This window comes from Malus domestica, chromosome 06 (genome assembly GCF_042453785.1).
Source record: "Malus domestica chromosome 06, GDT2T_hap1".
NCBI classification, from domain to species: domain Eukaryota; kingdom Viridiplantae; phylum Streptophyta; class Magnoliopsida; order Rosales; family Rosaceae; genus Malus; species Malus domestica.
The window spans coordinates 8,576,692-8,648,780 of NC_091666.1; the positions used below are offsets into that span (position 1 = coordinate 8,576,692).

Below are 72,089 nucleotides of genomic sequence, written 5' to 3' on the forward strand. Positions count from 1 at the left end.
TTCGTATTTCTCTTATCTATTGCTTCCGCGTCGCACTTTTGGTTACGTCACGCCCACGTGACGGCCAGCACACCTTGATTCTAGGATCTAGGTGTGTCATCTTGTTTCTTATTATTCCCTATACTATTGGCATATATAATAAGACAATGTCTATACAAATTAATCAAGATGAAATCTGTATAGATAGATGGATAAGGCTATTGTTGAACGATGAGTTTTCTAAATGTTCTTAGTCATAGTATATTCAACTAGGCATTGATTGTCTGTAAAGACTAGTATGTATCATGTTTAAGCTGGTCTGCCTTATAGCCATTTGAGTAGACACACTAAGACTGATACATAGGTGCTCAATGGTGGATTGAGCTTACTTAACACAGTCCCACACATGTTATTGTGCATGAGATCTTATAAATGTATACCAAATTTTATTTCACGTCAATAAGAATTCATTAGGCCACAATAATGTAGCATTAGTGATAGGATTTTTACCAACTGCAAAAGAATGGATAAAAATAATTGCAAGAGTACAATGTTATCGTGGTATAGCAGATCAAACAAGGTCGTTCTCCACAGGAATTGAATGCATAATCTGTATTTAAACCAATTCTTAATTAATTATTTCAAACAAAGTTTAGAAAAAAAGTTGATTTTGAAATTAAAAATAATAAAAACGAATTTAATAAAAATAATTAAATAAATTAGCAAAGTAAAGAAAGCAAAAGAAAATGGTTTTGAAAAGCAATTTAAACACTAAGGTTCCACCATTACCATTAACAATCCAATGCAATTTTACCAATTACTTATGAATTTCCACATACATACTTTGAAGGTTTTCCTAATGCATATTTTCCTCGTGATGTTCAAGTGAAAACGTATATTTAACATGCAATCCATCTATGATGTTCAAATCAAATATAAACATGTAAGACTCATTAAGTTTTGTAAAAACCCTTTGAAAAATCATGCAACCCTTAAGAGCATGATGTTCGTCTTAAGTGAATATACAATTACTAGTCAAGCCCTTCTCAATTTCAAGATGATGTTCCAACAAAAATTACATCAAATTACTTGTCTAAATACCTTAATGGTCACGAATCATTAAGTCAATTAGATGGTTTAAACACGGAGATTAATAATTCAAAGCAAGCATGCATCCATTCATAAGCAAATTAATAAAATCACATATTCATGCTAAGGTTCATGGCCCTGCCCTAGCAAAAGGACTAGTTACGCATAATCACAATAAAAGCCAAAGAAAATATCACTAACTAGAAAAATGATTGAATACACCTTGTAGGTAAAAAGTTTGAAATTCTCCAAAGCTTTGCTAAGTTCTCTCAATGTCGCTTCGTGAGCCCTAATGGTTAAATAGCCTTATTTATACAACTACAAATTAAAATCCCTCATAGAAAAGGTTTTCTAAAAATTAGGAAACAAAATAACAAAAAGATAACTTAAATCACACTCCAAATCTAACTAGCAAATCTGCCTAGCAGAGAAATAGCCACATTTTTGGACCTTCAAAGCTCCAAACAAGCCCAAAACAACTTCAATTAAAGATTAGGGCCTCCTCTTCATGTTCCAAGAAAAGCCCAAATCCAAAATCCATTATCTTCCGGCCCAAAAGTCGCAAATAAGCTCTGCAATTGAATATGCCAACACTGCGTGCTGGGTATAAATTAATTTGCCACGATCAGATGTTTCGAGATAAAATTATAAAATTTTGACAACCTTCTTGATAGACTCACGAACCCGCTCCAATTGGAATCACTCGAAAATTCCACCGTTTGATTATTTTATGCCCAAAATGGATTCGCATATCCTATATTAAAAATTCATAACAAAGCATCAAAATCTCATCCCAAATATACCCAGAATAAGGGAAAATATATAGTATAAAAGAGAATCAACAATTAGTCGTTGGACCTGAGGCATCGCATGTTGACTTGTGGTTAAGTCCTTAATATTTGATTATGCTAATGTCACCCTAACTAAGAGTGACTAATGCATCGTTAGGGTTAAGCTACCTAATCATGGAGACAAATGCAATGTACAACAATGAATCTCTAACCTTCATAATAGAAGTAGAATGCACTTTCGAAAAGGTTATGGAAGTTTATAGCCAAAGCAAATGAAATGTACGGATGAAGATCTGAAACAAACTTGGGAATCATGGAACAGCTACACATATTTCAAGTGAGTTACTATGTGTGACAAATACGAGAGTGTAGAGGCCACTTCTTTTGTAAGAGAGAAATTTTACAAGTCTTTATGTATGGAAAAGGAAGAAAGGAAAAACCTCTAAGTGTTTGTAGAGCCTAAGAAAGCCATGAGGTAGAAACATAGAGCCTCACCACCACCACCTTACCCGATCCTCCAAAAGCAAGAGCATTCTAGCATATTACTCATGTTCTTGATTTCTTCACTCATCCTATTCCAAAGAAGGTGTCGAAAGTTAGAGGTACTAAACTTTTAAGACTCAAGTACTCAAGGAGAGAGAACCAAATCTCTACAGAGCATCAAAGATCAAGCCACTGAGATAGAGCTAGCCTATGGAAATGAGAAGGCCCAATAATGGGGTGAATAAACTAGCTCTAATTCAAGGTAACACTTCAAGACTTGTAAATCTATTATTTTTCTCTTAATGCATGTGATGTTTTATTCATTGTAAAAGTTTCAAACATTCATTGTTTTCAGGTTTTGGAGTTCATGTTTCTCTCCACTATTTAATTTAATTCATTTCATGTTGTATTTTGTTGGTCCAAAATCCGGATTAATGATTCATTAAATCCAACAAAGAGAATCACTTTGGATAACATTTATGATTCATACCAACAAAAAAAATCACATTGTATAACATATATAAATAAACTATCAACTAAACAATGCAATCAAAAATATTGATTTAGAGAAGGACTGTATTGTATTGTTATTCCAAATGAATAGGTTCTCCACATCTTATTAGCTTAAGTAGTTATGACACATTGCTAGGTGTCAATCAAGCATGTGGAAGCCTTGAGTAACAATCATGAATTTGCATTAAAGTGAGAGTTGAAACTTTCAATTCATAATCGATTAGTAAGAGTTCTAATCATCCACTGCCTTACTAATTAGAATCTAATGGATCATGCACGTTATTAAGTAGAGATTGAAGAGATATAACATAGATGAGTAAGTCAATTAAATGGTTTAATTGTTTATGGCTAGAATCAATTAAAATGTTAAGTAATCAAACGAATAAGTTCAAATATGGCCTTAAGTTAGTTTTAGGCTTCATAGCCCAATAAGCCTTGAACTATCAACCCTGGTTTAACAACTTAAAATTAAAAGCCCAAAGGGCCCACTAATCATAATGAGGCACCCATACAGAGAATAAGCTAGGATTTCTCTTTAATCACTTAATGGAAAAGACTATATAAAGGGAATTATAACCCAATCCTTATTAGGGTTTATGTTTGGAGAATTTAGAGAATCATCACTATCTCTACAAGGCTGGGCACATAGGGTGGGTGTTGCTAGCAAGGAAAAGTATCACTCCTTGGTGTGGAGAATTAAAGTTTTCATTCTCTTGGGGACTTGGAGATCCAATTCAAATCAATCAACAAGGATTTCAAGGAGAGCAAACAAATGAAGGCCATCACTTTGGGTGATTAGCCTTTACAAATGCAAAGAGGTTCCTCAAAGGTATAAAGAACAATCTTCTACTTTTCTTATTCATTTTTGAACTGAGTCTTGGTCAACCATCTACTAGGCTTTGAAACTCATGGGTAAAAGATTGAATTTTGAGTTCTTGTTAACTAGATTTCGCATTTAATTTTATTGTAAGATGCATTTGTAACTCAAATGATCTTCATTTAGACAAATTTTTTTCTTCATAGGGGAGTTTAGAGTTTCTTGTTTGGATTAAAGGAATAATGAAATGATGGATTAAAGATCCTGAGATTTGGAAATTACTACTTAGCTATAAAGTATTTATATCTGTCAAAATTTAGAAAATAGAAAGACAAATTCAACCAAAAAAGCTTTAAAAATATGATTTTAAATTTGAATCTATTGATAAAAAAAATGATAAAATCCAAATGAAACAATTAGAGTCGCTCTTGGATTTAGCGACACATCTCCAAATAGGAAGCACGGAGTTGACTCAGTTATAGAATCGTTGCGACTTTTGCAAACGAGAGATGGGGGAGGGAGAGACGACAATCGAGAGAGACATGAGTGAGGTGGGATTGTGGGATGCGAACCCCACATACAAAGTTAGGTTTTGTCGACGTGTTATTTTGTTTTTCCAACCTATATTTTATTAATTTCTTCTTAAAATTATCAAAACAGTTAGATAAGATTTGAGATTTCCAAAACCCATTTCGTAATCCAACCTCCTTTTAATCCCTCACCCTAAAGAAAACTTAAATTACAAAAAAAATATATATATAAATATTTCACACTAAAAAAATTTAGAAATAATTAAAATCTCAAAGGAGTAAAATGAATGTATTATCTAATGTTGAAATGACACAAACCCATGAACTTAATAAATCTTATTCGTTTTCAATATGACATGATAAGCTTCAAATCGAACACATTATTTTTCGTATAACGACGTGTTGTGTACGACTCTTTAAGCTCTAAAAAGTAACCATTGTACCCTCTATTTTCATTTTAACATAGTTAAGCATTACCATATCTCTTAAATCTAGAATTTTAAGGTAAATTTTGTTTTCATTGCATTATTACCATATCTCTTAAAAGATAGTATAGTAGATATGATAGAAGGGGAAATTTTTTATGTAATAGAAGGGGATTTTTTGTTTTTCTTTGAACAAACAATATTTATTTACACCAAGGGGGAAGAGGTGGGCTTAGCCTCAGAATATGCTAGCAATAATGTGATTCAAATTCACTTTTAGTGAGAATTGAATCTAAGGTCATCTCCATCCAAAAGAGAGCCAAAGGGTCATGTTTAACCCTACAAGAAATTATATTTTAATGAACAATGCCATGCCATCTTTTATACCATCTCCAACCGAGGGGGCCAAAGGGGTATAGGCCAAACATAGCCATTTGACAAAAAACTAATCTCCAACCGAGGGGGCCAAAAGGCCATAGGCCAAACATAATATATATTTTATTATTTTAATTGAATTAATATGGTTAATTAAATTAAACTACCATATTAAAATAAAGTTTTCGGATATATTTTGAGTCTCACTTGTTGCTAAATGAATAAGCCTCCGGATTTCTTATCTTTTTATAATCTCAATAATTTTTCGAATATGACTTTGAGCGACACGTGTTGCTAACGTGAGTAATTCTCCATATTTCTTATCTTTATGTAATCTCAATAATTTTTCGAATAAGATTTCGAGTGACACATGTCGCTAAAGTGGGTAACTTTCCAGATTTCTTATCTTTATGTAATCTTAATAATTTTTCAGATAGGATTTCGAGTGCCACGTGTCAAGATGTAATTTGTCACATCCCCGCCCAGGTCCACCACATCTTGTGCCCATTCCACCATCGTAGCACAATATTCTCTGCTTTGGGCTTACCATTCCCTCATGGTTTTGTTTTTGGGAACTCATGAGCAACTTTCTAGTAAGTCACCCATCTTGGGAGTACTCTAACCTCCTTCTCACTTAACTTCGGAGTTCCTACGAAATCTGAAGCCAATGAGCTCTCAAAAGACCTCGTGCTAGGTAGGGATGGGAATATACATTTAAGGATCACTCCCCTGGGCGATGTGGGATGTTACAATCCACCCCCCTTAGGGGCTTGACGTCCTCGTCGGCACACTTCCGGCTAAGGATTAGCTCTAATACCATTTGTCACATCCCGGCTGGGGTCCATCATATCCCGGCCCGGGTTCATCATATCCCGGCCCGGGTCCACTATATCCCAGGCCCATTCCACCACCGTAGCACGATATTGTCCACTTTAGGCTTACCATTCCCTCACGATTTTGTTTTTGGGAATTCATGAGCAACTTCCTAGTGGGTCACCCATCTTGGGAGTGCTCTGACCTCCTTCTCGCTTAACTTCGGAGTTCCTACAGAACCCGAAGCTAGTGAGCTCCCAAAAGGCCTCGTGCTAGGTAGGGATGAAAATATACATTTAAGGATCACTCCCCTAGGCGATATGGGATGTTACATAATTGGTTGTACAAATTTTAGATAGAATTTTTATCTATGTGACATTTCTTATCTTCAGCTTCCAATGTTAATAAATTGGCTAGATATTGGGGTAGAATTCACACATCTTCATCTTTGCCCTCTCCAATATCTCTTTCAATTCAAGTTTGCAATGAATTCTAACTTTGGATCCTCTTCGCATTCCAACTGGGGTCCTCATCCAATTCCAAATTGAAAGATAAATGGGTGCAGACGAGAAGATGATGAGTCCGATGAAAAAGATGAAGCATGGCATAACACAACATATATGGGCAGCAATGGCTGGGGTCATGGCGTGTGAGGAAACTGAAAAACAACCTCAATGGGGTAGCTCTATTGCTGGTCGTTCTTACAAACCACGAAATAGAGAGATCGCATATGAGACTCTGATGAATAACTACTTCAACTCCAACTCGGTGTACACAAAAGAAGATTTCAAATGTCCCTTCTGGATGAGGCTTTATGTCTTCGAGTGTTTGCTTCATGATGTCCAACATGTCAGTCCATACTTTCGACAGAAGATGGATAGGGCAAGCCGCTAAGGTTTCTCACCTCACCAAAAGGTTACTATTGCACACCGAATGATGGCTTATGCTTCCCCAACTTATGTAATGGATGATACATATGGTATGTATGAGCCTACATGCCTTGATAATCTTGCTGAATTCTGTCACACAGTTGTTCAGATTTACAAAGAGAAGTACCTTCGTGAACCAAATTAAGCAGATCTGGCTCGGCTCTTTTGCAAAGTTGAAGAACTGTCCCACCAGATGGCAATGAGGATTTAGTGGAAGATTGAGAAAGCCAACTATTGTGTTAGATGTGGCTGCCTCGTTTGACACATGGAAATGGCATGTTTTCTTTGGAGTCATAGGATCCCAAAATGACATTACAGTACTCGGGCGTTCACCCCTTTTTAATAACTTGACAGAGAGTAAATCACCCCTCTTTAATAACATGTCGCCCACTTTGACTACTACTACAATATGGGGTATTACTTGGTAGATAGCATCTACCCAAAGTGGGCGACACTTGTCCAAGCAATTGCAAACCCTGTGGATGACGCCCAAATGTGGTTTACCTTACAACAAGGTGCATACTGGAAAGATGTTGAGAGAGCTTTCAATATTTTACAAGCACGGTGGAAGATCGTTAAGGAACCGGCAAGAGGGTGAAGTCGAGATAAATTGAACTTCATCATGATGTCGTGCATCATATTACACAACATGATTGTGGAGGATGAGCGAGATGACTATATTGATGGAGAGTCTGATGACTACCAAGATGATCCATATAGGTCAAGGAGGGCTTGTACGAAAATATATGATCGGCCTAATTTGCCTTTAGATCCAAGAACTGGTAATCTCTATTTAAACATAAGGCGTCATATGATGATACGTTTGTGTGCCACAAACAAGTACCTACAATAGAATCTTGTTGCACATCTTTGGGCCAAAAGAACCATGTAGTAGGCATTTAAAATTTATGTTGTTAAATGTTTTGTTTAATGTTGTTTAAGTTTTATGTTGTTTAACTTTGAATAACTCGCCCGATTAATACTAGGGTGGAGATTGTGTTGTTTAAGTTTTATGTTGTTTAATTTAAAGAGTACAACGTAAATATTAAAAAGGAAGACTTTAGATGTGGTCCCTAGCTATGAATATTCTTTGACTAAAACCTTGTTGGTTTTCAATTTTTTATCGAAATCCCTAAATTAATGTGATAATTTATTCTATGTATGTTACTATATTTTTTTTAATTAAAATTAAAATTTATAGTTGTTTATATTAATGAGATTTTAAATAAAAAACCATAATTTGTGGGGTTAAAAATATTAAAATATAAATATACTATTGTGTGTGTATATATATATAAACATGGGTACATTCATCAATATTAACCAAAAAATTATTGTACCAAAATATGGGTACATTCTTCAAAATCACCAAAAAAAAAAAATATATATATATATATATATTAGACTTAATAACATTAGTAAATTTCTTTGATTAAACTTGATATGGATACATTCTCAAATCAAAGAAAAAAGAATGTGCCCGTATAAGTTTAAAAATAGATTAGAAAAAAATTGAATAGATTTTATATAAAAAAATGGTACATTTTACATATAACAAATTGATATATTTAAGAATGAGTACATTTTAAGATTAAAAATTTGAAAAATTACATGAATGGGTACATATAATTAGCATGGGTACATTTAGCAAAATAAAAAATGAGTACAAATAAATAAATAAAAAATGGGTACAAATACAAATACAAATAAAACTTTTTAAAATATGGGCACAAAAAGAAATTAATATATGGGTACAAATTAAAATTGAAAAGAAAATTGGTTTAAATTTAAAAAGGGTTGCAAATTAAAAATGGGTATAAACTAAAAATAAAAATATATGATAAAAATTTAGCCATAAATATAAATATACTAATTATAACATAACACTAAATGAATATATTTAGAAATAAAAAATATTTAATTATTAAAATAATTAATTATGATATTAAAATCTAAGGACCTTGATCAAAAATTGAAAAAGAATAAGGTTTTAATCAATGGAGTAGCAAAAAGAAGGATGAGAACCTAATTTCTCCTATTAAAAACTACAACAACTTTAATTTAAAGATTCAACAACTTAAATTTAAAAACTACAACTTAAATTTAAAGACTACAACTTCAATTTAAAGACTACAACTTCAATTTAAAGACTACAACAACTTCAATTTAAAGACTACAACAACTTCAATTTAAAGACTACAACTTAAATATTAAAGATCATAACAACTTCAATTTAAAGACTATAATCATCATCTTCATCTGCCATTGTAGGAGTATAGTTGAATGTAAACAACTTCTGTTGGGCCTTAATTTCCCTCTTTTTCCTATCAAAATATGCCTTACTTATTAGAGTGTCCTCTGAAGTGTGCCTTTGCATGTTCCTATCATCCATCTCTTCTTTTATTTGTTTTGCCCGTTCTTCGTGCCCACGGCAAGGGCATTTTGCTCCACCATTAATCGCAATGAAGACGCTATTTCCTCTCGAAAGGCTAAATCATCCTTTGCGTTGCCTTTTTCCTTTAATTTTCGGGCCTTGTTTCATCCCGTAGCCCTAGATATGGAAGATTCACCAGGAGACGAATTTTCTACCCTAGTTTCTTGAATGATAGGAGATCCTTGTTCATCCCCAACTGCATTTGAGGAAAAATTTATAAACACTGGTGTAGGACCAAATCTTTCTTGAGGTGGATCTTGGAATAACATCCACCCTTTACAAATTTCCTAACAATCATGATGACTAAAGGGTTTTTTCATGTCCTCTATATACAATTCCTCTGCTTGGCGTACCTAGAAAATATAATTACAAAAATTAAAGGAAATTAATTTATGAAATTAAATGTAATATAATTAAATATTTAAAATAACTTGTGAAAACAGTTACTTCATTGTAGTAATTGGCTCCGCTTTCATGTCTGCTTTCGGCCTTTACCACTGCTTGATGCCATTTATTCAAACTTAATTGAAGATGTTTTTTCCATCATGAAGAACTACTCTCGTGGTTTCGGGGATTCGGTGGAGTGGTGCCTTCGTAGAATTCATAGTACTTCTTGAACTTAAGAATCCAAATACCTTCACTTGTTTGAGAACTCCCCTTGACACTATCTTCCAGGACCCATCCATAAGCCCTGCAAAGAGCTTCATCTTTTTTTTCGGGTCCAAACCTTTCCTTTCATTGCAGATGTGACCATATGAAAATTATTGAAAAAATTGAAGGAAAAATTATTGTAAGAGGTAAGAGAATAGAATGTGAAGAATTGAAATAAAATGAGGTAAAATAGTATGAAATGGTGAAAAGTATGTGATAAATGGTGTAGAATGACTTAGGTATTTATATGAAAAAAATTAGAATTTTTTTTTTTAAATTCGTAAAAAAAAATAAAATAAAATGCAACGGTAACTTAACGTCAGCATGATGTCAGCTAGCTGTTGCTAGCTGGTGTCATGTTGACGCCAAGTTACCGTTGCATTTGAATTTTGGGTCGGGAGAAGGCTGGCTAGCTGGATGAGGCTAGCCCGCTGGCCTGATTTTAATCTTTTTGGTTCGGTGAGGCCTACAAGCCCTTTGGCCTACCTCTCGGTTGGAGACTATTTTCGTGTCATTTTGAGCTATTTTTAGCCCTATGGTTTTTTGGTTGGGTCTGTTAGAGATGACCTAAGATATTACATTCACAAGTGAAGGAATACCACTAAATAGTAGTAGTATTAAGTGACATCTAATTGTAGGTGATTAATTTCAAATATATAGCCTTTTGGTCTTGTTACCTCTATAAGGATAGGGTCATCTGCTCCTCTGAACCCATCAACAACTCCAGACACGTGTCAAGATCTGATGACTTTCTTAAAATTAATCACCCATCGTCGCCCATCGTCGCCGTCCAATTAGAATAATTCAATTGCCTGTGATCCGACCACACATATCGGCTGGTAATATGAGTTTAACCCTAGGAATCTTTCGTCAAATCAAGTCTTGACAAGCCACGTGTCAATTCCATACTGTCTATACCCGTCAGATTTCAGCCAATGTACGAAATTACCCTTGGCCTATCCTTTTTCCGTTTTTATTTTGAATTTTGCAAATTCGGTCACCCAAACACACTCTCTCTCTCTCTCTCTCACTCTTTCGTTTTCTCTCTCTTCGTGTAAAGTCTTTCTCACTCTTCGCCTGTAGCTTCGCGATTTCACCGGAACCCTAATTCGATCTGCCGGGAACCCGAAGTCTCCGGTATGAACTCCGACGGATTTTCCATTTCGCTTGTTAGGGTTTTGCAATTTTTTTCCCTGATGTGTCGTTACCAGTTGGGTGAGAGTGTGATTGGGAGACTAACGCTTCGGGTTTTGGCTCGCAGATGACCGTACGATTGAGGAACAGTTGAGAGATCAAAGGGGCTGGATTTCGTCACCGGATGGAGGGAGGTAGCGTCTCTAGACTTCTTACTTCTTCTGGTACTGTTCATTTCCTCCTTTTTTTTAAATTTTATTTTTCTGGTTCTGCAAAGAGTTAAGGTATCTGTAAAATTAGGCCAAAGTATTAGAAATGGTGAGCTTTAATTCAAAATTCTTATTTTTTGTTCCGTTGTTGTTGGTTTCGTATTCATACCTGGAGCTAATTAGAAGTGCTGAATCTTTAATCTTTGAATTTGCGGTATTGGTTTATCATTAATTGTGTGTAATTTGTTTATTGATTTTGTACTGTCTTTTAAGGTATTATTCAGCTTATACTTGCTATTTGTTAACAAGGGTGGATTCTTGTGGTTGAGTTTAGCACACATTTTTTCTTTGCAATTATTTGAGTTTAAGGATTACCGTAATGGGCTATTCTTAGTAATCATTAACTGTTAAATATATAGAAGCTTAATCTTGAATGTAGATTTTGTTTTCTGCCATACCTTTACTCTGTATGCTGTCTCATTTGTGAAATTTTGAAACTTATAGGATTTCTCGAGGTCAGTGACCATGTATAATATAGTTACCGTTACTGTTGTTGCATAGCTTCAGTTGTTCCTTTATAAAAAAAAATTCATTAATTTTACATGTTTTTCAAATGAGAAGAATCCTGGGAAGGCATTACTCAAAATAGTATGCTAGGATTGGTGTCTTTAGGGTTCTAACATGATTTATCTGTAAAAAAGAATTTCGGTTACAAATGATGTGCATTTATTTTTTTCTAGTTTTTTTTTTATTTTTTTTATTTTAGTTGATGTGCGATATCCCATGTTATGGAAAGTGCCTTGACTTCCATTTTTTTTTGTTTTGTATATTTTTTAATTGTAGAGGAATTTCTGAGGAATTTCTAAATAGTACACTTTCAAGTATCTGGTCAAGTGGAACTTCATTTGGTTTACCAATCAAGGGTTCTTAACATATTAAGGGTTCCACTGGCTTAAATTTTATTGGCACGGAATTTATATAGCATTTAGAAACGTATATATGTCATGAATATATTTTTATAACTTTCTGTTGTTTTTGTTCAAAGCATGCTATTACGATTTTTTTTACTGCACAAAACTTTGATGTTTCATTTTTCTATTGATATGTCAATTGTTGTTTGAATTGATTAAGGTTTCATTGGTTTTGCTTTGGCTGTTGTATGTTTACATTATATATGGTATAACATTTTTGTATAATTCACAAAATAACGTCCAAAGCATATATTTTTCTCAATTTTAAAGTATTTGAAATTCAGATTGTGAGTGTCATGGGATAGAGTTTGGAAACTGTCTTAACTGATTATTTTTTTGAGAAATTATGAGTTTGAAGTTTTGAACATAATTGATTATAAACGGTTACCAGGCTACAACTTGCTTGGGGATGATTAGCTGTTTGATGAGCAAAGGGATGTAGGGATTGAGATTCTTTTCCCTGTTAGTGACTGCTTTTTAATGATTGTATGTGCTAGTTAATTATTCTGCAAAATGGTGGCTGTAAGGCCTGAATATTTGGTCCATATGGTTTCTATGTATATACTTGCACGTATTGTTGTCTATCCCCATTTTGTCTATTTGGTCAACTTGAATCATTATTATTATTATTATTTTTTTTTTTTTTGTATCTGTACTCTTTCTCCCTGATTGTTGCTCGATTTTAGGGATACACCCATGGATTATGATGACAATGATTTTCAAAGCCAGAATCTTCATTTAGCCGGTGAAGGGAGTACTAATTTTCCTCCAGTTTTACAGCCATATGCTCTTCCCAAGTTTGATTTTGACGATAGCCTTCAAGGGCATTTGAGGTTTGATAGTTTGGTTGAAACCGAGGTTTTTCTGGGTATTGAGAATAACGAACCTAATCACTGGATTGAGGATTTCTCTCGTGGGAGTAGTGGGATAGAGTTTAGTTCCACTGCAGCAGAATCTTGCTCTATATCAAGGCGCAACAATGTTTGGTCTGAAGCCACTTCCTCAGAATCTGTTGAAATGCTATTAAAATCTGTTGGGCAGGAAGAAATTATTCCCTCTGAGACAATCGTTGAGGAATCAGATGCCTGTAAGGAACCGTGTTGCTTAACTGAGCAGATGGAGCCTAATTTGAATAATGATGATAACATTCTTTCTCAAATGGGGGATGTTACAGATCTAGGGCCTACATTACCACGGGTGGAGATTTCCGAAAATCTTTCTGGCTTAAAGGATGTAGGAGTAGATCAGCTTTGTGTTGATGATTCACAAACTCGTGAAGGTAAATTATTAGTTGATGGAAATTCAAATAACTTGGAACCAAATGATCTCAGTGGAAAGGACAGCCCACGTGTAAGTAAAGGGAGTCCTTCTACGGATGGGAAATGCAAAGATGCAAATCAGATGGAATTGGACAATGCGGTTGATGAACATCTAGATGAAAAAGAAGATTCCTCTGCTTCAGGAATGCAAGTTGATGATATGATATCTGTGCAGAATATTATTACAAGAAGTGATGAGTTGAGTAAAAAAGATGTTCAACATAATTTAAAAGATATCAGTGAAGAGGATCCAGATGGGCATGTGTTGCGCATAGAGGCTCAAGTGAATGAAAAAGTAGTTGAAAAGGCTACCTGTTATCTTGAAAACCCTCATTGTTCATCGTTTGAGGTGGAGTCTGTGGAAGGAGGAATTGCTAATCAGGAAAATGTTGTTAGTGTGGAGGAACCATCGGATATACTGCAAGAGGATTCTGACTTACATACCCTGGGCGGATGCAGTGACAGGGAATGCTCTGGAGCTGATGCTGACACCAACAAATATGAAACTGTGGTCTTGTTTAAAGTCATAGATACTGGTGGGGATCAATCAGAACTAAACACACACAGCTTATCACCTAGGGCGTGTGAAAATGATACTAGCTGCGCAGTTGAGGTTAGCAACAAAAATGCTGAAATTTCTTCAAGTATAGATCCTGTGCTGAAAGGGGATTCTGACTTACATGTAGTGGACGTATTCAGTGACAGGGAGTGCTCTGGGGTTCCTGCTGAAACCAACAAATGTGAAGATACAGTCTTGCTTAAAGACACAGGTAGTGGTGGTGATATTTTTAAATTAAACACAAATGATTTATCACCAATGGTTACCAGAGGCGATGATAGGTTTGCAGGTGAGGTCACCAACAGCAATGCTGGTATTTCTTCAAGTCCATCAAGTCCAGATCCTAAACCGAAATTGGATTCTGGATGGAATAGCTCCAAGGAGAATTCTTTAGAAAGTGGTTTCCAACCAGATAGTGGGACTTTGGTCAGAACGTCCGAGGCTTCTTTGTCAGTCATTGAGGAAAATGAGGTCTCAAAGGATGAAAGTAATGAAAATAGGGAAGTTCATTGTAATTTGACTGCAACATGTTCTTCAGCTGAAGTATTTAGTGAAGCACATGTAACTGGATCTTCTAAAAGTTCTCTTGATGCTTCTGGAATTTCTGGAGAGAAATTGAATGCTGATGGACTTGTATCACTTTCTATTGTTGAGGAGTCTTCTCAAATATGTGATGATAATAAAGTTTACGGAGAAGGTGATGTTGGTGATGGACAGGATGGTAACCTGGATCTCTCTTCCAGTGAAAAGGATAGTACACAATTGCTCAATGAGTCTAATGGTAAATATTTGGAGCTTGGTGGATCTGTTGTTAAGGGATTGGGGTCCTCATCATTGTGTGGAGCTAGCACAGATAAAGAGCTGGTTGTTCCAACATTAACAAATGAAGGTGATGGTAATGAACCGGGTATGTTATGAAATTGAAACTTTGAATGGAAATAAATGTCAAATCCCTTAAATATACTAACTTGGATTCTCTTTTGTTTGCAGTGACCAACCTTTTCTTGGAAAATTCGAACGTGGCTTCTTGTGGCACAATGAATGGTGTTCCCTTGTCTTCTGGAAATGGTGTAGCCAGGGATATTGTTAGCAACTCAGAGGTTCAAGCAGCACCTTCTTCTGCTGGGGGTTCATACTGTGACAAAAAAGAAGAAATCGCAAGTGAAATGTCCAAGGACGCAAGTTTTTCATGTATAGTGCCACCTCCTTTGGTAGAAACAGGGCCAGTTTCCGTTTCTGAAGCTGAAAAAGGTGTTTCCTGTGATAGTTCTGGACAGTCGTTATGCAAGACGGTTGATCAATCTCTGCCTGTCACAGACAGTTGCAATACAGAGTGCCGAAATGAACCACAAAGTGCAGTCGCTAATGAAGTTAGCAAGGGAAACACAAATGAGAGGGAAGTAGCTTCTGTTCAGTGTGAATCTTCTACAAAAGTGGGTGATGCTAGTGAAGCTATTTTCTTTGGAAGACAGGATGGCTCAACCATAAAAGAGAGTTTTGAAAAGGCATCCGCAAATGCAACAGGTGAGAGTTTTACATTCACCAGTCATCATTCTCTCTTTTATTTTTCACGTATCATCTCTTGCTGCTTTAAGTTATGTGCAGTCAACTTGTCTCCCTGGTTCGTTTTCACAAGTTACAAATGCTAATAGTGTGTCTTGAACTACGGACCTCCTGGATAAAACTGCAATTTCTAACTAACAGGGCGTCCCTTCTTTTGCTCTTGTTATTGTTTGTATGTTTCATGAAATAAAAGTTTTGTGCTTACTATTTCCATTTGCGTATTGATGTTTTGGAATGATTTTTGCTGTTATGCAGAACTAAGTATGGATTCTGACATGCTGCCTGGGCCTTCAACATTGGTGGAAATGTGTGGTGGTACTGCTAAAAATGCAATGGAAGACACTGACACTTCTGAAGTATCTCAGGATAAGACTTCTGCGGAGGCTACTATGCCCAGCATTAATTGTGAGTAATTTAATTTGATTAGTATTCTTGAATGAGTTGTCAAATAACATAAAAGATAAACCTTAAGGGAATGTAGTGAACTTTCACATTTTGGTTCTTTGGGATAATTTAACGAGGCTATTGCAGATAGAATGGCTTTGAGGTTCATTGGTGGTTGTAAGAGTCATTCTGTTTCAACTTGGTGGCTCCAACTCATGATTTTTGGGCTTTTGAGTTTTTAAGGGAATGAAATGCTAGAGTTGGATAAGATGTATTAGAACTTTTTAATTTTAACTTTTTGCAAGTTGACAACTTTAATTTTGAGGGTAGGTTTCAAATTGCCTGTTTGGATTACATAGAAGTTAATATGTAAATGAAATGTTTGGGATTTAATAAGAATGTAGCAGGAGTAATATGCAACACTGGAAATATAGTTCTTTTCTACACGCATTGTTTTAACTTCCAAGTCATGTTGGCTTTCCTTTCTTTTTCTTTTCTGACTGTTATATTTTGTTCCACAGGTGATGCTTCTCCGATTTGTGAAGCTTCTATCTGTTCTGCTGCTTTGCCTGAATCTCATGCTAGGTTTGTTGCACCAGAAAGTGGTGGAAGTTCTGTTAATCCGAATAAAAATGATTGTGGTTCAACTAAGGTTGTTGAAACAAGTGAGCTTTCTGAGACTAAACATGAATCAGGTGATATCAAGGGGCCCAAAAATCTGAATGCCCCAGTTTCTGACATTGTTAGGAATGGGGACAATCATTCTCCTAAATCCTGGAATCCAAAAGAAAATGATGCCTCCAAGGATTGGAGAAATGGCACGTCGGACGTGAGTTCATTTGCAGATTTGCCAAAAGGGGATGCTCCCAACAACTTGCAGCCCGTTCCTACTATTATACCTCCTAGAGTATTATTTCTAACCTTATTGTTGTTTATGTTCATGCTAAATAATACTTGTGTCTTTGAACCTTTTATTTCTTGACATATACATTATTTTTGTAGATTGGGCTATTCTTGCAATAAATTTGTACGTTTATTGTTATAAATGTGCTCTATTTCGACATCTCAGTATTCTGATTTAGAATTATTTTGCAGATCCCATGTCTTTGATACTTTATATCTGTTAACAGAAGTATATGTTTTAGGGGATTGGAGATTGCTTGCTATAGATATATAGATGTATAATTATTGATGTCTTTACACCAATTTTTCTATATTCTGATTTAGAAATACTTTTTGAAGTTTGCAGAGGGGTCTATACAAAATTCTGGTTCAGGCCAGCTGGATGCAAAAATCTCACAAGATCTTTCTCATGGAGGTTCACTAGTATTTGATGGAGTTGCACGAGGTGCTTCTAAGGTTACCCCTGAACGGAAAACAAGGCGAGCATCTAGCAAGGCAACGGGTAAACAGAGCGCTAAGAAGGGAAGTGCACAAGCAAGAACTCCTATGAGACAATTAGAAAGAGGAGACAGATCAAGCAGTGTGTCCCAAAACCAATCTGGAATTTTCCAGCTTGTGCAGCCTAGTGAGACAAAGCCCTATGGACATGTGGATGGTGCTATAAAACCCTTTTCTGTTCTTAGTACTTCCACATCTAGTTTGCCAGATCTGAATACTTCTGCTCCACCATCTGTAATATTTCAACAGCCGTTCACTGACTTGCAGCAAGTGCAATTACGTGCTCAAATCTTTGTTTATGGAGCTTTAATGTGAGTCTTTTTGCTTAATACATATTGTTGTACTAATATTTTTATTTTTTATTTTTTTGCTTTAACATGGTTTAAAAAAAAAAAAAAAATTAACAATGGCACAGACCCAAGGGATTAGGAAAGTACTAAGGTGTTTCTAAGACTGCTGATTTAGATCAGATTACTGTTTTTTTTATTTTTTATTTTGAATTAGAGAAACAGAGAGATTAAAATTTCTGCAAGAGTGCAAATTAGGAAGAAAAGTAAGAAGGGAGGTTTTGGATGCTTGGGTATTCGTTTTGAGGACACCATTATGCCACAATTGCTCTGGGAAAAAAAAGGGCACATGATACTTCAGTGACCACTCAATATCTTTAAAAGCTTTTATCAAAATTTTGAATGGCATATTTCCAAATTTTGAATGCATTACAGTCACCTTCCTATAACATACTCAAGTAAAGGGAGATTTAATTTCAGGACGGAAAATGAAAGATGTTTTTCTTTTAATTTTCACTGCAGTCAAGGAATAGCACCTGAAGAAGCTTATATGGTGTCAGCATTTGGGGGACATGGTAAGTTATTTTGTTCTCTGTCTTATCGTTTCACTAATTGCTACAAATGTGAAGTAACTTATAAAATTATGTTCTTTTATTAGATGGTGGAAGGGGCATGTGGGAGAATGCTTGGCGTGTGTCCATAGAGAGGCTACACGGTCAAAAGTCTGCTCTGGGTAATCCAGAAACTCCTTTGCAATCACGCTCGGGTACTTTCTATCTTTTTAAGCTGCTTAATTCTCTGCTGGTTTGATCGGGGGTCTAACTGTGCTTCAGAACTGAGGTTTACAGGTTCCAGGGCTCCTGACCAAGTAATTAAAGGTGCATTCCAGAGTAAAAGTATTCCCTCACCTCTTGGTCGACCCAGCATGAAGGGTGCTCCACCAATGGGTAGCCCAATGATACCTATTTCATCACCTCTTTGGAGTATTTCTACCCCTGTTTGCGAGGGCCTGCAATATAATTATCAGCAGGCACTTAATCCATTGCATCCCTTTCAAACACAATCAATAGGGAACGTTGTTGGGGGCCATAATACTACGTGGATGCCTCAGCCCTCCTTTCGGGGTCCCTGGCTTACTTCTCCAGAGTCTTCTGCAGCTCAAGCCAGTACTCATTTTTCAGCATTTCCTAGTACAGAAGCAGTGCAGTTGACTCCTGTAAAAGAAACATCTTTGCCACAATTGCCTAGTAAGAAGCATGTTTCCTCTGGTTCTTCTACTCAGACTGGAGGCCCAACTAGTGTTTTTGCAGGGGTGTCTCCAGTGTTTGACCCAAAAAAAGTGTCGGCATCACATGGCCAGCATTCTGCTGACCCTAAGCCTAGAAAAAGAAAAAAGACTTCAGCTTCTGAGGATCATGTTCAGGTTACTATGCAAGCTCGATCTCAACCCGAGTCAGCTCTAACACTTGCTGATAGTAGTAGTCTGTCTACATCTGTTGCCATCTCAACCCCAAGTACCATTGTGTCTAAGACCATGCCAGAGAAATTGATTATGTCTGTCTTTCCAACGCCTTCCACTGGTCGCCTCAAAAAAGCAGATCAGGATTTGGAGCAGAGGGAAGCTTTTACAGAGGCGACTCTTAGTAAAGTTAAGGAGGCTAGGCAACAGGCAGAAGAAGCCGCTGCTTATGCTGCTACAGCTGTTAGTCACAGCCAAGAAATATGGAATCAGTTGGATAAGCAAAAAGATTCCAGATTGATATTTGATGGCGAAGTTAAGTTGGCATCTGCTGCTGCAGCTGTAGCTGCCGCGGCTGCTGTTGCAAAGGCAGCAGCTGCAGCTGCCAATGTTGCTTTGAATGCTGCATTACAAGCAAAATTGATGGCTGAAGAAGCCTCGGTTTCATATAATGATGGGAATGCGAGCCAAAGTATAAGAATGACTACTCCTGTGCCCATTTTAAGGGGTGAAGATGTAACTAATAGTTCGACTTCGATCCTTGTTGCTGCTAGGGAGGCTTCTAGAAAGGGAGTTGAAGTTGCATCTGCAGCCTCAAAGCAAGCTGAAAATATGGATGCCATTGTAAAAGCTGCTGAGTTGGCAGCAGAAGCTGTATCACAAGCTGGAATAATTGTAGCTATGGGTGATCCTTTGCCATTGAGTCAGTTAGTAGAAGCTGGTCCAGAGGGTTATTGGAAAGTACCTCAAGTTTCTTCAGGTCTGGTTATGAAATCAAATGGCATGTCGAGAGAACAGTCAAATTTGGGTACTGTCGGAGAAGATGTTGATTCTTCTTCTAGGCGTTCTAAAGATAGACAATCAGATAAGCACAAAGCACAGCCAACTGCACATGAGAAGTCACCTATTCTGACAGAGGTAAATAAGGAATCAATGGATGATCAACTGAGGCCGGGAGTAGGAACCACAGGGTTTGATACTGCCAGTGAAAAGGGGTCAAGAGGACCGAAAGGTCGCAATGTTTCTGAAATCAGATCAAGGTCTGCTTTGATTACTGTCGAGAATGATTTTGAAAAGGAAGCAGGAGCATCTGAAGAAAGCAGCATCAAGGAGGGTTCTCTAGTAGAGGTATGAAGCTGAGGTGTGATCTGATATGGTTTGTAGGTTTTTTTTTTTTTTTTTCCCAAAAACAATTGACATCAGCTTTTTTTTCTGTTCACTGGACCTGTTTACAGCAGTTTCTACGTTCATGTGCTATCTTTTTGTGAAGCTTGGCATTTCGATGTGCTCTGTGGCCGTAAAATAAAATTGACTTGTTTTTCTTTTAGGTTCTCAAAGATGGGGCTGGATTTGGAGAAGCCTGGTTTACTGCTAAGGTATTGTGTTTGCAAAATGGAAAAGCTAGTGTGTGTTACACTGAGCTTCCGTCAGATGAAGGTATACCGCCTCAACATGCCTTGCCTCATGTTGGTGTTACCGGTTCTCTTTAAAGTGATAATTTCATGTTGACTGTCTATCATTACAAGTTTTGGTTGGATACCTTATGGATCATATGAATAGAACTCTTTGTTATTAAGATGTTATGCCTTTTGCATCTGCATGCTCACTTACTATACATTTGGTTTCTGATCTACTTGGCTCAGGGAAACTGCAGGAATGGGTGGCACTTGATGGCGAAGAAGATAAGCCACCAAAGATACGAATTGCCCGCCCTGTTACCGCTTTGGGACATGACGGAACAAGGAAAAGGCGCAGAGCAGCAATGGCAGATTATACTTGGTCTGTTGGAGATAAAGTTGATGCATGGATACAGGAGAGGTAAGCCCAAGTTATAAAATAAATAAAAAATTGATTGCGCTTGCAGAGAATCTTGCTAGAGAAATCTTTTATATGAAGATTAATATAATTCTAGTGCCTGCAATTTTCTTTACCATGCACATTTGCAACTGTCCCTTTATTTGGATATACATTCCCTAAATCTTTCACTATCGTAAGCATGCCTAGTCTCGGGTGTAGGAGCAACATGGTAGTGTTGGTATATTAGAGATTAGCGCATTTGGTGATTGCACACTCACATCCAGTCTTACTATTCTTTGCACTAACCGTGATTTTGACGCTGTTCTTCCATTTTTGACATCTATTTTTGGACTTTTTATTCGTTATTATCTCCTTTGTATAACACATCACATGTATATTCAATTATATTTCAGCTGGTGGGAAGGAGTTGTCACTGAAAAAAACAAGAAAGATGAAACTATATTAACGGTCCACTTTCCAGGTGTGTGAATTACTATTACTGTTATTTTTTGGGGTGGGGGTTGCTTTCATTAAGACCCTTCATTTAAATGTTTTCCACTGTTACTATGTAAAAGTTACTGTTAGTTGATATGAGACTCTCCTGTTATGAATTCTTACAGCTCAAGGGGAAAAGTCAGTTGTTAAAGCTTGGCATCTTCGGCCTTCGCTCATTTGGAAGGATGGCAAATGGGTTGAATGGTTTAGTGTACGAAATGACACCTCCTTCCTTGAGGTACTATGTTTATATAACTTCATGCTTAATTTCATATGATTGTTGAAAACTTCTCAAGTCAATTTTATTTCTATTTTACTGAAGTGCAATTTGATGTTCAGGGTGATATGCCCCAGGAAAAGCGACCCAAATTTGGCAGTCCTGCAGTGGAAGACAAGGGGAATGATAACGCGTCAAAAAGCATTGATGTAAATGATTCAGGGAAACCTGTAGACCCAAGGTTACTGAATTTATCTGCAAATGAAAAGGTATTTAATATGGGTAAGAATACCAGAACTGAGAATAAGCTTGATGCAACCAGAACAATTCGGACAGGGTTGCAGAAGGAAAGATCAAGGGGGGTTGTTTTTGGTATCCCCAAGCCTGGAAAGAAGAGAAAATTCATGGAAGTTAGCAAACATTATGTGGAAAATGAGGGTGGCAAGATTAATGAAACTAGTGATCCGGTGAAAATTGCAAAATACTTGATGCCTCAAGGATCAGGTTCCCGTGGATTGAAAAATACATCCAAAATCGACACGAGGGAAAAACAAGTGGCTGGATCCAAGCTAAAGGGTCTGAGATCTGGAAAGCTGCAAAGTTTATCCGGTAAATCTGCTGCACAGAAGGACCACCTCTTAACAGATGCACACACTGCCTCTGATGGTTCAAGTGAAATGGACCATACAGGAAAGATCAAAGATTCTGTAAACGATGCTGAGGGTTTATCCGGAAAGCATACACTATCACAAACATCTACACATAGAACAGAAGGGACAACAGACGGCCCAATGGAATTTTCTTCATTAGCTCCATCATCTGATTCTTCTTCATCCAAGAAAGTCTCCACTTTAACTGCTCTATCTCGGGCAAACAAAGGAAAACTTGCACCTGCTGGTGGAAGGTTGGGTAAAATTGAGGAGGGCAAAGTGTTTAGTGGAAATCCGGCAAAGTCGACTGCTGAAGTTGTTGAGCCTCGTAGATCAAATCGCAGAATTCAACCTACATCAAGAGTAAGTATTTAGATATATTTTGGTCTCTGTTTTGCATATAGATGTTTATTTTTTTTTGTCATGATAAATATGACGGTAAATGGTTCAAGTCATTGGCCAGATTATGTCTCAATCTGAGGGTGGTTCCCTTAGTTATCTGCTACTTTGAAGTAGGTGATGCCTCAGCAAGACTTGTATAAATTGTTTTTGGAAGTCAAATTTCTAATTGTAGTGTAAGTTTGTAAAATTATCATTAAACTAGCAAAATCACATTGACACCTATGAGTTTTATGCTAAAACACTTAAAGCGCTCAAATTAGAGAAACAAAAAATGCTGCATCCATCAACTTGTCATGCTCTAATTGATTATTAGTTGTGAATTTCTTTTGGTGCACTTCTATTGTTACAAAGTAAGCTGGTTTTTTCCCCTCAAGTATCGAGTTTGCAGGGTTTCTGAAAGTGCCATGCTATATCTTACACGTAAAAAGCCCTAAATTTTTATCCCAACATCTCTCTGAATCCATGTGTAACATTCATGCTAGTTTTGTTGCTCGTGTTTACGCAATGTGAACACTCTTTTTATATTAACCTGTAAGCCTGATGGTGTTCCCATTGTTGGCCACAGCTACTAGAAGGACTACAAAGCTCGTTGATCATCTCAAAGATTCCTTCAGTTTCACATGACAAGGGCCACAGAAGTCAGAACCGGAATGCCTCTAGAGGTTAAATTTCATCCCCAGGGTTTTTTTTTCTTCGCGGACAATTTGCAGCACATATATTCTTGTGTTTGTGAACGTGATTGTGTTATATGATTGTTGATTGTGACAGGGAATAACAATGGTTGAGAGGAGCTCTGCAAATGATGGGTTCCAGTCCGAGGATCGTCAATTATTGGATGACCAGGCCAACATGCCCAGCCGTACTTGTGTATATTTATCATAGACGAGGATAAGCGTAGGGATGGAAATTCTTGCTTCCTTGGTTTTGTTCGGTCATAAAAATGTAGTCAGTAGATTTTTATAGCGATTTTAGTTTACAAATTATGGTTTCCGTAGGTGGTTTTTTCGCAGAGAGAGGTGGTTTCCGTGTATGGAAAATTGTCCATGTAGTTTGGTTTGTAATGCTAGGGAGGATTTCAGATGATTAATCACATAACCAGTTACTGTTTCCTCCATTTGGATATTTAATATCATGCTATCTCGTTCGTCGTGATTACATAGCATTGGTATAATCATGTCAAAATATTTTTTTGTTGGATCATTCAATGCTACGTAGTATTGAAGAAAAATCCGATGTCTCGGTACAAGTTTTGATGCCAGTGCTCTTTTTCTTGTCCAGTTTGAAATCATGCAGCAGTATGACTATGACTCATAGTCTAGGAGTAATGCTCCTCGAGACAGAATGGAATGTGCAAAGAGGTAGCTTGATCTTATAATATTCTTTTATTTTAGCTGATAAAATTCATCTGTTTCAATCTTTTTTATTTTTTATTTTTTTATTCTTGGTATTAATTCAAGATTAAAGTGGCCATGTTCTTTGGTCATCAGGTGGCCAAGAGAATATTTTTGTAAACATATATTACGTGGCAGGTCGGTAAGGCATTGAACTCGCATTCTTTTGTTACATTGGAGAGAATTGAACTCTGAACTTATCATCATGCTAATCCATTACCCCGTTCTTACTCGTCATCTGGGCAATAGGCAGACCGTTGAATTGTAAATTTAAGTGTTTGGGTAAATGTTATTAAACACTAGAACTACAAGATGCTACACGGGTTCTCTTGGTAGCCTAAATATATCTCATTCACAATTATGTCCTTGTTACGTAAAAATCGAAGAAACTATGAATCGGTATCAAAATGAATGTCGCAAGTGTAGGATAAGCAAGGGGTGGTGCTATCCACACCTCTCAATTTCTAAACATCGGATCGAATAAATTGAAAAAGATTTAATCAAAATAAATTGTGAGTGAAAAAAAAAAAGAGTATGTGGATAGCATCATCCTAAACACTCGTTTTTATATGATAAACACATAATATGATATGAATGAGAACTTATTATTAGTTTATTGATGTTTGTGGTAATTTTAGTATCTTAACTTTAAAGAAAATATCAGTTAGAAAGTAGGTAGAACCTTCCCAAGAGTGGGCTATGCGTCTAAGATATGTAAATAAAGTTCAACATTTGGTCTAGTTGCACCTAATTTTCACTCTGTCGGGGAAAGTCTCGAGTTAAATCACATGAACGACAGTTGTTGATAAAAAAACCATATGACGAAAATGAAAGAAACTGGAGGATACTGAAGCTAAAGATCAACATGTTTACACTCGTTATGGTAACTTGGAACCTAGAAAGTAGGGGGGAAAAGAGAAAAAAAAATACTCTGAGGAACTTTTGTTAATGCAACAGAAGCTGGCAGCCATGGGTTTCTGCCACGGCTACAGAGTTATTTACTACCAAAACTAATTTATAAACACTTGCAGCTCAATGAACCTATCTCCTGTACATGGATTGAATTCAGTCATTCACCAACGAGATCGAACAGCAACCAGACATAACATGAGAAATGCATCACGCCGTGCATGAAATTTTGTGCTGGCAAGATGAAAAATTTGCCATACCAAGTAAGCGGAAAGTCACCAACATACCCGATTGATTTAGATGAGAAATCCGTCCAACCACCACCTAGTTGGTCTCCTTTTAGTCAGCTTCCTTTCTTCGTCCCCTTATTCTGGGAAACCTTCATCCTTTTCGTCTCCTAAAGATAAACGCTCTTTTCCCATGTTCCTCTTGATTGGTATTTGTAAAGCCTTCTCATCTGGTTTCTCTACATTATATGTACTTTTGGTTTTTCCTGCCGAGTGATGATCTCTATCGTTGCTCTTTTCAATATCTTTGAATGGTTTCTGGCAGACGCAAGCCTGTGGAAATTCATGGAATTCACCCCGACCAGGTTTCACCTCGTCAGGGTCACCCATGAATCCTTTTTGGCATGACTTTACCTTTTTTGCAAATGTTTCCCAATTCATTTGATGCCTAGCCATGAACAAAGCACTGAGCCTCTTAGCATTTGGCCTGATGGTCCTCTTGTGACCCATATACCTCCTACACACGATGAAACAAAGAATGCAACAAATGGTTAAGAAATCTCCCAAAATGGAAACAATTAAATTTAATAAGAAAAAACTAGTAGAAATAGTTGCACAAATTACAAATATAATTGACAAAACCATGATATCAAACTATGCCAACAATTTCTGAGATCTTTATATGAAACGTGAGGTTGTTTCACTTGAAATAAATCTCTCCGTGTCATCAATGGATGTCAATGCAAGGTTATTCAGCTGGGAAGTCAACTAAACGAACATACATACACTACTAGACAATATCACAAGTTTATTTGAGGACAGCAAGATCTTAACCTGTACAGCAAGATCTTAATCTGTAAGATTTATTAACCATTTTTAAGATGCAAATCAACTTGCTGCAGTGGGAATGATTTCACTGTCGAAAGTTTTTAAGAGTATGCCAATACTCAATTTAAGTACAGAAAATTGTCAAATTTCCGCAAATCTAGCCAGTCTAAATTTTGGGAACAAGTTACAGGAGCAATCAGTATCCCCATTGGCAAGTATAGCAGTATTCAAAGGGGTCAAATCCGACGGAAACTAGTTTCAACTGGAAAAGACAATGAATTTTCTAGCAAACATAAGAAAGAAAAGAAAGGAAAAAAACAATTGAAACTTCAAAACAACATAACTTCGAATTATAAAAGGCAGTGCATTTTTTTAATTAGTTCTTTCAAATGCTACTTCTTGTGCTTGTGCAAAATTCAATTTGTAGTTGAACACCGTTATCCTTTGTTAAGTTTACCAGCATTTTCAGAAACCAAATTTACATAAATTTACTGACCCCTAGTATCATTTTGGATATAAATAATATTTTTTAAATGCATTAGTTCAACCCCAGAAAGCCTGATGTAAAAAGTGAAACAGATTTCTAACCTTCGACCTGCGAGAATCTTGGCCATATTCCCATTATTATTAGTGACAAACACATCACTTTCGTCAGAGACAATGTAGTCAATTGCAGCAAGACGGGAGGAGAACGGAAGAAAAGGTTTCAGCTCCTCACTAGCAAGCATCTCCTTTGTATAAAAATTTGGGAAGAGCTCTCTTAGAGGTCTCAAAGTCTCTTCCCCACCGTAAATTTCTCCAGAAGCAATATAGAGATACGTGTCATTCGCAAAACCAAGTGCACGCAGCATCAGACCCACCTCATATGGAGTCAGTGGACATTTTCCCCGCTTTCGCTCTTCCTCGGCGCTTAAATCCTAAACAAATAATCAGAAAAATTACACGGATACTCAACAAATTACAGTGTGGGGCCAATTGTACCAACATCACCAGAACTGTACACTATATGTTATATAATGCAATTACAATGCAATGCCACATGAGATTCATATAAATACAATAAACATATCTTGTTAAGAATTGACACATAGGAGCAAACAACTCCTATCATGTTTCACGTTGAGATTAATATGAATCAAAATTATAAAAGAATAGCAATCTTACAGGTAACGTCGCCCATCGTTTTCTTATTTCAGCAAACTCATCTCTCTCTTTATCACCCCCGCCATAATAACACCCAGAAAATGCAAGCATATCAGGTTCAAACCTGTCATTAATGAGTGTCATCCAAAATCCAAAAACAACCACAGAAATTCAATCATACATATCATGAAAGGATAGCAGTTCTTTAAGAAGAAAACAACTGATTGTGAAGATTTTATTGGTACAACAACAACAACAACAACAAAGCCTTCCACTAAAAGGGAAAATAACCAGAAAAACTACAAAATTCTAAATGTGGAGATTCATAATTCTGGAAATTAGATAAGGTGTATTCTAAGGTAGTGTTTGTTTCTCCGCTTCGGTGCTTTGGAATGGGTTTGGCTGTTTTGGCATGCATTCCCCATGACTGGTAAATGCAGATGTGAATGACATGGTCTTTCCATGGGTATTGCAAACCCACAAAAAAGAAAAAGGTTTAGCACCCTGAAAGGAAGAGGGGGCTTTCCCATTCCCAATCTCCAGTTCAGCTATATAATAAGTTAAGGTGGTGATTCCTAGAACTCCATTCGTTGGAACAAACACGACCTAAGATCCTGTAGGCAGAGGTGGCCTATACTCTCACTCCTATCCTCCATGACCATTACATGAAGGTTGAAATTTAAAAATATCGACTCCCTTCTAAATTAATAGGCAATAAAAACAAACCTCAAGTGAACAGCAATGAAACGTTTTGCCATCTTTCGCATTCTCATAACGAGTTTGTGACCGAGTTCCTGTATAGATTTTGTAAATTTAAGTGCATGATAATTAACACGGCAACGCAACTTTTGCAGCTCATCATCGAGGTTACTTGAAAGTCTATAATCAAACTTCGTCAATTGCAAAACCTGCCAAATTGCGAAAGTGTTAATTGCTATTCTGAAAAAGACTACAATGCTTTTACTAAGACCAAAGGAGACAAAAGATTCAGAATACACATCTTGTACGCCATTGATAGGATAACCATCAGATAAGATCAAAGGGGTCTTACACGTCTCCTCAATAGTATAGGCAAAACTTGTTCAATATAATATTCAGGTTCAGATTTCCTTGGCACACGCATGGTATATGGAGGTTTTTCCATGCTCCGCATGACCTTCTCAGGAACTCTCCGGACAATGGCCACGTCTTTTGCAAGATAAGACATGAACCAATCCACATCAAAAATGTGGATAAAGTCACTGCATACAACATTAGTGTATTTAATGGGATGAAAATTCAAAGGCCAATTTAAACACTAGCATAAAAAAAATTCAAAAAATAACAGAATGTAAAACAGCAAAAATATATGACGGGGTTAAAACCTTGTTTGATTCACATTACCTGTCATCCTTCCAGTAGGAATGATGATCCAGCTCGGGTACAACTAAGGTAGCATTAAGAATTCGGGCAACTACCACTGCATCTGTTATCTGATAGCAGGAAAGAAGTTACCATTTTCAGCATTGACAAGACAACTAATTACTTGAGTAAAACAATAAACATTGAAGATACCTTAAACCGAGTCTGATTTTCTCGGTTGGGTCTCAATTCCTACTACTCGCAGAAAAATAGAAAATTCAGCTGAACATAAGAACAACAATGTGACTTACTCCTGTTCTTTGTTGGTTCAATCCCCCACTTGTTGCAATCAGTAAATACCCATTCGACGATCGCTCTTTCACAGCCGCTGAATTCGAAAGACAATTACTTCAAATCATAAACACAAACTTAACAATGGGAAGTTGACAATGCAAACATGAAATATGGAAATTGAACTCACGACGATAGTGAGGGCCTCTTTGACTGCACCCGTAGTAGAATTTCGAGTAGCTGGACTTCCAAACATCAATTGCCTCGCGACCATTTCCACTCTGAATTCAAAACCCACCATTTTTTTTTTCTATTAATTTGAATTAAAAATCGAAACTTTAAATAAATAAAAACAAAAATTTGAAAGATAAAAAAGGAAAGACGAGGAGCAGCAGTGCAGTACCCGCTTTGTGTAGAATGAAGTGTTCAGGACCAAGCGCTGGGAGTACCACTCGAGATCAGATGCGACCTGGCCGGTGAAGAGCGAAATCAGGCCCAGCCCAAACAGCATCAGCCCACAAACCAGCGACCACGACCACGACCACGACACCGCCGCCTGCTTCCTCTCCTTCTGCGACGGCGACGGCGCCATTTTGGTGGCGGTGGCGGTGGCGGTGATGGGAGCGGGGGATCTCAAGCTGAGCACGTGCTTCTTCTCGCCGCCATTGCTGAAGCCGTTCTGGTGGTGCTGCTGTAACAGAGCCAGCTTCGCTGCCGCCGGAGTCAAGCTGAACAGCCACGACTTCGCCACGCCCATACAGAACAACCACCCTCACTTTTCCAACTTATTTACTGGAATGCCATTGTCCCTCCGAATCATGCTTTTCCGGGATCGGATTGCGGAAGCGCGCTCGGCAGAGTGGTGTTTGCGGAGAGGAAGCTGGAAAAGAGGAAGGGCAGGTGGTGTAAATAATGGGAATGTGGGGGGTCGAAATCGACGTTGGTTCAATTTGGAGCGCAAACCCTAAAGCCAGTAGAGTGCGGGGCTTCAGACAACAATCACTGTGCAGCTTTTGAGATGTATTGCGAGAGACAGTGGAGATGTCTGGAGAGAGAAACAAGAGAGAGAGAGTGCGCGCGCGTGTGCAACTGTCTCTAAGAAGGGAGGCTTGTATTTGTTTTTTGGGTGCTTTAGATTTAGCCCCTTACAATTGTTGAACTCTAGATATAAACCCACCTATATTAAAACATCTAAATAAAACCTAAATTTTGAATTTAATGCCATGTAAAATAAAAAATGTCCATACATTTAAATTTATTTACAACACCATGCCACCAACATTAATATGGCTATTACGGTTTTTTTGTATACTTTTAATTTATTGTCTTTTGTTTGTCAACAACATTCAATTAGTTTAAGTTTTTTTTTTGCTTTTAATTTAAAAAAAAAAAAAAGAAAAAGAGAGAAGAAGTTCTTTTCTTCTTTTATGTGAAATCGCCTAATCCAAATCTAATTAGTTCAATATACATTCTATTGAAAAAGTAGATATATTAACTTGTGAAAATTAAAATAAAAAGGTAAAAATAAACTAGTAGATACATTGTTTCTTGTAAAAACTAAACAATAGTTACATTATTTTCATAAAAAAAAAAAAAAAACAGTGTGTAATTTTTTTTTAAATTACACAATAGGTACACAGTTTTCGTAAAAATTAAATAATAGGTACTTTATTTTTGGAAGAAAAAAATTCATGCCTGCATTGAATATGAAGAATTTATGAGATCCATGTTGGTTTAAGCGATCAAATGAATTCTATGGATTGCTCTGAAACGTAGACCTATAAATAAGTAAAAATATGCATGATACTAGCTAATGTAAAGCCACTTAGGTAGGTTCGTCATGTAGATGACGAATTTGATATCAAATAATTATTGTCGAGTTACTGTGTAGCTTAATTCCACTTCACATTAACAGATGATAATAAATGGACAATACTTGAGTCCTGAACAGTCAGGACCCTTCATACTACCCAATCTATGTGGCACAATTAGAACTTAACACGTGTAATTTTTTTTTTTCAAAAACGAACCAAGCCTAGTTAACGGCGTCTTCTCCCATCCCAATGACAGAGGACTTCAATCTTCAATAGTCCTTCTCCTTCCTGCTCACACTAACTCTCCCTCCCGCTCACACTACCTCTCCCTCTCCCTCTCCCTCTCCCTCTCCCTCTCCCTCTCTCTCTCTCTCTCAGACTACCTCTCCTTCTCGCTCAGACGATCTTGAAAAACAAGGAATCGGGTATGTTTTTGAAGAATTACATCTTTCTTTTTCTCCATTCTCAATTTTTATGTTCAATTTTTATGATGTGAGCAGGGTTTTCTCTTATTAGGGTTTGCTCTTGTCATTGTTAATTTTGTTCAAATTATTTAAAAATTTAATTTAATTCTTTTCACTTCTCCATATTCTTTTCAATTCCAATGGAACCGAATGATCCATTCTCTGATGTATTATTCGATAATAGGCTATTTTCGTCCATTATGTTATTGTTATTGGTGTTGATATGATGTGAGCAGGGTTTTCTCCCTCTCCCTCTCTCTCTCAGATTACCTCTCCTTCTCGCTCAAACCATCATCCACCTAGAGCAGCGACGTCGAACTCCGAGCAACAACAACGACGACCATCCACCTAGGCACCTATCCAGAGGATCCATTCTCTAATGTATTTGATGTTATGTTATCAGTTTTGTATGATTTGATTTGAGTTCGAAATTTTGGTTGTTTTTCTTCACAAAGCTTGTGGATTTGGGTTTGAAATTTGCAATATGTGTATTGAGTGGGCTCTGTTTCGTCCCATATTGAGATGCAACAAAATGAAAGCAAATGAATAATGGATAACATATTTCATGTTAATGTTATGTGGCAGGTTATGGAGTGCAAAGAACCTACAAGATTAGATTGTGAGTCATTACCTAGTGATGAAGATGATTTACAAGGTGTAAGTTCTTCACCTACTTGTCAATCTCAAAGCCATGATGGTTCTTTGGGACATCTTCAGTTGAATAAAAGCAAAGAAATAATGGGAGATCTAGAACTTGGAATGGAGTTTAGTTCTAAAGAGAGCGTATACGATTATTACTACAACTATGCTAGAGATAAGGGTTTTGACGTGAGGAAGCATCATTGGAAAAAAAAAAACAATGCAGGTATTGTAACAAGAGTAACTTACACTTGTTCAAGACAAGGTTTGGAAGAAATGACGAACCAATTGATGGTACAACTTATACTTAACCAGTTTCAAGGGTTGGTTGTGAAGCCCACATGACTTGCCTTCTTAAAAAGAATGGAAAATTTAAGATTGTTTCCTTTGATGCAAATCATAATCATGCTTTGGTTCGAACCCCTATGAAGCACATGTTGAAGATTAATCGTAAGATGTCTCGAGCTCAAAAGGCGCATGCTAATGATGCAGATAAGTCAGGAATACCAATAAAAGCAATTATGGAATTGATGAGCAGAAAAGTTGGTGGGCGAGAGATTCTTGGGTTTCTTGATAAAGATTATCAAAATTACATATATCAAAAGCGAAAGACAAACATGGAAAAAGGAGATACTAGGGCTATATTGCAATATTTTCATAAAATGCAAGTGAAGGACTCGTCTAGTTTTTACTCGATACAGCTTGATGAAGATGATATGATCACAAATATGTTTTGGGCAGATTCACGTTCAATAAGTGATTATGGTCTCTTTGGAGATGTCATTTGTTTTGACACAATGTATCGGACAAATGAGTATGGTAGACCATTTGCACCAATTCTTGGTGTTAATCATCATAAACAAACTGTAGTTTTCGGTGCAGCTTTGCTATATGAAGAAAGTGTTGATTCTTTTACATGGCTATTTGAGACTTTCTTGGAAGCAATGTCTAGGAAGCAACCAAAGACCACATTGACAGATCAATCTGCTGCAATGGCTAAAGCAATATCATAAGTTTTTAATGAATCTAACCATCACTTGTGTGTTTGGCATATTTATCAAAATGCTGCCAAAAATTTGAGCCATGTGTTTAACAGGTAAGGATGAGGAAGAATGGCTTTATGCATGGAATGATATGATTGAGAAATATGACCTCAAGGGAAATAAGTGGTTGAAGGATTTATTTGCTGTGAAGGAAAAATGGGCATTAGTATATGGGAGACACACTTTCACTGCCGACATGATGAGTACCCAACGCAGTGAAAGTATGAATAATGTGTTAAAGAAGTACTTAAAACCAAGTCACAGTCTTTTGCATTTCTTTGAGCATTATGAGAGGCTTTTAGAAGATCGACGATATCAGGAATTAATTGCAGATTTCAAGATGATGCAAACTACACCTATGTTATTAACTAATGTTGAGATGTTACGACATGCAGCGGAGATTTAAGCCCCAGAAATTTATAGACTATTCCAAAGTTAACAAAATTTATATACAAAGTTAACAAGTCTGGGATGACATATGAGTACAATGTAACTTATAATGGCAAACCTCAAGAGCATTTTGTCAAATTTGAAGCTTTAACAGAAGGAATCACATGTAGTTGCATGAAGTTCAGTTTTGTTGGGATTTTATGTCGTCATGCATTAAAAGTGTTAGACAAGAAGAATGTGAAAAGAATCCCGCATGATTACATTTTAAAGCGATGGACAAGAGATGCAAATGGTAGAAGCATAACTAATTATCATGGAGGTGAAGGTAATGACCATGCTAAGGAGTCTATGGGGAGGCGTTATAGATATTTGTGTCGTAATTTTCGTGAGATGGCATCCTTGGCAGCAGAACATGAGAAATTCACAACATATGCTCATGAGTGTTTAGTTGATATGCTAAAAGGTTTGGAAGAATTGAAAAAAAGTTTTTGTCAAGATAATACATGTACTAATAAAATATCAGAAGGTCAAGCTTCAGTACGAAAAAGTGGAGCAATAGAGCAGAAGGGTCAAATTTTAGATGGTAAAAGTGTTGCAAGTGAACAGAAATGTCAAGCTTTTGATGGTGGAAGTGGTGTAAGCGAGCATAAGGAAATGATACAACTTGATGACAAGTGTGAGATCACAGCACGCGGAGTTAAAAGAAAAGCTACTATTGGACATCCGCATAATAGATACAAAGACCCGCTTAAAAGGCGTGTGAAGCCACAAACAAAAGCCACCAAATCTTCAATAAGAAAAGGCACCCGCTTGAAAGTACATGTCCTAATTCATCATAAATATGTTATAACTTATATATCATTATGCCCAATTATGTGGATTATGTTTCATTTAGGAATTATTTTTTTCATTATGAATATAACAGGATTGTGCTCCTTTTAGTGGCAATTCAAATGAGCAACAGGTTACTCGACATGGATATCCTATGTTCAATGTGCTGACTCAAGTAAGATATCATTTTCATATTTAATTTTGTTTTGTTCACTGTTTGATAAAAAGAAGCTCCATATAAAAAAAATTATGTTTTTAGCAGGGACCCTATATGAATGTTGGAACCCAAGTATCATTTCCAAGCACAAATATAGGTGCAACTAATCAGCACGAAAGCATGCCTATCACTAATCAGCAACTTCTTCAGCTTCAGGTAACTAGTATAATTTAATTACTGTTATCTATCGTACAAATGATTTCTGTTTATATATGTATAATTTTCTGATTATGACATATGTTTATATATTTCACTATTATAGGGATCATGTATTGAGAATGGAACTCAAGCACCGTTTTTGGGTCTGTTTACAAACTCTCATAATAGCATTCCTCTTATTCAACAATTCCAGGTAACTAGTATAACCTAATAAGTATTGTCTTATTGTTTTTAGGAATGATTTTATTTAATATAATTTGTTTTGTAATTTATAGGAAGTTATAATGCACCATCATGACCTTTCACAAATTAATAGTGCAAACATGGGGATTGGAAAATGAGAAGATAAAGACCATGGAGGCAATTTTTGTTGAATTGGAGAAGATGTCGTAATCATTTTGTTGAACTTGTAATGTATTAAACAAGTGTGACTAAAATGATATATCACAAGTCAAGTGCTACTTTGGTGATAATTTTGGAGATTGCTATTACTACTTTGGTTTTTGTTCATCAAACGACAAAATTTCTCTTCACTAAATGTCTTATTTTTCATGTACTACTAAGGAGCCAAACTAGTTTCATATGTTGATTTTCTCATGTACTCCTCTGTAGGTGTCTTAATGTAGCTCTGCATCAATACACATAACACTCTGACCACATACACAAATGACAATGCCCTAATTAAGTAAAACTAAATAAAGGAGAAAGACACTTTCAGATGTACATGAAAACAAAAATGGTTTCCTTGAGAATACATAAGGTAGTAAACTCTGTTTGACTTATAGAGAAGATTTGAAAGAGGCTATCAAAATATACAAATATAAAACAAAAGTCTCTTACTCGTTACAGATTTATAGATTCCAACCCAAAATTATAAACGAAACTAAGACCCTCTCATACCAATTTGAGAAACAATCTATGTCCATATTAGACCATAATCATCAACATATACAAAGACATTATTTATATCAGATAGACATATCAACTTTTTCAACTCTAAGCATCTGAGACACGTCAGTGATACCTAGGAGGAGCCTGTGCTTCTATCCTGGTCCTCGTAATGAACATCCTGCACACAAATTGAAGGAAAAATTTTGTCCTAGCTAAGAACAAGTATGAACATTTGAATACATATGCAAGCTATAAACACTTTAAAGTAGGCATGCATCCAAAAACAATTCATAAAACCCATGACTTTCAAAGCCTAGTATATGGGGAACCAAAAGACTCTTTAACAACATTAAAGAGAAGTAAAGATTTAGAGTTTCTTTACCCTTGAAGCTCATCCTTGTTTACACAAGGGATTCACCCAAGTGGAGGGCCTTCAAGTCACCTTCAAGCTCCTTGAATCTTGCTTGTGATTTTCCCCTTTTAGTGCTCCTTTGCTCCTTCAGGATGTGAGGAAAGGATCTCCAAAAACACCAAAGGTTTGGTGTCTCTAAGTCTCCACACCAAGGGTGAGGTGTGAAGATGAAATGGATGACTTAGAGAAGAAAAGATTGCTAGCTAAATCTTCCCTAAGTGGCTGGCCTCTTTGTAGAGAGAAAGAGAGAAAATGTTTCACCTCTTTGCCTCAAAGAAAACCCTAATGAAAATAAAGCTATAAAGTTGCTTTTATACTTCATTACATTTGGTGAGTGGCAAACTTGCAATTAAGCAAAGTCTCACACTCACCCCTTATGGCCGGCCCCTTGTAAGTGATTGGGCTTATTGCCCATTTTGTTTTAGTTGTCATACAACTTAAACATAATGGGCCTTGTGGACCAAAACGCTTTTGGGCCCCGAAACCCAAAACCAACTTAAAAGCCCAATACGAACCTTTCGTAAAATTAATTAACTAATTAATTAATCTTGACCATTCTTCAATTAAACCATTTAATTGCATATCCATTTCATTTAATTTCTTCACTATCACCCTTACTCGGTGTACGATCCATTAGGTTCCATTTAGCGAGGTAGTGGGCGATTGTTACTCTTAACGATCGATTGTGAATTGAAACCACATTTCAATTCTCCCTTTATGATTAGTGTTTGCTAGTCATTAGGGCTTCCACAAACCATGAGTGACACCTAGCAGTATGTCATGGTTACCCAAGCTAAGTAGAATTGGTTGGAGAACCTATCCAGTTACAACTACAATGCAATACGGTCCTTCTCTAATACAATACTCTTAATCACATTGTTTAAGTGATAGTTTGTTTCATGTCTACTATCCAATGTGATACATATCTATATGATTCCCTTGAATATGATTTGGAACAAACTTCCTAAGTCATATTCATATGCTTTGGCCAAAGACTTTAGAATCATATCCTAGAGTATTCTCCTGCCACCATGGAAGGTTAGAGATCCCTTGTTGTGCATTCATATGCCTACACGACTAGATAGCTTGACCCCAACAATGCCGTGGACACTCCGATGGAATGCCGTTGACATAATCAAAGATCAAGGACCTAACCATTAGACATCTATGATGCCTCAGGTCAAAGGACTACTTTGCATATTGCAACTTTAGAGTTCATACATGACATGTATGTTCAAACTCTCTTTTGATCGTTGTTCAGTGTACTCGATTACTCTTTCGAGCACCTATGTGTTTGTCTTAGTGTACAACATTAAATGACTTGAGACTAGTCATACTCACGCTTGAGTCAACATAACACATACTAACCTTAGCGGATTGTCAATGCCCAATTGGCAATCCTATGGCTAGGAACGTTTTAGGAATGAACATAAGAGAATGGTCTCGATAATCTAACTCACTTAGATCACTTGTCTCTTAGATCAAATACATCCCTTGGATTCCCTTATTGCTTAAACACATGATACAATAAATAGTTATTAACAATAAGCTTTGCCCTTCATTAAACATATAAAAGTTTAATACATTAAGTATTCCAAAAGCTATTACATCAAATGAGTGGCTTTGTGGGCATACTTCCAACACAAATGACCCACAAATGAGATTCGAGATATTTTGGAAAACATATGAATATGGTAGCTTTCGTTATATGGGCGTCACTGAATGGAACAAGTTGATTACTAGAATCTTGACAACTCCTAGAAAAAATGGAACACAATACATTTTAAAAAAGTGACCAAATTGTAAAACCAATCAAGGGGCATGGAAATGGAAAAAGGAATCTAATACTCACAGATGCAAAATGTTTGACATCGCGGTGTTGGAAACTCTGCTTTGTATGGCTTTGCCCTTGTGGCTGTCCTTTATGCAGCTCTTCAACCTACTTGTATCCAAACACAAAAAAAGAAAACATACTCAAAACTATAATAAATAAAAAACCCAAAAACCCAGAATTCGTGCAGCTGTAAACCTTGATATACCAACACCAATAACAATAACAAAACGGACGAAAATAGCTTACTATCGAATAATACATCAGAGAATGGATCCTTCGGTTCCATTAGAATTGAAAAGAATATGGAGAAGTTAAAAGAATTGAATTCAATTTTTAAATAATTCGAACAAAATTAACAATGACAACAGCAAACCCTAATAAGAGAAAACCCTGCTCACATCATAAAAATTGAACATAAAAATTGAGAATGGAGAAAAAGAAAGATGTAATTCTTCGAAAACATACCCGATTCCTTGTTTTTCAAGATCGTCTGACTTTTCTATTCAATTTTGCTGCTTGTCGTCGTTGTTCGGAGCTTGCCATCGCCGCTCTGGGTGGATGGTAGTCTGAGTGAGAAGGAGAGGTAGTATGAGAGAGAGACAGACAGGGAGAAAACTTTTCTCACAGCATAAAAATTGAACATAAAAATTGAGAATGGAGAAAACAAAAGGTGTAATTCTTCGAAAACATACACAATTCCTTGTTTTTCAAGATTGTCTGGTTTTTCTATTCAATTTTTCCAGTTGCCGTCATTGCTCAGAGCTCGCCATCACCGCTCTAGGTGGATGATAGTCTAAGCGAGAAGGAGAGGTTGACTAAGAGAAAGAGGGAGAGGGAGAGGTAGCGTGAGCGGGAGGGAGAGGTAGTGTGAGCGGGAAGGAGAAGGACGATTGAAGATTGAAGTCCTCTGTCTTTGGGATGGGAGAAGATGCCGTTAACTAGGCTCGGTTCGTTTTAAAAAAAAAAATACATGTGTTAAGTTCTAATTGTGCCACATAGATTTGGCAGTATTAAGGGTCCTGACTGTTCAGGACTCAAGTATTGTCCATAATAAATTATCGTAATAAGTGGCATGATTTAATGTTTTTAATGTTTAAGAAATCAATTAATCTGTTGTTTGTTCTATTTAGATTTGATTTTGGGTCTAATTAGAATTTGACTGATCTATTCAATTTTGCTGCTTGTTATCGTTGTTCGGAGCTCACCATTGCCGCTTTGGGTGGATGGTGATCTGAGTGAGAAGGAGAGGTAGTATGAGAGAGAGACGGCCAGGGAGAAAACCCTGCTCACAACATAAAAATTGAACATAAAAATTGAGAATGGAGAAACCGAAAGGTGTAATTCTTCAAAAACATACACAATTCCTTGTTTTTCAAGATTGTCTGGTTTTTCTATTCAATTTTTCCAGTTGCCGTCGTTGCTCAGAGCTCGCCATCGCCGCTCTAGGTGGATGGTAGTCTGAGCGAGAAGGAGAGGTTGACTAAGAGAGAGAGGGAGAGGGAGATGTAGCGTGAGCGGGAGGGAGAGGTAGTGTGAGCGGGAAGGAGAAGGACGATTGAAGATTGAAGTCCTCTGTCTTTGGGATGGGAGAAGATGCCGTTAACTAGGCTTGGTTCGTTTTTGAAAAAAAAATTACATGTGTTAAGTTCTAATTGTGCCACATAGATTTGGTAGTATTAAGGGTCCTAACTGTTCAGGACTCAAGTATTGTCCATAATAAATTATCGTAATAAGTGGCATGATTTAATTTTTTTAATGTTTAAGAAATCAATTAATCTGTTGTTTGGTCTATTTAGATTTGATTTTGGGTCTAATTAGAATTTGACTGATCTATTTAGGTTGCTTATGATCTTTGTCACGTAGGTTTGTTTTATTGTGTTGTTTAAGGCCCTTCTTAATGCACTCTTTATCCTTATTATATAGTTAGAGATTCAACATCTTTGTAGTTTTCGTTCTTTATCTCAATTTCATTGGCTCAAAGTCAAAATCACACCTTATGGGCATGTGTCATGCTAGCTTAGTTTTTGCCAATTGGAAAGTTTTCAACAATACTCATTGTAAAGCAATATATATATGTACTCTTAATTGGACAAATAGTCCTCGAAGTTATAGAGTAATCAAAATATAGTCCTTGTGATAACAAAAATTAGAATTTAAATTTCATGTTAATTGGAAGACAACTACGACGACCATATGTCTAATTAAGCCTATATATACATACACACACACTTGAGAAACAAAACAAAACAATCGATACTTACCATGTGAAATTATTGCTTGTTATAGGCTTTTTCCAATGATCATGATGTTGGCTTATATCTAAAGGATGTCAAGATAGCCTTTGGGTTGACCGGCAGCGACGGTCCTGAGGATTTTGGGCTCTGTGGGAGACTTCAACGGGGATCCTTCAAAAGTATAGAATTTTAGTTGCTATGTTTTCTTCAACATATTAATTTTTATGATTATATGTAATTGAGATGATGTAAAAAAAAAAAATATCTTGGTGCGGTAACAATTGCACTGCAAGAACAATATGGTATATCACTGCACATTTAAATCTATATACTATACATACAGGTAAAATAAAATCGAAATCAGAGTCCTTCCTAATTAGAGGGGCCCTGTGTAGTGGCACTACTTGCACACCCTCAGGACCGGCGGTATTGACCTAATAACAACCATCAATAATATACTGAGTGTGGCTAGAATAAAAATGAAAACAGAAAGAGTTGTTGCAAAATGCAAGGTATACAATGAAGTTATGCTAATAGCAAATAGACTTCTCCAATTCGAGAGGCGAACATCCAATCTGGGATTGCTATGTTTTTTTAATAAATTACTTTTGTTTTACTTTAAGAATAATCAACTACAAAATAAAGCTGTTCAGCGTTTGATAAACTGTATTTTTAAAAGTGTTGTAAGTACTTGATAAATAATGTCTTCGTTTAAAAATAATGAGTTTTTTTATAGGAATTAAAACTATTGTAAAGGCTCAACTCCGTTTTTTATTAAAGCAGTTTTTTAAAACAACCTACAACTTTTAAACCTGCTCTCTAGAGGTCATTAGTTTTAAAATAAACAATATATTTTATACAAAACACTTTTTTATTACTTACTTTAAAGTGAGGCCATTTTTATTTGAAAAAAAAAAAAAAACCAATCCCAAATTTTAACATTTAACTTAAAAAAACTCAGCCCAATATAGGCTCAAATTTTAACATTTAGCTTAATATCTCATCTGACACACCCCGTCCCGAAGGAGGGCGTGCTGGCCGTCACGTGAGTGTGACGTAACCATTTACACAGTTCGGAAGCTTTAAAAAAATACAATTACTATGATGAAACACCCGAGGGTGAGTCCTACTTTTGTAACTTCTGTCAGAACACCGCTGGATTCCGCTTAGCCACCAAAGCTCTACAACTAGAACCTGGAGGGGCGCAAAACAAAATTGAGTGGGTCAGTACAACAAGGTTTTTCGAAAACATTTCATTTAAAACATTTCTAACCCCTCGCTGTAAAACCTGTATACTTTCCCAGAAAATAGCATAATAGCATATAAACATATATATATTATCAAAAGCTCAAATTACAATCCTTCAACGCTTTCCAGAAAGAATATGTCATGCCATGTCATATGCCAAAATATAATATAAATGCATCAATATAAATCAGGCGAAATAATAAATCAACCGGAGACCCTACAGTGGTCCTGTACGGCTGATTCTATAGCTCAATATCCCATCCAGCCGGAGTCACCAACTGTGACCTGTAAGGCCCTGCCGGAGTCACCACTGTGACCTGTACGGCACTACACTGCACATAAGTCGGAACTACCTATAGTAGTCTGTACGACTAATATGGTGAAATAATACGCTCTAGTGCTTCTCTCATCAATCATCTGTGCACATAATCTAAGGTCACCTACCAGTCGCAACCCCTCTAATGGTCTGTACGACTGGCATGTCGGAACCACCTCTAGTAGTCTATACGACTAGCATCTACTTAGATCCAAGGTGAGCGTGTGATGCAGGGTGACTAACATAAGCACTAACACCAGAGGTGCAGGTTATGAGCTCTCAACATAATTCACATCATCATTCATTCATATAAACCATATAAACTCACCTGATACTCACCTGTGCGTCCACAGCACCAATTCACATATATATATATATGCATCAATATCAATTCATATAATTTTTTTATATGCATCATGGCAATTGAAAACATACTTTCATATAAATTCAATTTCTGGGACAATTAATAGTATATAGGTAATACGAAAAAAACAAAAACTGCCCACTCACCTGGAGTTCGCCCAACAACTCCGTAGCACCACACATCAAGGCGTCAAGACGATCCGCGCCTAGAACAATAATCAAATCCAACCTCAGAATTCATATCGATGGAATATATAACTTATATAAGACACGTCACTACGTAGTTCGGTCCAGACGATCTGCAACTCAGATTTCAAATCCATAACTTCCAGAGGTCCACAATATACCTCTAGGACATCATCCTAAAATTTTATTACCATCCAACGGTCGGATCTCCGTCAATTTCGGAAACCAAGTGACGGTTAACATTTTATTTTATGAACTTACAACTCCAATTCCGAAAGATCCGTAAATCAGATTCCCGATCCGTAAGTTCCTATAATCCTCAAATATTACGTATTACAACGTATCAAAGTTTGGTGACGATCCAACGGTAGGATCGTCAATTCACATTTTCACCTAACCACGAATCGAAACGAACTTAGGTTCAATTACTCAATTTACGTCCATCAATTATTAAAACTGAACCTAGAACCTTAAACACATGCTAAGAATGACATTGGCGGGCCATTGGCCACGCGCCGCCGCACGGGCCGCCATGGGTGGCGGTCGGCCGTCCCGGTTCGCCGGAAAATCCAACTATTTCCAAAAATTCTCAAAAACTACAGAATTAAAGATCTCAATGAGGAGAGCAACTTTCATACCTGTGGCCAAGGCCAATTTGGCCTGGAAACACTTCAAATTCATCAAATTCCGTGCGGACCCTAGAATTGGGTGAGCTTCAATTCGACCTCCAAACTTGTTCCAACGCCTCTACTACTTCTTGGGCTTTGTTCTAGGTCCTAAAGGAATGCTAATGGTGTTAGTAATTGAAAGAAAAAATTTCAAGATTTGAAGAATTTAGACAAGAAAGTCGCGGCACCCGTGTGGGTGTTCTTCGCGAAATCACCACGAAATTCATTGATTTTTGGGGTGAAACGTGAAGAGGGAAGGCCTAGGTGCTAATTGGGAGTGGTACCTTGATCCAATTCATCGGAAAATTGAACGAGAACGGCGAGAACCCGCCGATTGGAAGGCACGGGTCGCACGGGTCAAGGATGACCCGTTTCCTCCTTTTCCCCCGTTCACCACTCTCCCTCCTTTCCCTCCTTTCCTTCCTCTGGTTGGTCAGCTTCTCCCTCTCTCTTCTCCTGATTCGCTGGACTCCCTCCTTTCTCTCCCGGAGCTCCGGCTTTCTCTTCTTCTGGTTGGGCAGTTTCTGCCCAGTGCCCAATCCTCAATCTTCTTCTTCTTCTTCTTACGCGTACACACACACCAAAAACCTTATTTCACTTAAATTTATTTATTTTTGTTTTCCCTTACATCCAAGCCATCCATTTAATCTTCATTAAATCTGGGCCATCCAAATTTTAATAATAAAATTTATAAAATGCCCAAACTTCAAACTTTAAAATCTTTTTCGTTATAACTCCAAATAACGAACCGTCTACGCCCACGCGTCCGTAGCGATGAGTACTTCGAGGATATGTCAAGAAAACAAATCTTAGATGGCACAACATGATGATTAACCTCGAATAATGCACGTACCTCAAGGGGCACTTTTGTAAAATCCTTTATTAAAACTTTAAAAATTCTTAAAATTAGGGACGGGCTGTCACAATCTACCCACCTTAAAAAAATTTCGTCCTCGAAATTTACACAATCTTTACAATCCATCGATATCCATAAAACAACTGGAACACATCCCTCTCATTCGATCTTTTGTCCCAAGTAGTTTCTTCTGCTGAATGATTCCTCCATAAAACTTTTACCAAGTACACTGTCTTATTTCTCAGGACTTCCTCTTTCTATTCCAAAATAATCATGGGTTCCTCATTATAAGCCAAATCCGGATTAATCTCCAAGGCTGAACCGGAATCATATGCGACGAATCTGCTACTTTGTAACGAAGCATCAAAACATGAACTACACTATACACCTTATCCAATCCCGAGGGTACTCAAACTTGAAAGTATTTCACCGATTCCTTCAATAGTCAAAGACGGCCTGATGTACTTAGGATTTAACTTGTCTTCCATTTCGACCCGAACCGCACCTTTCCAAGGTGATAATTTCATAAATATCCAATCTCCTGCATTACACGTCCGGTCAGTGGCATGTTTGTTTGCTAAGCTCTTCAACCGATCTTGGCTCACTTCCAGGTTAGACTTAATTACTTGACTATTCCGAGTAGTCTCCTCCACTAACTCAGGGCCTTGAATACCATTCGTCCACAATTCTAACAATTTTTGAAACACAAAACACAGCTTTCCACGGCATTATGGCGTTACTCTAAGGAACAAACTGAAAGGACCAACATACCCAAGAAGTTCAACAGATCCGTAAGCCCAAATCTCTTTCCCATAAGATAGATAAATAACTGTTGCACTTCTGGAAAGGTTACTGCTCTTCCATTGAAGAATACTGCGCTGATTTAGTAAGCCAATCAATTATCACCTCAATTTCATCATAACCATCTCATGAACGAGGAAACTTGCACACATAATCTATATTAATATTTTCTCATTTCCGCTGTGGAACGGGAAGTAACTACATCAATCCAAAAGACTTCTTTCTTCCGTTTTAACCTGCTGACAGATGATACGCCTACTTACATAGTCCACCATTTCTCTTTTCATACTCGGTCAATAGTAAAATGTTCGAATGATATGATACATTTTAATACCTTCAGGATGCCTTGTATAAGTTGAACCGTGCGCTTCGTCCGAAATTGTTTTCTTTAATTCCATAAAATTAGGTACATACATTTTGTTCTCTTGCATAGGCATGCCATCTGATTCTCTAACTCTGAGGTCCTTCTTTTTTCCGTTATTCCTTGCTTTAAATAAATTCTTGAATTTCTTCGTCAAACGTTTAAGTCTCGAGTACGACCTACCAAATAGGCCTAACTTGAAAATTAGCAAGTACATTTTCTTTTCGATCTTCCATTCCTAACTTTACTCCAGTAGATCTCAAATCCACAAGAAGATGAACATGGCAATCGTACCAAGCATTAATTCTCACTGGGGTCTTCCTACTAAAAGCATTGGCCACAACATTTGCTCGATCACCCTAGTCATGCAATCATAATCACTAAGCAACACAATCCACCTTCGTTGTATAAGATTAAGATACCTCTGAATAAACAGATATTGGAGACTCTTATGATTCATAAAAATCTTGCATTTCTCACCAATAATATAATGTCTCCATAACTTCAAAGTAAGAATGATAGCCGCCAATTCCAATCACAAGTAGGGTAATTCATCTCATGAGATCTCAATGGCCGTGAAGCATAGGCAATCATCCTACCATGTTGCATCAACACGCATCCAAGAACATTCAAAGAAGTATCACTATAGACCACATAATTACCACTATCGTCTGGGAGTGCAAAAACAGATGCATGAGTGAGGGAATATTTTACTTGCAAGCTTTACTCACAATTTTTCATCCCACTCAAACTTAACCTCTTTTCTCATCAATCTCGCCAAGGGCAAAGCAATGATTGAAAAATCCTTTACAAACGTCTATAGTATCCTGTTAGACCAAGAAAACTCAGTACCTCAGTGACGGCTCAAGGTTGTTCCCAATTTTCCCCAGTTGTCACTCATTGAGGAGCTATCTGAATACCTTGTGTAGATATCACATGTCCCAAAAATGCCACTTGATTCGTCCAAAATTGACATTTGCTAAACTTAGCATACAACCGAGGTTCCCTCAAACATTTTAACACCAACTCAAAATGACTAGTATGCTTTACTTTCATTAAGAGTATACCAGACCTCAACTCTTTCCTGGAAAACACATAGGCACCTCTAAGCTGATCAAACAATCATCAATGCGCGGCAATGGATAACGGTTCTTATTCGTTACCCGATTCAATTACCTAATATCCATACATATTCTTAAAGTCCCGTCTTTCTTCCTTATAAACAAAGCTAGGGCTTTCCAAAGTAACATACTAGGTTGATTGAAACCTTTGTCAACCAATACCTGTGACTGAATTTTCAATTCCTTTAGCTCTGTAGGAACCAATCTATAGCATAAAGTCTGTCCATGCCTAATGAGTTTTGAACTTGAGATATTATTCCCAATAGCATTGTGCCTAAACAACTCAATGGTCACTTGGTTAACAAGTTTTAATTTGTAAATTAAATTAAAAGGAAAACTAATGAAAAAGGCTTGAAAACTTTGAGTTTTAACGATAAAAACAGAATAAAGGGTAAAGAATAGTAATAAGATTGACTTTTTGGTGTAAAAATTTAGTTTTTCGTTAAAATGAATAGTACCATGAGCTTTTTGTTAATCCTTGTAAATGTATTTTTGTTTCTAAATATAAAAAGTTTGTAATGCATAATAACTTTTTGGGAGTACTAATGAGAAGTTGACAACACCATATGCAACGTGCTTATTCATACAATGATTGGTAAGTACTTCTTAATACAATAATTTGAATCCGGATTCTCTTTGTGAAAATCTCGGAGATTCGTGAATTGTGTCCATTCATCGTACATCGTGCGATCAATTTTCATATAGTATTGTTCGTGTTCAATTTTAAATTAAAATAATTTAAAATAATTTCTTATTACACGATGTATACGATTCATGAATTCCCAAAATCTTCACAAAGAGGATCTGGAGAAGATTCTCATTCCAATAATTGATGCATGTTTTAGCACTTTTGGTGTCAAACTTCCTTGGCACGGGGATTGGAAAAACAAGTAGCTCTGTATTTTTACTAGCAATATACAATTCTGATTTTTTTTAGGGAAATTTTATTTAAACCCATTTAACTTATTTCTACACCCAACTTACTCTTTGCACCCATTTAATTTTTTACTAAACTATTAATATCTCTTTAAACCCAAATTTGATACCTAATATACCCCCATAAACCCAATTCAATATGTGGATTTATTTTTACACCCATTTGACTTTTAGAAGTTGGTACACTCAACAAAATGTGGCTCCCTACCATTATGTTGTTACACTTTCTTCCTTTTTATCAATTAAAACAGTTTCTCGATTACATTTTACAAGAAGACGACGACCAATCATATAACTTAATCGAAACCTCTACATACCTATTATTGCTCTTCAGCAGTAAAATCAGGCTTCGCCGGCTTCTGAAGTAGCATCGCCGGTAGTCTCTCTGGCACCCTTGCCTTCCACGTACCACTACGCGGTGTATTAGCATCAAAACGTGAGGCATAAATGGTAGCCCCTAGACTTGGGGAGCTGACCCCGGCCTTGGCCAGTGCATCTTGCAACCTATTCTCCTCTTCCCGCAGAGACTTTTCTAGCTTCTTCTTCATATGACGGCGCCACGCTGCTTGTATAAACGTAGCTTCCCAAGTCCTCCAATGTTATGAGTAGATCCTGAATGTGTGCCGGAGGAGCTGCTTGCTGTGGAGTCGCCTGAACTGAGAGGCTACAATCTTCAAGTCATCCGCAAATGGGCAAGTTTGCAAGTTTGCAAATTTGCAACAAAAACAAGAAAAGCATACAAGTATCTGTCTTTATAATCAATATGTTCGTTACCAATTACAAATTACAATATTAGTATTAATGGAGTGAAAGATGAACAGGTGATCCGTGCTTACAGAGGAGGACTTCATTTTCCATGCAACAACCTGATTGCTGTTCTTTCTTTTCGTCCTTGGGTTCTTGTTTTCAATGAAGAAATATGAATGCTCAGCTCCGTTTTCTGGGTTTTTTGTTCTTTCTTGTTTGTGGTTTTTACAGGGGACGGAAATGTGTTGCAGAAAGCAGGATGATGGAGGAAGAAGTAAAAACAGAAGAAGCAATCCTTGCAATATCTGCAAGTCATGTTGGTTTTAATTATAGTGTTTGGGTTTATTGATAAATTTAAGTTTTATTGTTAATTTCATTTTGTACTTAATAGTAATTATGCAATAGGGTAAAATAGACAATTAACATTTAAAATTATAAGTTGGATGTAAAAAGAGGTTGAATGGGTTTAAATAAAATTTCCCTTTTTTTTTAATTAAAAGTGAGAGCATCCTTGTAAGCTACTCACTATGGATACAAGTACATACAATGCTTGACACAAAAAGTGGAACCTACCAAGCCAAAGAGTGAGAGCATCCTTGTAAGCTACTCACTATGGATACAAGTACATACAATGCTTGACACAAAAAGTGGAACCTACCAAGCCAAAGAGTGAGAGCATCCTTGTAAGCTACTCACTATGCTTATAAGGGCATCTCCATCCGTTCGTAGAAAGTTAAGGACAAGGATTGCCAACCCAAAAAATCCTCTCATGTAGTCCAATAAAACAAGGGCAAGTGGTGGGGACTTTTTAGTGCGTGTGGATGACTGATTTTGGGATTTCATATAATGCACTATAAAAATAGAGGGATGTTCCTGACACTACAAACGTCATTCCACACTCTAAACATATATAAATATAATAAAAGAAAATACAATGGAAATGAGTGCAAAATAACTTTTTGGAATATCAATAACGCCACCTACAAACAAAAACATTATGATTGTTGGTGTAACCTTTTACCTGATAAGTAGTTCATTAGTAGCGTTCTTATAATGTATTAGCGTATGAGTCTAAAGTTTTTCTTATACTTTAAAGTTCCTCCTCTAAACATAATATTAGGAGATTTCATGATCGGAAAATAATAGGCCACCAAAAAAGTGCACCTTATTTAACACCGCTATAGTGACAGAAGTGTCCCTCCCCACCTAATTAAAAGAAGCGTCTTTAGCACCGGAGAGTCTTCTTTGAAATTGATATCTTTATCTAAAGGAGCAAATAAAAATGTGTTTTTGGTAAAAGGGTGGGTTCTAGCTTAGATGGGGGTTTAGATGATTAATGATGACACTATTAATTAAGAAACTAATCTCTTCATCTAATTTAAAGCTACTGATTGAACATTATTTAATATGCAAATTACATATACGTAATCATATTTGTAATCAAATTAGTCAAAAAATATTATGTTACCATTCCAAGTATGACTTATGTGACATCTTGTTCTGAAATTTATTGTATTTTATTTTTAGTAGTAGTGAAATTATCAAAATACCCCTGAGATGTCACGTATGTCATCCATGTAAGATCTCACATCGATCAACGGAGAGGGGGTGATATGCCTTATATGTACATGCCCACCTCCTTATAGTAAGACGCGTTTTGGGTGGAAGCCCAAGAACAAATCCATGAGGGTGTGGCCCAAAGCGGATAATATCTTACTATGTGGATTGGAATGCTTTTTGGGAACTTACTGGCTCCGGATCCCATAAGAACCCCCTGGGAAGTTCTCGTGCCGAAACCCAAAAACAAAACCGTGAGGGAATGGTAAACCCAGGGCGGACAATATCGTGCTACGGCAGAGGATGTGACAATCCACGTGAACACGTGGCCGTAGACGGAACTCAATTCGAAGTTATAATGAATAAGTTATGTTCGAAATTGTGTAAATTTACCTAAGATAAATTCAAATTTAAAAAACTAATCTCGTGCAGTGTGCATCACTACTTGGCCTGGCTTGGGAAAAAAAATAGCGTTAAAAGATGCTTAATGATGAGGGATGGCCATGCAAGATGCATTAAACAAATAATTATTTGGGTTTTAGAAACCCACACTTGTTCCATCACACACATTACTTCATAATTTTCTTTCATTTGACTCGTTCCCTCACATCTCTCTGGCTCTCTCATGCCTCACACCCTCTCTTTTCCCCATTTCCAGCCGACTCTCTCTCTCTAACAATTCACTCAACCTCACAACTCTCAACTCTCTCCCACTCCTCTCAGACTCTCTCATTCTCTCGTAACTCTCTCCCTCTCGGTAACATGCCAAAACACCACCATAACCATGTCCAAAAATTCTCAAAACATCACCATCTCATCCAAGCTTCCTCCAAAGCCACCCAAAAACTCTCAAAACACCAAGGACACCTTGCAACTCGTCCAAAATCTCATGACCGTGCCTAACTCGGGAAAAATATGAAGTTTTCATTTCGTATCTCGACGGAACCCGATGAAGAAAACCATATCCGGCTTGGTAAGCTTCGATTTCTTCACTTTATGAGCTTTCCTCAAGTTGTTCAAACGTTTCCTTGACATGAATGTGGCTTTTGGACGTATAATTTAGCATTTTCCTTAGGCACCATGTTTTTCGACAAGTTTTAGGATTTTTCCAAGCTAAACCCATCCAAACCTTGTTGAGTTGATCGAGTTTGAAGGTGTTGGATGACTTCCCACGACCCCTAAACCATGGATTTGAGCTTGCATGCTTGAAACCCGCTATATCAAGAAAGTCCCGAATATGGTAGTGGCTTTTAAGCCAATTTTCCATCACCTCTAACCAAGTTTTGTTCCCCCAATGAGGTATGAATGTTCCTAAGCTTCATTCTGATATCTCTTGTGCGAAAAAGGGTTGAGAAATGACTCTGTTGTGTTATTTTAGAAATTTCCGATGAAAATACCGTCCTTGTGCAAACTAGGGGAAATTAAGTTTATTACTTTAGTTATTATTACTTTAATGATTAGTGTAGTAATTTCCCATTTAGGAGAGGACCATCCAAAGGTGTACCGCAAGCAGAATAGTTAGACAGTTACGACATGCATGTGCCTATGAGTGGGTCTTTTCGTTTTTACGTATATATATGTATATGTAATTTTTCCCAAAAACTACTTTTATATATTATGATCTGACATGCCATGTTTAGCTTTACAAATAGACTTTTCTTACATTTTATGTTTTTAATATTATTTGTGAGCATAAACTTGTGGCATGACATCTTTACATTTTATCTGCTCATCATTACATGTTTGTACGGTGTCTCTTAGTTATTTGTACTGTCCTGGGCCAAGGACTAGCTTCACGTGTAGTTCACATGCACCGTTTACATTCGTTTTGGATCCAGAGTTAGGTGTCAGCTTGTCCTTTTGTGTGATGTGTTGGACTCGTATATGATGTGACTAGCGCAGCCACATGATGTAATAACGATTTGAAATTTTTCATGATACATAAATTAATGGCACTTATATTTTAGAATGGCCAAACAGGTCTTTAGATAATCCAAAACATTTCATAGTGGATAGAAAAAAAAAATTAAATCATTTATAAGTATAAATCATTAAATTTCTTTTGGAAGGCATTAACGCTTTGGTTTAGTGATATTTTTTTTTTACTTGTTAGTCAGAAATCTTGAATTCAATTTTTATGAATAGCAAGTTCGATACCCAATTATGATTGATCTATTATATATTTACCTCAAAGTTTCCACCTTTCAAGTTTCAATATCACATTGAATATTATATTACATATATTGTACATGAGGCAGGAACATGTGATGTGACACACCCCAATCCAAATCAGGGCATGATGGTCGTCACGTGAGGGTGACGTAGCCATGTGCACAGTGCAGAAGCAATAAAGATAATAGAGAATACGAATAAATGAAAACCATCTCATAAGAGTACTAGTGAAGACAAGTGCTAGAATAAGTGTGAATACACAATCAGAGCGTGAGTAGCCTAAGTTTAGTCCAGAAAACAAGTACTAATTAAACGACACCCAAAGATGCCCTACATTTGTGATAGTCTGTCAGAACCTCCAATCAATCCTCGTGAGCCACCAACGAACAAGCTTATCTAAAACCTAGAGGGGCGCAAAACAGAAAGTGTGAGTGGGAAAAAACAAAGCTTTACAAAACCATTTCATTTATCAAATGCTCTAACCTCTCACCGTAAAACATGTATAACTTTCCCACAAATGGAAAAAAAAAAAAATATATATATATATATATATATATATATATCAATTCATGCTTCACATATCCATATTCCTAAGTATGCTATGCCAAAAAAAATAAAACAGAATAAGTAACTCAGGTGAAAATAAATTCATGGATAAATAACATATTAGCCGGAACCCCTGCAGAGGTCTATACAGCTGAATTCATAGCTCATTAGTCAATTTAGCCGGAGTCACCGCAAGTAACCTATACGGCACTACATTGCACGTGAGTCGGAACCACTGCAAAGGTCTGTACGACAAGACTTGGTGTAATATAGTTATGCTCAATGCTATGCTCTCATGATAGTTGTGCGATAAACCGCTAGTCACCTACGAGTTCGAACCATCTATGATGGTCTGTACGACAAGATTGTGCACCTAAATTGGATCCAATGTGAGTATATGGTGCGGGATGTGACATTATAAATAGGCCTATACTATATCTTTGGCTAAATCACAATCACCCGAGGTGTAGGTCTATGAGCTCTCAATCACGTGTCACATTTTATTCACATTTTACACATCACAAAACTTTATGGCTTCGTCACCTTCCTGGTGTCGACCAGCACAGCTCGATTCGGAGTCCAAGTGGACATTCCAGGTCGGGGTATGTCAAAATTTTTAGGGAGTTCTAATGAAACAATCCTTTCACTATTCAATCTTAATCATAAAGACATTTTTAGTATGAAAAGTCTATAATAGGTCAAGCTCTTTTCTTTATTAACACTTAAGCTATTATTTCATTATTGTAGCGGGGTTCACAATTATATTGACATTTCTGTCTATTTAAAATACATTATTTTGCATGATGCTATTCAATTTATGTTATTTCTGTCTTTTGTTAATCTGTTGCCAGCTCTTCTTCTTTTCATGCTTCCATCATGTTGTCCATATTGTACAGCTCATCTTCTGTCAAATTGTTCTAGTATTATTCATCTCCTTTTACTAGCTTTGTCTCTCTTTCTCTATCTTCTTTTACCTTGTAGTACATACTTAATGTTTCTGTAAGACTCATGTTGAGTTTTCAATTATTATGAATCGAATTACTTGAAAGACAAATAACTTGATCTTCAAGATATTTGGCTTTTAATGTGATTCAATATTGGATGGCAAGAATCATGGAACCAAGATATATTTAGTTGACTAATTGAAACCCTAATTAAGTAAGACATATTGTACATGCCTTGGTGGGACAACATTAAGAATAAATGGTGATTTGGTGTATTCCTCTAATTACTATAATAGGCAGAATTAGGGGAACCCTAATCACCATATTAAAGGTGTCCCTGCTTTCACAAAACACACGTTCCATTCCGAGCAAACACTATTATTGCTGGAACAATTCCGCTTGATTAAAGTAGAAGACTCCTTTGTCATCCGCAAGAGCCATGTCTTCCGTATTCCAAAGATAAGTAAATTGTAATTGATTTATTGTAATTTTGGTTTATCAAATCTGTGATCCTAATGTCTTGTTGTTGTTCTTATGATTTCAAAAATATCTTACATGTGGTATCAGAGCCGCACAACAAGCTTAGGGTCCGATATAAAGGTATAAGCAAATTTATTTATTGAAGATGATTCACATACTAAAGAAAATTTGCTTATCGTTTTGGTTGGATGCCTTCTACTATTCCATCTCATGAAAATTGGTTTTTGATGCTTCTGCAATTTTGTGTTGGTGTGCAATGTTTTTTCGTGGTTAATACCATATATAAAATTGGCAATAATTAAATGAGATAAATTATTATTTATTTATATTTTAGTAAAAATAATTTTTAATTTGGGTTTCTTTTTTTTTTTTGGTTATATAATTTTCGAGCCTTACTTTACAACCTATTGTTTGAAGCTCGAATTTTTTCCTTATGGTTTTTGACACATCCCGACCCGGAATGTCCACTAGGACTCCGAATCAAGCTGTGTTGGCCGACACCTGGAAGGTGACGAAGCCATAAAGTGTGATGGTTTGGAAAATTGTGAATAAATTTAAACCTAAGAGTGCCTAAATACCAGAGTGCACTGGTGAGCGGGAATGAGCGCACTTCACACGTGATGTAGAGCATAAGCAAGTACAGAAAAATGATATAAGAATCGTACCCTCGGAACATTCTCCGATACTAAGAATTGTTGCGAGTCTTTGCTGATAATAAAACTCAGCTAATAATACCTGGAGGGTGAAGACAAGACAAGGGTGAGTGGCCATGCAAGTAAATAACTAATAGAAAACATATAAATTGCTATAACCCCTCGTTACAACACCTGTTAATTTCTAGACTTAGAATATAAAATATACATCTTTATATACGTATATTGATTCAAGTCATGCTTCACATATTTATAATCATATGTTAACTTATCACATATTCATCACGTCTACTAGCCATCACGTATTCACCACATATATTAGCTCATTACATATATTCATTATATATACTAGCGTGTAAGTCGGAGTCACCTCTAGCAACCTATACGACATATTCATATCTCATCACATATCTCATCAATCATGACTAGCATATAATAGTCGGTGTCACCTCTAGTGACCAATAGAATATATTGATATCTCATCACATATCTCATCAATCACGGCTAGCATATAATAGTCGGAGTCACCTCTAGTGACCTATACGACATATTGATATCTCATCACATATCTCATCAGTTATGGCTAGCATATAATAGTCGGAGTCACCTCTAGTGACCTATACGACATATTGATATCTCATCACATATCTCATCAATCACGGCTAGCATATAATAGTCGGAGTCACCTCTAGTGACCTATACGACATATTGATATCTCATCACATATCTCATCAGTTATGGCTAGCATATAATAGTCAAAGTCACCTCTAGTGACATATACGACATATTGATATCTCATCACATATCTCACAGTTATGGCTAGCATGTAATAGTCGGAGTCACCTCTAGTGACCTATACGACATATTGATATCTCATCACATATCTCATCAGTTATGGCTAGCATGTAATAGTTGGAGTCACCTCTAGTGACCTATATGACATATTGATATCTCATCACATATCTCATCAATCACGGCTAGCATATAATAGTCGGTGTCACTTCTAGTGACTTATACGACATATTGATATCTCATCACATATCTCATCAATCACGGCTAGCATATAATAGTCGGAGTCACCTCTAGTGACCTACATGACATATTGATATCTCATCACATATCTCATCAGTTATGGCTAACATATAATAGTCGGAGTCACCTCTAGTGACGTATACGACATATCGATATCTCATATATACGACATATTGATATCTCATCACATATCTCATCAGTTATGGCTAGCATATAATAGTCTGAGTCACCTCTAGTGACCTATACGACATATTGATATCTTATCACATATCTCATCAATCACGGCTAGCATATAATAGTCGGTGTCACCTCTAGTGACTTATCGTAAAATCACGCTTTTAAAATTTATAAAATAATAAAATTTGGGACGGGTTGTCATAATCTACCCACCTTAAAGAATTTCGTCCCCGAAATTCAAAATTAGTGTTATACCATGCTCGAAGATAGGAGTATAAGATATATATACGTAAAGCCAAAATCAAATTAGAATGTTTAAACGAACTCAAAATTTTGTTTCATAATCTTTATTCATATCCACCAATAATAAATGGAGGAAACTTCATGGTCTTCCCACGATTTTAAATTATAATAACCAAATCATAACCTCAGTTTATGATTTCATTCTCACTCGATTAAATCCCATTCATGCTATTTGGAAAATTTACGTCGTAATTATTGGTAATGCCGCTTCCATTACTTTTAGCAACACGAGTACCAGAAATTACTGCCATAATGATATTGGCACAATCAAATATCGAATTTCAAGTCGTGACTATCGCGCTAGCAAAATACTAGAATTTCATGCCATAATTCATTAATGGCAAACCAAATCAATAAATTTTATAATCGTAAACTTTTCTCGTCAATTATCCTCATCAATTGTAAAACTCACTAGAAAACGTTTATACACAGTGAGCTCATGATCTCATTCCATAATTTCGTTCAATAAGTTGTAATGACTTTAATGAATACCAATTTCCAACCACAACTATCATTTACCAAACATTTTATTTTATTTTATTTTTTCTAGCTACACTTATCATTGTCAACACCTTGATTCCATCACCATTTCTTAATAGGTTAAAGATAATTCCATATCGATATTCGTATAAATAAAACAATGTAATAAGAAATATTTACACAACATAAATCAAAGCTCAAAACAAAAATGGACCTCGCCAAACATTCGTCATGTCACGAATTCCGCTAATGAGTTTGAACCATAGCTAACTCGCAATTGTTGTAAAAAAATGAGCGGTCTTGCCCACTTGTTTAGTGAATCTAACAATTCGACCGTTGACATTTAAACCTGCAGCCCATAACACCGATAACTTATCGTCATCTCAACAACTAGTGAGAGGTTCCCGAGGATACCAAAATATCATTTTGTTCCTCCTGTGCGAATATGCATAAATTTTCTGACTCATAACTCGACCATGATACCATACTATCCCAAGGTGCACCAATTCAACTGCTAAAAGTGTTTCGGCGTTCATATTCCCACAACTCAAAGTTTTTTAGGATTCTTTTCGGTAAGTCTAGTAAACTCATAGTAAGATTATATTTCAATGGTTCATGCTAGTATCGATATGAAAGTGGCGCAAGCATCTGCTAAGTCGATCTATCATTAATTCTTCACTAACTGAGCGAGAAACCATGCCGAGAAGGTTAAAAGAATACTCAGAGGATCAAAACAAGCTCATGAAATCTAGAGTACAAGATATCTAAACTAATGTACAATTTCCATGTCTAAATGGTCCTCCTGGAAAATTTGTCCCTATCTAAAATGATATGGAAGATAGGCCGGTGACTCAAAATCAACCCAATTACCTATAATACCAGAAGGTAAAACTGGGGGTATAAACATAACATGGGTATACTAGGATATCAAAGGGTCAAACAAACAATGAATTATGCCGAATGACTAAACAACTCCGTTGTTATCTTAGGCCAAAAGTAACGAGGTCAAATTTAAGAATGAGCTAACAAGGTTCTTGATGATCAAATAATAAACATCACAAAAGTATTAAACTACTAGGGACCAAAAGTAATTTCCCAAATATTCTTCCTCCAAGTGGTACCACATTAGCACGACCTTACCACATGCGACACTTCTAGAGTCTCAACAAAAGTAGACTTCGCAAGAATTCTATTAGGTGATATTCAAACAATACTACCAAGAAATCAAAACTAGCTGAGATTTCCAATTTCAAAAGAATCAATTCCAACAATGGAAGAACGATGATGAAATTGGTTGGTAAAATTTCCGATGATACACGGTTATCAATACATTAACTTAAGCCATCAACTTGCCTCAAATCTACACATTTCTTCCACAAGGAATAACTTCGTTTTAATTCCAAGAACAAGCCTAAATGATTTTCAAAAATATCGTCAAGACCACAAAACTGCCCAAAACTGAAGAAAAGCTAACATATTTTCCCGTATTCGACGAGGTGGCAAGAATCGAACATTAGACACAAAACTAAGAATGCTCACATCACGCGAGTGATGAACATAATACTGCCCAACTTATGCTCTGATACCAAACTGACACACCCCGACCCGGAATGTACACTAGGACTCCGAATCAAGCTGTGTTGATCGACACCTGGAAGGTGACAAAGCCATAAAGTGTGATGGTATGGAAAATTGTGAATAAATTTAAACCTAAGAGTGCCTAAATACCAGAGTGCACTGGTGAGCGGGAATGAGCCCACTTCACACGTGATGTAGAGCATAAGCAAGTACAGAAAAATGATATAAGAATCATACCCTCGAAATAGTCTCCGATACTAAGAATTGTTGCGAGTCTTTGCTGATAACAAAACTCAGCTAATAATACCTGGAGGGTGAAGACAAGACAATGGTGAGTGGCCATGCAAGTAAATTACTAATAGAAAACATATAAATTGCTATAACCCCTCATTACAACACTTGTATAATTTCCAGACTTAGAATATAAAATATACATCTTTATATACGTACATTGATTCAAGTCATGCTTCACATATTTATAATCATATGTTAACTTATCACATATTCATCACGTCTACTAGCCCATCACGTATTCACCACATATATTAGCTCATTACATATATTCATTATATATACTAACATGTAAGTCGGAGTCACCTCTAGCAACCTATACGACATATTCATATCTCATCACATATCTCATCAATCATGGCTAGCATATAATAGTCGGTGTCACCTCTAGTGTGACCTATACGACATATTGATATCTCATCACATATCTCATCAATCACGGATAGCATATAATAGTCGGAGTCACCTCTAGTGACCTATACGACATATTGATATCTCATCACATATCTCATCAGTTATGGCTAGCATATAATAGTCGGAGTCACCTCTAGTGACCTATACGACGTATTGACTCATCACATATCTCATCAATCACGGCTAGCATATAATAGTCGGTGTCACCTCTAGTTACTTATCGTAAAATCACGCTTTTAAAATTTATAAAATAATAAAATTTGGGACGGGTTGTCACAGTTTTGGCCCTCTTGGCAATACTTTATGACGAGAATAACTTGTTAGGAGACAACTTGGGTAAGATTTAATTTGTACAATTTGTATCCATTTTGCTTTTGTATAAATTACAGGTATTATAATTGTTTTCGAATACAATTTTTCCTACAAATTAGTATTGATTTTTGCTATTAGTTTCTGGGATTTTATGCTTCCGTTTACTCTTATTCTTAATATGAGTAATCCTAATGATATTCTATTGAAGGGAAGAATTGCATTAGACATGTTGCAATTTAAAAAAAAAAAATTATGTTAGCAATCTCCTAATCAATTTAATTTAATGTTGACTAATTTATTTTGGTGTTGTATGTAGATTTACTTATGGAATTGATTTTAAAATTAATCGGTAATTATCGTCTAAATTGGAAGAGATTCTAACTTTAAAATATATTCCACTAATTGTTTTATTGTGAGATTAAAAGTATTTTCATAATTATTGATATTGCCCATATAAAGAGAAATTATTTTAATACGTTTTCTTAAAAGGGAAATTAGTAGTCTCTTGAATTTGGGTTGTGCATCACAATACAACTATTATGGGAATTTAAGCTAGATTGAAATTGCAATTAAATTACCCGTTTTGTATTTGATTTGAATTAACTCATTTCATTTACTAATAAAATCCCTTATAAAGAATCTTTTAGAATTAAGGAGTTACGTTTTTTTTTTTTTTTGGATTTCATGTTTCCATATTTTAAATTTGGATATTTATCATGCACTCACAAAGCTTGTGATTTCTTTTGGATTTTATGACTGATGGTTGAGATCGATTAATAATGTTGAGATATTGTTCCTTATATAAGCCTAATTTTGATACATATAAAGTGGTTTATTTTGTCCAAACCAACAATTTTGTGACTCAACAAATTTGTTTGAGAAATTTTAATGTTTTGGGCATTTTAAAGGTTATTTATCTAATGAAATGAACCTTTAATTTACTTAAGAAATTTTAGTGTTTTGAGTATATTAAAGATTGTAAATTAGTTTTATTTAAATTATGAATAAATCTGAAATTTTGGTGTAGTTTGGAAATATTGATGGAGTATTACATACCTTGCAACATGTCTTATTTGATTACGATTTTGATAGATTTTCCTAAATTCAAACTTTGTGAAAATTTGTCATGTTATATTATATAATGGATTGTATATACAGAAAAAGTTTCATCCTTTTTGTACAAGAAATGAATTTATGGTAAATTTTTAAGTGTGATACTATGTTGCTGGAATTTTGCAGCATAATCTGTTTGTGATATTATTTTGATATACCTACGCAACTCCTCAATTTATGAAATTTAAGTATTATATACATTGATATGTTTTTTTTAAATCTGAAAATTTTCACGCACATTGGTTTGAAAATGAATTATTGGTGAATTTTTAATGTCAGGACTGTCCTGCAGAATTTGCGCAGCTTCTGCAGCACATTCTATTTCGATTTTATTTTTAAGCCCACTTTTAAGATTGAAAAAAAATTATGGAACTTTTTGTGACAGTAAGTGTATATGTCTACTTAATTTCTAGAAATTCTCATGCATATTGGAGAAAAATTGAATTTTTGGTGAACCATTTAGTCTCCGGTATGTACAGCAGAATTTTTGCCGTTTCTGCAGCACATCCCATTTCTAATTTTCTTTTAATACACTTGAAATGTCTCAAAAATTATGAAATTTTGGAATTAACAGCTTTGTATGTTTACTTTATGTTTGAAAATTTTCATGCATATCGGATGAACAATGAATATTTGGTGATTTTGTAATCTCAGGTCTGTACTGAACTTTTTTCTGCAGTTTCTGCAGCACCTCCCTTTCGAATTAATTTTTGGCTCGCTTATAAAATTTTAAAAATCATGAAATTTTGTGAAATAGTAGCCATATATGTCAAGTGCATACCTAAAAAGTTTCATGACAATCTAAAGAGAATTGAGTTTTTAGTGAATTTGCAAACTAAAGTAGTACTGCTGAATTTTGGTACTTCAAAACTAGTTTTGTTATGTGATATTAATGTTTCACTGATTTGTGCACATCTATTGGTACCGATTATTATACAAGTTTATGGTTCCAATATGTCATCATTTTATGCAAATTCTCAATACTAACGACTTTTATCGACAACACTGATTAAATTTTGATTTAAAGATGTATTGGTTTGTTTTGTTTAAACCAATGTTTTGTTTGGTCATCAATTTTGATTATGATGATAATTGTCTTTTGAGAGAAAATTGGAAAGTGGCATCAGTTTACTAATTGATCATTTTGGTCCCTATCGAATAATTGAATAACCATGTTTCCTCTTTCGAGAACTCTATTGTTCAATGTCAACAACGATGTACTTTTGTGTCTGATTAAATCTTTTGAGAATCATTGAATATCCAACAAAATGGTTATTTAATACGGTTCTAAAGGATTATTTTGAAAAATCAAAATTCTAATTTATATGGTGAATACTTTTTTCCCAGTGGGAATTTCAAGAAATCACTCACCAATTATAAGTTAGTATTATAGCAAATCATAAAGTACTTCTAACATATTTTCATCTGGCCAAAGTTGTTGAAGCTATATGTATTTTGTGTATTTTATGTTTTGGCTAGTTATGCAGGTATTTTCTTTGCATGATTAGTTTCTGCCCAAAGGTGTAACAATCATGCAATTTGCGATTGGTTCGATCCTCCACAACTTGACTACTTCCATGATGAATCTTGCAAAATTGAGAATGGGTAGGTAAATTTGCCAATCTTTTGCCTTAATTTTTTCTGAGTTCTAAATTGGATTAAAATTATTGTTGAAAAATTGATGTTATTGAGGTATCTAAATGTTTATTTTAATTGACTTTGTTTTAGAATTAAAACATAAATTTGAGTTTGGATTCTCTTATAGGGTTTCATGTTAATTTGTGACCTAATTTTTCAATATTCACATATAAAAATCATGATTATTATTTAAGTTTTATTATGAACCTTGCATTTTGAAGAGTGTTTGCCCAAATGGGAGAAATAATATATTATGGGCTTCACACTCATCGATTTCTGCATCCGAAGATAAGATGTAAATCATGATATTTGTTTATATTTTATTTGTTAAATGTAACCAACCTTGCAGGAAAGTTTACTTTGAATCACTATCGTTATTTATTAATATTGAACTGATAAATACAATACAACCAGATTCATATTCTTGAAGGATTAATGGGTACATTCTTCTCAAAAGTGTTTTACTTATTAATTCTTGTTTGTTGTTCAAGAAATTGAACTTGTGATTTATATGTTATTGATGAATAATTAATCTTCTCAAAAGTGTTTTCTTATTCAGTACAACTATAAATCAATGTATAGTGAAACATGAAATTGACAAGAAATTTACACCTTCCATTCCGAGCAAACCCTATTATTGCTAGAACACTTCCGCTTGTTGAAAGTAGAAGACTCATTTGTCATCCGCAAGAGCCATGTCTTCCGTATTCCAAAGATAAGTAAATTGTAATTGATTTATTGTAATTTTGGTTTATCAAATCTATGATCCTAATGTCTTGTTGTTGTTCTTATGATTTCAGAAATATCTTACAGTTTCTCCTTTGAAATTTTGAGGCTTCCAGTAGGGCTGATGATTGATTTTTTTTATTGCTATAAATATACATTTCTTCTTCTTTTGCTATTAATATCATATCATACCTAAAATCTCCAAACTCATCTAAGGCTAGCATTTGGATCCTTCGAAATCTCATAATATTTTTGTATGAAGGAGTCCACCTGTGTAGGGACATAGATGATAGTCTAAATGACTCTTCATTAATCATAGTTATATGCCTAACTTTCTCCTTATGCATATGTACATACAAATCTGGAAGACTACTAATAAAACTTATGCAATTTTTTTTCCACTGTTCTAGATAATTTTCTGTTACTTTTATTAGCTTTTCAGGAAATGACTCTAATTGAGAAAATGGTTAATGAATATTTTATCAAGATAGCTAAACTCTAAAAGTAAGGTTGGGGTAACTTCTACTACATTATACTTCTTCTAATACTCATAACTAAAATGTCATGGTCTAAAATCTCTCATATTAATCTTACCACAGCTATGCTAACCTCTGGCTTACAAATACAACTCTCTGTATCATCACAAAGACATGGTGGATACATCTTTGCAATAATATTCATCCCTGGTTTTGGATAAAAAATGGACTAATACAAAACACATTGTAATTGTAAATGTAATTTTTTCATGGACTATGATGCTTTGCTTAGGATCTCATTTTACATTTCTGGTGGCGTTCTTCTTAATTTTTCTTTTGAAATTTCTTCTAATAGGACATCATCTATTATTAAGTCTAAAGATAAATTTCTAAGAAAACTTTAATATATTACTACATTATTTTGGAAGACTACTAATAAAATTAAAATTAAAATTAAAACTCAATGTATATTTGTAGTAGAAGTTACCCCAACCTTACTTTTAGAGTTTAGCATAGCTGTGGTAATATCTTCTTCTAAAAGCTCAATCTTAATCTCTATCTCTTCTATGGGCTCATTAACCTCTTGTTCTATAGGTTCATTAACCTTTTTTTCTTTATTCTTATGCTGATCAGATTCTAAGTCTATTTTCAATTCTCTTTTCAGGGTGTCACTTACCTTCTGTTGCATTATAAGAGATTGGAGTTATTGGTTTATTTTGGTGAACTAGTTAAGCAATGACTCATGGTCTCTAGAAAGGGCTTGGAGGTTGTGTTCAAGAAAATGAATATGATGCTGGCTTTTATGGAAATTAAAATTAAAACTATCAAACTCTTGTTCTAAGGCTCTAATTAATTTTTCATGACCTAACCTCATACTTGGCTGAAATTATCTAAGAGAGTTTGCTGCCTATCAGTGAGTCCTGGTACCCTTAGTCTATACCTCATAGTTGGGTTTCTGATTCCTTCAACTATAGTGCCATTAAAATTAAAAGTGGGTACTGGTGGAGATGTTGGCCTGCTTATTCTATTTTGGAATTCATTGAATGGTAGAGGTCCATGGTGCATCATTATGCTATTGAAATGTGCTATTCTGCCTTGTGGTCTTGTGTTATTTGAGGATGGTTCGCGATATTCCATTCGTGTTCAATGAATTAGTCTTGATAAGATATCAACTAATGTATTATCACTATCTTTAGTATGTTCAAAAATTAGTTTAAAACTATTTCCTGTCATTGAATCAACAAAATTAACCCATCTTTGGGTTGCCTGTTTATTAGTATGTATCTTATTATAATGAGAAACTATATTTTGACAATCTGTTCTAATTGTAAATACTTCATTATGTAAAAATAAAGAAAATGCCTCAAGTGAGTTAATTATTCCTAAAATTTATAAATACGTTGATGGTAATCTTGACTGTACATCACTAAATTTTCCTGATGAATATCTACAATCAAATTTACTAAAATATTTACTCTCTTGAATTTTATTTATAAGTTCATCCTTATTTGGTAACTTATAACTATCTTCATATGTTTTATAATTTAATCTCTTGTAATTATAAACTATTATAGCCTTACATCTCTTTAGCTTTGAAAGTTTTCTCACAAGAAATGTTGTTGATCTATGTCTAGACTTAGAGGGTCTAATTACTTTTAAATTTAACAACTCTTTTATTTGTTGCTCAAACTCTTGTTTGTCTACAAACTACAAGGCATATTAGTTGTCTTAATGGTTAAATCTGGGTTAATTATATCTAATTTTGCTTATATTTTATTTTTACTCCAATATAATTTTGGGTCTTTCTCCTATGACTCTAGTTTGTTCCTAGCTTTTTCGTATATGTGTTATTCAATTAATTATTATTAGTTGTTTCGCATATAGGGGAGACTTACCCTGATGACGTACGAGGACAAGCGAGGCTAGGGGCTACGATCCATCAACGTATCAGTGAGTGGGCATTTTGTTTTCGTGTATACATACATATATATCTACATACATATATATATACATATACATATATATATATAGACATATACATACATATACATATACATATATATAAACTTTATAGTTTCCACAAATGCTTTTAAATTGGTTTATGCATATCATGCCATGATTTATTAAATTTTACAAATGATGTTATGTGGTTGAGATTTATATATTGTCATGGCATATTCATATAAATTTTACCTGCTCATCAATGTTGTACCGTTGTAAAATGCTAAAATAATCCTACGGGATGCGTAGGTAAGTTCAGGTAAGTTTATATATTGATTAGAATTATTGCATTATTACGACATGCTTATATTCATGTAGTTTGCTTGTCATTGCTGCACCCCGGTATTAGTGCTTGCCTCGGGCCAAGGCCAGTCCTTCTTGTGTATGTTCACCTTCGCACCGCACGCTCGCCTTAGATCCAAGTAAGTGCCAGTCCTATCTTACATGTTGCATTAGGCGACTCTGACTCGTAGGTGGCCGCGATTACTGCTAGTCTTCACGTGATCGTAGCACTATAACGTATATTATTACACCCAGTCTTATCATACAGGTCGCACTAGGCGACTCCGACACGTGTACTAGCATAGATTGATGAGCATTAGGGCCAGTCGTACAGGTAGCATTAGGCGACTTCAACTTGTGTGCTAGTATAGATTAATCGAACACTTGATTGTATTTATTTTGTTGTTGAGTTATTGCGGTGTGGCATACTACTTGATTTACTGTTGATTTGCATTGATTTCATACCTATACGTAGTATGATTTTCTGGAAACTATACATGTTTTACAATGAGGGGTTAGTATGTTCAGAAAATAAATGGATTTTATAAACCTTTATTTTTGTGCCTACTCATCTTTCTGTTTTTCGCCCCGTCAGGTCCTAGTTAGTTGAATTCTCTGTGGCATTCGAGGAACATCCGGCGATTCTAACATATCTCCAATTGACGTAGGAACTCTTCCCAGTTGTGTATTAAGTACTTAACTAGTTTCGACTGCACTATTTGTTATCTATGCTCTGAACATTGTATCCTATGGGTTCTACCCACTACTGCGCGCTCACTTTAGTAGTTTAAATAAGTTCTAGTTTCGGTTTTTAATTTATTCACATTTTTACATCACTTTCAATTTTGGTTACGTCATCTTTGGGTGATGGCCAGCATGCCATGACTTCGATTGGGGGGGGTGTCAGTTTGGTAGCATAAGTTTAGGTAATCCTGCATTTCTCGTTTATGCTATATGTCCTAATAATTTTTTATCTCTTATGTCAGAATCATGCCACCTTGTAGAGAGCCACGTGTCCTTTCTGAGACTAATTTTTCAGATTTTGGGCAGCTCGGTGAGGCGATCGCTAGCGCCATTCATCCACCCTCCGTCCTCTCCAGATGACCACTTTGGAGGTTGTGTCCCACTTTTATTGATATATAAAATGTTTACAAAGAGAAGTGTTTACAAATGATGCTAGGAAAGCTTCAAATGCTTGAGTGTATGCAGATTAAAGTATGGTGTGTAGGTGTGGTGTGTTTCTGCATGGGAGGAAAGGCTCCTTTATATACAAATAAATTTTCTAAATGACAAAACAACTTTTCAAAAAGTAAACAACTATTTACAACTTTTTAAATAGTAGCTTTGCACTGTTTCTGAAAATTGTTGGTGTTACTGTTTCTGAAAGTTAACTGAATTATTTGTCTTCTTTTGCTTTGTCTTTTTTTGCTTTTGTTTTGAACGGCATGTGAACTTGCTGAATGTATATGGGCTTCTTGTATGCCTTTCTCCCTTGTCTTCTTTTCCTATGCTCAATTTGGGTATTATCCAATTATTTTGTCCTAATGATTAAACAAAACCTTTTTTGGGTTAGCCCGTAATTATTAAAAAAAAAATTGAATTTAGAATAATTTTTTTCTTAAAGTAATTTAAAAAAAAATTAGGTAGATTATCCTAATTTAGTTTTATGAACGTTTTAACCTAAAAATATTTAAAGTCTGATAAATATTGAAAAATCACTAAATTGATACCATGAAACTCGTTGAACACTGTTAAAGAAATTTTTTTTTTTAGTTACTTTAGCCATTGGATTTCAATTTGGACCGTCATATATTTTTTTTATCATTATATTTGATTATATTAGATATTTGTCGTTGAATTCAATAAATTTATAAATATAAAACTAAAAAAAATACATATATATGATGGGTCAGCCCCACTAACCCAAGAGGAATCCTAGCTTAAGTTTGCCTCAAGAGTGAGTTTTGGATTAAAATTCATATTTTTCCCAAAGGCTGGAGCAAGTTGGGGTAATTTTAGAACTTAAAATTGAGTTTTACTCCAAGAGTTGGAGTAGGTCTTTGGGAGAATAGAATTGTTACTCAATTATATAAAAGTTTGAGAAAATAGGCTATACTTGTTAAAGTGTAAGAAATTAAGAATTTTCTGGAAATAGTAACAAAAAAGTCCCGATAAGAAAGATAAAAAAATGACAAAAAAAAGAGGTTTAATTATAAGAAAATGGCAGGTCAAATGAAGTTTCTAATGCAGCTCCAATGAAGTAAAATTAAGAGAATTTTAACGAAAAGTACCCGGTACTGTTTACTTTAACGAAAAACCACATTTTTACACTAAAAAGTCAATCATAGTACTATTCACTTTACCCTTTATTTTGTCCTTATTATTAAAACTTAAAGTTTTCAAGCCCTTTTCATTAGTTTTCCTTAAAATTAATTGGAGCTGGTGGCCGGCCGAATAAAGCAAAAGGTATTTAGTGGTTGCCTATAAGGATTAAGGACGTAGCTATAACTTAACAAATATCACAAAAATGGTGCCCATACTATATAATATAATATATAGAACTGCCGGCCCCAGCTTTGACTCATCATTTAACACTAATCATTTAACACTGATGCTCTCTCTTCATTACACATATGTACTGCATTTCATCTCCTGTGCAGCCAGCTAACAAAGCACTAGTCATAGTTATGTTTGTTTCTGCACAAAGAGAGTGAGTTAAAAATTGCTAAATATTAATCCTATAAAATATTTTTTTTTGATGAATAGTGTCAGACCAGATTAATATATCATTTCCAACTGAATGGACTAAATATGATCTCCTCAATAATTTATTAGTTTTAAGTTTATACTTTAAATTTATTAGTTAATTTAATTAAACTACTTTTGAATGTTTTCAAACCTAGCCGTTGAATTTAATCAGTTATTGCTACTGAGGAGTTGGCCCCTAAAAAATGGGCTAAGACAGGGGTACATTTGGTCATCTGATGCCCCTTTGACTAAATAATGGTTTGGTGAGCTCCATAGAATTATGGTCAAGCCTCCGGTTGAAGATGAATTTCTGAGCAATCAGGCTATTTTTTTTTGGCTTTTGGACTTTTAAGCCCTCTCCATTAGAGATGACCTAAATTGACCATCACAATATCTTTACTCATTCCCCTAGTTTGTTTTCTTTGTTGGATATTGCTTGGCTTCTTGTATGTATAGAGTTATTCTTCCTTACATAACGATGTGACATCATTTCACCGTTCAAAATGTCATAATCTAAACCATTCATTCTCTTTATTATCATATAAAGATATAGAAAATTTTATTCATTTTAGAGGCTATTTAGTCATTTATTTGAATAAACAAGTTGACGGTTAATGATTAGGATATTACTTGTTAAGATAACCATTAATTTGTTTGACAAATATGAATGGCTAAACGGGCTACAAATTAAATGATTTTTCATAGATGATATTTAGATAATTAAAAAAAATGATTCCTTACATGTAATATGTAATATGTAAACGAATGAACAATTCGAATTATGTCACTTGTACGATGAAATGATGTCGTATTGTCATGTAAACCTACCCATGTAGCCAAGCATTATCGTCTTTATAACAATAACCCATCCACATGGCCGAAAGTATGGAAGTATGGGCTGAATAACTTTGCGACAACATGGCCTTTTAAGCCTCTAAGGCCCAATCTTGGTAAAATGGTGTATGGGGTTGCTGCTTATTCATATATGCTCTTCTTTGATTGAGCTGAAGATCATTTGCTTTCGGTGTTTTGTGGGGTGTCTAACATGGTGAAGCTCAAAGATTTTGACTCATATTTCAAGGCTTTTTTCAGCTGAACAACATATTCAATCAGCATATTATGGAACCTTTTTTTTTTTTTTTTAAATTTTTTTTAAATTTTTTTTTTTTAAAATTTTTTTAAAATTTTTTTTTTAACAAAACGATGAGATAATTTCGCTAAATCCATTCAACTTGTGGAGTGGAAGATTTGTACTTGGGTGCAAATGGTGGAACACACTATTGTAGCCAATTTGGCTCATTTTGTGTCTGAATTAGGGAAATGATTTTCACACACCTCATTTTATTTGTCTCTTGATTTTATTATTCAATCCAGTAGCCATAAATAAATAAGAATGTGTTGAGAGAGAGAGAGTAAAAGAGTATGAAAATTACTTCCCGAAAATTATGCCGAGCAAAAAACAGGTTAATAACAGGAGTGATTCTTAAACTTGTATCCGTATTTCACTTTGGTAATTCAGTTTACTACTATCATTTCGATCAACTCCATATCGTATCCTTATTTATTGAAACTCAAATCCTATATATGTGTCACAATGATTGCAACTAAAATCTCCCTTGTGTGACAACTGTTGGATAACTAAACCTTGTACCAATTGAAGTTCAATTGTGGTATCATATTGTCGGTGATATTGGTTAGCTTCTCTCAACCCGTAACAATTAACTTAATTTTGTTTAGCCAAGTTTTATTTGCATATTTGAGACCAATAAGTTGACTCTTAAAACTTGAAAAACGAAATTAAACCCGCAATCTAAATAATCTTGGTGAACCACCAAGTTGGCCAACATAGTATTTGATATTTTTGTGACATATATAGGTGAAATAGTAGTCCCAATGTTTTTCTACCTTCCCCAATGGTTCGCTTAAGACACCAAAGTTCCCTTCTTGTATATCTTACTAGAGTACGTATCTCCTTTTAGTTTTCTTTTCATTCCTTTTCATTATTAATTACTTAATAATAGAGGTCAACACTTTTAGCCACTCGAATTATAGACGTTTTCAGATTTTATGCGCAACTCATACATAAAATATGAGTTGACACAAGCACTATGTGAACAAAGAAAAGAAATTGATTTCCCACATTCAATTTTTCTCCTCTTGCATATCCATGTTTATTTATGACATTTTAATTGAATAATTTCAAGAAAAGTGAAGTGACAAAAGTGAACATAGGTATATAGATCAAACAAAAAATGTGCAGATATCATTTCCCAAAACAAAATGTTGAAAGATACAGAACTTGTGTTTCGCACAGCTGAAGAAAATTAAAGTTTTTCCATAAAACTAAGCGAAAATAGAGAGAGTAATTCAACTTTTTATAAGTGCATTCCAAGTCCCATTTTTCCTTGTTGAATGTGAAGGAAAAATTTGTGAAAATATGTTCATTTGAGCAACATCTATGCATGCAATTAACAATTAAAGGCGAAATCATGCTTGTAAGCACTCAAAAATAAAACTTTACCCATGAAACTCAAGGCCTAGGAGTTGTGGTGAACCAAGACTCAACTGAAATCTTAAAGAAAAGAGTTGGGAAACTTTTATACCTTTGAAGCACCTCTTTGCTTAGTAAAGGATATTCACCCATGTGCGGCTTTCTTTCCTTAGTATCCTTGCTCCTTGGCTCCATGGATGTGGATGGAGGAACTTTACTTCTTGGATATGGATGAAGGAATGGATTCTCCAAGTTCCCAAGAAAGGGAACCTCTAAGTTTCCACACCAAGGAGAGCATTGAGGAAGAAATGAGTGACCTAGGAAGAAATGGATGCTAGTCCCTTCTTCCTAGGGTGGCCGGCCTCCTAAGAGAAGAAAGAGCTTTTGTGTTTCTCTTTTCTCTCTAGAAACCCTTATGAGGGAATAGGTTATAATTTCCTTAAAATAGCCACTTACATTGAGTGGCATAATTGAAATTAAAACCAATTCTTCCTCACACTCTCTATGGCCGCCATGTGGGTTTACTGGGCCTTCATGCCCTTTGTGTTTTTAAGTTGTCATACAACTTGAGTTATTGGACTTGACATTCGAAGCCCATTTGAGGCCCAAAACTAACCCAATGCCTAAAACGAACTTATTTGTTTGATTAATTAACATATTAATTAATCATAGCCATAAATAATTAAACCATTTAATTATCCTTACTCATCTCCATTGTTTCTTCAATCTCTACCTTACACGGTGTACAATCCATTAGGTTCCTTTTAGCGAGGCAGTGGGCGATTAGAACTCTTCAAATCAATTGTGAATTGAAACTTACTTTTCAATTCTCCCTTTAGTGATTATACACCTTTAGGGCTTCCACAAACCATGAGTGACACCTAGCAGTATGTCATGGTTACCCAAGCTAATCAGAACAGGTGGAGAACCTATTCAGTTTGGGATTACAATGCAATACGGTCTTTCTCTAATACAATACTCTTGATCACATTGTTTGGTTTGATAGTTTATTCATGTCTACTATCCAATGTGATTCTCTTACTTATATGATTACCTTGAATGTGATTTGGAACGCATTCCTAAATCTCATTCATAATCTAGCCAAAGATTCTTAATCATATCATAGAGTATTCTCCCTCAAACGGTTTGAAGGTTAGAGATCCCTTGTTGTGCATTCATTTGCCTCTATGACTAAGTGGCTTAACCCCAACTATGTTGTGGACACCCTTTGACAGAGTGACTTTGACATAGTCAAAGATCAAAGACCTAACCATAAGACAACTATGATGCCTCAGATCAAAAGACTACTTTGTATTATCCCAACCATGAGTTTTCATGCGACATGATTATGAGAATTCCTTTTTTATCGCGTTCAATGGATTCATTCTCTATTGAGCACCTACATGCTTGTCTTGGTGTCAGTCACACCAATAACTCGAGACCAGTCACTCTCTCTAAGAGAAGACATAACACATACTAATCTTAACGGACTGTCAATACCCAATTGGCAATCTCATGATCAGGTTAGGATATGTATACGAAAGAGAATGGTCTCATTAATCTAACTTCTTTAGATCACATTCTCCCAATTACATATTATTTGGACTTATTGTTTAAACATATAACATTTATATGAGACCACTTTAAACAATAATCTTTGCCCTTTATATTAAACTAGATTAGTTTAACATGTGAAATGTCTGTAATGTATCATAATATGATTGGCTTTAGGGCACATTTCCAACAATCTCCCACTTGCACTAAAGCCAATCAGCTTGGTCATCAGTGATGATACCTCTTCTGAATTCATTTCAAAAATGGTTGAGTGGTAAGCCTAGACAATGGATATCTATATGTTATCCATAGAAGCAACCTTGAGAATAACGACATCACCATTATAAATGATTCTCAATCATGTGGTTCAATCACTCATTTGAGTTCGAATCTTGATGAGAGCTTGATTCCCTGGCTTGAGCTATCACCCCATTAGTGTCGTAGTGTGGGTACACTAGAGACACTTTCTAATTGGAACTGAATGGAGAGTTCATAAATGAACTTTCCCATCCAAACAACATTGTTGTAATCTTCTATATGGCGATATATTTTGCATGCATGTTAGAACACACTAAAGCCATTACTTATAACGTTTCCACCCAAATATCTCTTTAGTCATAATAAAGAGATATCCAATTATCTCTTCATTCATAATGAAGCGACATCCAATGATGGATACAATATTAGATTCATAGTCTAATACATTTACGCTTCCATTGCGTCACTCTAATTCTTCCTCATTCTTGAGGAATCTATCCCTTAGTATTTCTTAAATACTTAAGGA

At 35.7% G+C, this 72,089-nt stretch overlaps 3 protein-coding genes and 1 long non-coding RNA gene across 10 annotated transcripts; 2 read left to right on the plus strand and 2 right to left on the minus strand.

Moving 5' to 3' along the window:
* The first annotated feature begins 10,823 nt into the window (after positions 1-10,823).
* On the plus strand, positions 10,824-23,831 carry LOC103437091 (uncharacterized). 7 transcript variants are annotated; one of them, XM_008375547.4, is made up of 17 exons: positions 10,824-10,966; positions 11,091-11,187; positions 12,830-14,928; positions 15,012-15,545; positions 15,840-15,989; positions 16,490-16,875; positions 17,211-17,680; positions 18,179-18,231; positions 18,315-18,422; positions 18,490-20,243; positions 20,444-20,552; positions 20,759-20,933; positions 21,326-21,393; positions 21,533-21,645; positions 21,747-22,637; positions 23,242-23,338; positions 23,445-23,831. In XM_008375547.4, the coding sequence occupies exons 3-17, from the start codon at positions 12,840-12,842 to the stop codon at positions 23,459-23,461; spliced, it is 7,014 nt and encodes a 2,337-aa protein (XP_008373769.4). In that variant the 5' UTR covers positions 10,824-10,966; positions 11,091-11,187; positions 12,830-12,839; the 3' UTR covers positions 23,462-23,831. The 7 variants fall into 7 exon arrangements, with proteins under 7 accessions (XP_008373769.4, XP_028960388.2, XP_028960389.2 ...); XM_029104555.2 differs by having other exon boundaries at positions 18,505-20,243; XM_029104556.2 differs by having other exon boundaries at positions 12,830-14,910.
* Positions 23,832-24,895: 1,064 nt separating this feature from the next.
* LOC103417640 (O-fucosyltransferase 29-like) lies at positions 24,896-30,088 on the minus strand. Its single transcript, XM_008355812.4, has 9 exons — positions 29,210-30,088; positions 28,997-29,087; positions 28,827-28,903; positions 28,558-28,646; positions 28,226-28,415; positions 27,901-28,082; positions 27,196-27,298; positions 26,620-26,948; positions 24,896-25,720 (listed from the first exon to the last, which is right to left on the minus strand). The coding sequence occupies exons 1-9, from the start codon at positions 29,561-29,563 to the stop codon at positions 25,342-25,344; spliced, it is 1,794 nt and encodes a 597-aa protein (XP_008354034.3). The 5' UTR covers positions 29,564-30,088; the 3' UTR covers positions 24,896-25,341.
* Positions 30,089-32,178: 2,090 nt separating this feature from the next.
* LOC139196775 (protein FAR1-RELATED SEQUENCE 5-like) lies at positions 32,179-32,736 on the plus strand. Its single transcript, XM_070823116.1, has one exon. It carries the CDS (start codon positions 32,179-32,181, stop codon positions 32,734-32,736), a length of 558 nt encoding a protein of 185 aa, XP_070679217.1.
* A 2,491-nt stretch (positions 32,737-35,227) lies between these two features.
* Positions 35,228-43,076, minus strand: LOC139196997 (uncharacterized). Its single transcript, XR_011581950.1, has 7 exons — positions 42,800-43,076; positions 42,486-42,623; positions 41,809-41,867; positions 39,762-39,905; positions 37,966-38,066; positions 37,519-37,605; positions 35,228-35,432 (listed from the first exon to the last, which is right to left on the minus strand). It is a non-coding gene; the product is annotated as an uncharacterized lncRNA (long non-coding RNA).
* Positions 43,077-72,089: the final 29,013 nt, after the last annotated feature.

Excerpts from the sequence above, each read along its gene's own strand:
- LOC139196775 (XM_070823116.1), top strand. The coding sequence starts at position 32,179 with ATGTCTCGAGCTCAAAAGGCGCATGCTAATGATGCAGATAAGTCAGGA.
- LOC103417640 (XM_008355812.4), bottom strand. The coding sequence starts at position 29,563 with ATGGGCGTGGCGAAGTCGTGGCTGTTCAGCTTGACTCCGGCGGCAGCG. Across the intron at positions 28,083-28,225 it reads CTATACTATTGAGGAGACGT|GTTTTGCAATTGACGAAGTT; the intron begins GTAAGACCCCTT and ends GCAATTTGGCAG. Across the intron at positions 25,721-26,619 it reads AAGATTCTCGCAGGTCGAAG|GAGGTATATGGGTCACAAGA; the intron begins GTTAGAAATCTG and ends CATCGTGTGTAG.
- LOC103437091 (XM_008375547.4), top strand. The coding sequence starts at position 12,840 with ATGGATTATGATGACAATGATTTTCAAAGCCAGAATCTTCATTTAGCC. Across the intron at positions 16,876-17,210 it reads CTACTATTATACCTCCTAGA|TTTGCAGAGGGGTCTATACA; the intron begins GTATTATTTCTA and ends TACTTTTTGAAG. Across the intron at positions 22,638-23,241 it reads GAATTCAACCTACATCAAGA|CTACTAGAAGGACTACAAAG; the intron begins GTAAGTATTTAG and ends TGTTGGCCACAG.